The sequence below is a fragment of the Phalacrocorax carbo genome, chromosome 25 (genome assembly GCF_963921805.1).
Source record: "Phalacrocorax carbo chromosome 25, bPhaCar2.1, whole genome shotgun sequence".
Lineage (NCBI taxonomy): Eukaryota > Metazoa > Chordata > Aves > Suliformes > Phalacrocoracidae > Phalacrocorax > Phalacrocorax carbo.
The window spans coordinates 1,198,272-1,266,208 of record NC_087537.1 but is presented as its reverse complement, the minus strand read 5'-3'; the positions used below and the strand labels follow the sequence as shown (position 1 = coordinate 1,266,208).

The 67,937-nt window shown below is 47.1% G+C and overlaps 6 protein-coding genes across 6 annotated transcripts; all 6 read right to left on the bottom strand.

Moving 5' to 3' along the window:
* Positions 1–2,628: 2,628 nt before the first annotated feature.
* Positions 2,629–5,693, bottom strand: LOC135317179 (keratin, type I cytoskeletal 16-like). Its single transcript, XM_064473001.1, has 8 exons — positions 5,211–5,693; positions 4,850–4,932; positions 4,502–4,658; positions 4,139–4,307; positions 3,673–3,791; positions 3,336–3,562; positions 3,078–3,169; positions 2,629–2,648 (listed from the first exon to the last, which is right to left on the bottom strand). Exons 1-8 carry the CDS (start codon positions 5,691–5,693, stop codon positions 2,629–2,631), a joined length of 1,350 nt encoding a protein of 449 aa, XP_064329071.1.
* Positions 5,694–10,511: 4,818 nt separating this feature from the next.
* LOC104043501 (keratin, type I cytoskeletal 13) lies at positions 10,512–16,427 on the bottom strand. Its single transcript, XM_064473000.1, has 9 exons — positions 15,956–16,427; positions 15,672–15,907; positions 14,851–14,933; positions 14,231–14,387; positions 13,421–13,582; positions 12,931–13,056; positions 12,477–12,703; positions 11,294–11,685; positions 10,512–10,867 (listed from the first exon to the last, which is right to left on the bottom strand). Exons 1-9 carry the CDS (start codon positions 16,425–16,427, stop codon positions 10,842–10,844), a joined length of 1,881 nt encoding a protein of 626 aa, XP_064329070.1. The 3' UTR covers positions 10,512–10,841.
* Positions 16,428–25,022: 8,595 nt separating this feature from the next.
* LOC104043500 (keratin, type I cytoskeletal 9) lies at positions 25,023–31,304 on the bottom strand. Its single transcript, XM_064473003.1, has 9 exons — positions 30,663–31,304; positions 29,963–30,045; positions 29,235–29,391; positions 28,704–28,865; positions 28,254–28,379; positions 27,821–28,047; positions 26,929–27,248; positions 26,326–26,427; positions 25,023–25,439 (listed from the first exon to the last, which is right to left on the bottom strand). The coding sequence occupies exons 1-9, from the start codon at positions 31,302–31,304 to the stop codon at positions 25,414–25,416; spliced, it is 1,845 nt and encodes a 614-aa protein (XP_064329073.1). The 3' UTR covers positions 25,023–25,413.
* Positions 31,305–40,897: 9,593 nt separating this feature from the next.
* LOC104044690 (keratin, type I cytoskeletal 19) lies at positions 40,898–46,122 on the bottom strand. The gene is made up of 8 exons (XM_009504558.2): positions 45,589–46,122; positions 44,596–44,678; positions 43,883–44,039; positions 43,288–43,449; positions 42,706–42,831; positions 42,292–42,518; positions 41,660–41,790; positions 40,898–41,081 (listed from the first exon to the last, which is right to left on the bottom strand). Exons 1-8 carry the CDS (start codon positions 46,075–46,077, stop codon positions 41,056–41,058), a joined length of 1,401 nt encoding a protein of 466 aa, XP_009502853.1. The 5' UTR covers positions 46,078–46,122; the 3' UTR covers positions 40,898–41,055.
* Positions 46,123–51,150: 5,028 nt separating this feature from the next.
* LOC104048916 (keratin, type I cytoskeletal 13) lies at positions 51,151–56,440 on the bottom strand. The gene is made up of 8 exons (XM_064473004.1): positions 55,808–56,440; positions 54,761–54,843; positions 54,047–54,203; positions 53,626–53,787; positions 53,080–53,205; positions 52,734–52,960; positions 52,276–52,421; positions 51,151–51,490 (listed from the first exon to the last, which is right to left on the bottom strand). The coding sequence occupies exons 1-8, from the start codon at positions 56,390–56,392 to the stop codon at positions 51,465–51,467; spliced, it is 1,512 nt and encodes a 503-aa protein (XP_064329074.1). The 5' UTR covers positions 56,393–56,440; the 3' UTR covers positions 51,151–51,464.
* A 7,530-nt stretch (positions 56,441–63,970) lies between these two features.
* On the bottom strand, positions 63,971–67,557 carry LOC104048915 (keratin, type I cytoskeletal 19). The gene is made up of 7 exons (XM_009509497.2): positions 67,024–67,557; positions 66,561–66,643; positions 66,128–66,284; positions 65,869–66,030; positions 65,406–65,531; positions 65,042–65,268; positions 63,971–64,058 (listed from the first exon to the last, which is right to left on the bottom strand). The coding sequence occupies exons 1-7, from the start codon at positions 67,555–67,557 to the stop codon at positions 63,971–63,973; spliced, it is 1,377 nt and encodes a 458-aa protein (XP_009507792.2).
* Positions 67,558–67,937: the final 380 nt, after the last annotated feature.

Here is a 67,937-nt window from a genome sequence, read left to right as displayed (position 1 = left end):
GTTTTTAAAGCAAAAATTTAAAAGTAATTCCCAAGAGAAATTAAGCTCTTCCAGCATAGCAATCCTTTCCTGTCCTCTTTCTCTCTACCTGCTAGAATATGCAGTTATTATCAATGATGTGAACTAATCGAATTCTAAATTTCTCCCTGCCAAAGCCCCTTTTTTCTTTCCTGTAGATCTTTTCAGACCAATAAGCAGGTTATTGCTTTTTCTAAGAACTATGGATGAAGTGAAGCGACTGCCAGGAGCAGACAGTGATATCAGGATACCTGATTGAATACATTACAAGGTTTCTGGAGCGTCTGCCAGCCTGAGGTGGAGGCAGTGAGGCATGCTGTGCTTTTGGCATGCTTATGGCATGTTCCCTGCATCTTCCCCAGGGCAGCCCTTGCCCCACACTTGGATGGAGGTTGGCGCCTGATGGATCAGTGGTGATAAGCAAAAGGCGTTGCACTGTCGGCAGCAGGAGGACTCCCCCGGTGATCTAATCCTGCACAGTGACTGGCAGTTGTGCACTGCGTCCACTCCTTTCAGCCTGAAGATTTTGCATAGCTTTGGTTTCACAGATTTAATGTAAGACCCTGCATAGTGCTGCCTATTTCACACAAAGACCTTACGCTTAGAAATTAGTTCAGAAATCGGGAAAGACCTACTGCAGCTCTGGTGTTCCCTTAAGCTCTCTGGATGTGGAAGAATGTCTTTTTGATCCTTCTGGTACTTCTCTGTGCTTACGGATGATTAGAAGGAAGCAAAACAACCTTCCAGCGCTTATTTATATACACTAACTGTGGTTCAAGTTTCTGTAATCCTGCCTCAAAAAAGATGTCTTCTTAAGCCGTTTTGGTTATGTCAAGTACAGCTGAGACGTGAATGAATTCAGGCAGCCTTTGGAGATGCAAGTCATGTTTGCATTTGCTTTACATCATTTCTATACTGTTAAAACCTGAAAGGACCTTTTTTCCCTTTGGAGAAGGGCTTTTGCTCATACAGATTCCTGATGCTGGTCTGAAAAAAGTCAGTTTGGAAACCCATTTTTTCCACATGAATAGAGAGTATCTCTTCTTTGTGGATACTTGCTGCAGACTGCAGTTATGATATTGTGATGGCAGAGCCAAGCCACTTGATTACTGAAAGAAGACCTAACCTAAGTAATACTCTTGTAAGTTGTTTATGATGAGAAAACCTTTCATTTCATTACCCTAACAGAGCAACATCCTCAGTCTTAGATGAAACAGCAAATACTTGAGACCAGATTTGAAGGTGGAGAAGGGAACAACAGGCACTTATGGCTGAATGAAACCTGGCTGGTTTTGTGCATCTGATGCACACAGTTATAGATTGAAAGTGGGCTTTGCTGTCATCTTCAGAAAGCAAAATATGTATAACATCGCTGTTCTAATTTAGTATTGCCTTCTCATCTCCAATTTTATTGCATATTTTGTCTTCTTAAGCAGAGAAATAAAGTATAGAAAATACTTTCAGTGGATGAACTGTGTCTCTCATTCCTCTTAAGGCGTAGTATCAGCCGGGTGAGTGGACTGACAAAAACTGGGTTCTTGGTATTATATTGGTGTTTAAATTGAAATTTCTGTCATAAAACATAGGAATGTTTTTGGTGCCTGATGCTGAAGGACACAGGGATGTTGGCTGTATTTCCTAATAGAAGTTAGCAATATGTAATTCTCTGCGTAGTCAAAGGTGTAGAAATACTTGATGTCAGGAAACCCATACGTACTGGAACAACGTATACTGAGTCACGCCTTCCCACAGCAACTCTAGCTGTGATGAGCTGAGTAAAGCCAAAAATTAATGGACTCAGGTGAGTCATAGTAACGGCATTGTGTGCAGTTTAGTACGTTAACAGTTAATTAAATAATCTTCAGAAAGTTACCCATCACTGGTATTTTCTTTCTGCTTTTGCTCACATCATTCAGAGTGTCTTTAGTAAAAAGCAGCAAGGCAAGGAGGCAGAAAGCAATCCATTAGTGGCCATTAGAAAACAAACTGGGAAATGGTTTGTGATTTCCCAGGAAGGAGGAAAATTGTGTCAAGAATGGATTTCTGTTTTCAACCTTATACCTCTTGCTTTTGAGCGGAGCGTTCTGACAGTCTCACCTGGCTGACAGTTCCCATAGGCAGAGCTTGGAAAATGTCACACTACATGCAGCCTTCATCCAGCCATGCTCAGAATTACTGACATTTCCTTTGGCTCAGTGATATCATCTCGGCACGGTGTCCGTTTTCTTAGTGCAAAATAGACTGTTCTGAGACTATGTTACAAAGTATGATAGGACAACCTGTATTTGATTGGTTGGCTTGATAAATACCCGTTCAAAGTTTGTTAAATAAAATTTCTCAGACTTGTTGTTTTTATTTGCATTGCAGAAGTAAAGTTTTATTAGAGGCAGTGTTATCAGCAGAATTCAAGCCCTTAAACAAAGAACCAGTTGAAAAAAACAAGTTGAGTAAGACAAGCATTGCAGAATGGAAGGGGTGATGAGGCAGGTGACAGGCACGCCTTCCAAATTGTTCCAGTTGCATCAGCTGTGCTGCAAGAGCGCTTGGTTCAGTCTCTCGTCCATGTTCGATGTGTCTTAGTTGGGAGGATGCCGGCATCGCTGCTATTGTCTAGCACACTCTTGACTGTCCTGTGTAAAGATGGAGCAAATCATTGCCTTAAGGAGAAATCTGATCTTTCCGGCTGAACTGAATTCTTTCACTTAACACACTGTGTTAGGAAGGGAGCACTGGGAGCTCAGAGGCTCCAAGCCCAGCAGCAGCCTAGGTGCTTTCGCAGAGCCGTGTTGTCTTTTTATTCCAATGAACAAAAAAACATATCCCATCCTGTAAAGTTCATAATCTGTATTTTATATTTAGGTAGAGGCAAGGGCAAGACCCTCTGTATTTTAACCCCTGATCCCTCCGTGAGAGAGACGATGAGGTTCTCTCACTCCTGGGCTACTGACCCTGAACATTGCCTAGCTCAAAATACAAATCTTTTTTTCTGACACAATATTTTGTGATCATTGGGGTAGATTTAACCCACTAATAAACAGCCTTACAAAGCACTGTCTTACCCGTCATGTCACCACACTGGGAATGAGAGTAGGAAGTAGAAGAGTATGAATGGGAGGATTTTCCACCTCCTTGGAAAGCTCCTTGGGAGGCACTGTAAAAAAAGGGTAATTAATTCCCCAGAATAAAACCCTAACCACTAGATATTCAGTCAAAAAGGATATTGATGTAGCTACATGGACAGGAAGTCTCTATTAGCAATTAAGTGCACAAGGATTTCTTTTTATTCCCTTGCTCTAATATGAAAAGAGAATACGTACACAATGTCTTGCTGTCCCTCCTGCAGCAGTGCCCGGTACTGAGCAATCTCCTGTTCCAGGCGGGTCTTGATGCCCAGGAGATTCTTGTACTCCTGGTTCTGACTCTCCATCTCACAGCGGATGCTGGCCAGCTCCTCCTCTACACAGTTAATCTGCCCTTGGATTTGTTGCAGCAGGCAGCTGTAGCGAGATTCGGTTTCTGCCAAGGAGTTTTCCAGAGAGTTTTTCTGGAAGCAGAAATGCAGAGTTTTGGACCAGAGCCCTACCCCTCCATGCCCAGCGCGGGAGCCTCCCGCCGCGAGGAGGGCAGGGCCCTCAGCGGTGCTGCCCCACGTACCGTGCTGAGCTGCGCCTGCAGTTCGATCTCCAGGTTCTGCATTTCGCGCCTCAGTTCGGTGAGCTGGTGGCTGCTGGTCTGGATGTCCTGGCTGCTAGAAGTGACCTGTCGGTTGACTTCTTCAATGTGCAGGAGGCAAAGCCCCAACACCCTTTGTGAGTGAGGAGATCCTCTCAGGGAGCAGATTTGCTGGCTGAGAGCTCAGATAGCCAGGGAGCCTCTCCCTTTCACCCTGTCCGCATGGGGGACAGCCTAGTCATCGCTCCGTAGATCCTGACGTTCCACCCACCCTTGCAGACCAGGCCTGGGCTGCTCCCCCTCTGCCACTGCCGCCTTTGCCCGGCAGCTCTTTCCCTGCCGTTCCCCAGCCGTGCAGGTGAGGTGCAGGTGAGCAGCTCCCCCTTTGAGGCAAAGGCACTGCGTGCCCAGTACCTGGGTGTGGGGGTTTTCCCACTCTGTGCATTGCTTCGTACCTTGACTTCATACCACTGCTCAACCTCTCTGCGGTTCTTCTCAATGATCTGCTCGTATTCGTTTCTCAGGTCGTTCAGTGTCTTTGTCAGGTCTTCGCCAGGGGCAGCGTTGACCTCCACGCTGACGTCGCCACCAGTCTGAGACTGCAGCTGTCTCATCTCCTGCAGAGAGGCCAAAGAGAGAAACGACGAGCACCGGTCATTTCTTGTGCTGGGGACAGTGGGCAAAGCCGTATCAGGGTACAAAGGATGTCAATGACGTGACTTCAGGCCAAATTGACTTGCTGTGTAACGTTGGGAACCCTGAAGAACCAAAGGACTGTGCCTTGGCCATGCTATTTATCACTGCATCGTACCTCCTCATGGTTTCTCTTAAGAGCAATCAGCTCATCCTTCAGGGACTCTAGCTCGGATTCCAGCGAAGATCTAACCAGAGTCAGGTCATCCAGGATATTTCTCAATCCATTGATATCAGCCTCCACGGTCTGACGGATGACCAGTTCATTCTCATACCTTTACCACAGACAAGAGAGACAGAGAAATTGGGAATGAGATTATGACAATCAACAGCACTCATGTTTCCAGGCTCAGTATCCCAATAAAACATGAAGGCTCAGTAACAGCCCTCGGGGCAATGCTGCTTTGTCTCCTGAGATTATGAGCAGGATTTGAAAGACATGCAAGGCTCACAGGGAGGCACTCACTTCATTCGGAAGTCATCCGCAGTCATCTTGCTGTTATCGATGTCCAGAAGCAGCCTGTTATTGTCCACTGTGGCAGAAATGATCTGCAAAAGGGAATTTGGAGTCTCTTGTCTTCAAGACACCCAGGACAAGAAGAAGGAAGACTCGAAGCTTTGGTAGGGCCTTGTTGGGCGTCTGTGAATTGTTTCCTGCAGTCATGCAGGGGCCATATGAAAGGGTAATACTTCAAATTCACTTTTAATTGAAACTCGGGCTATCTCAGACCATCCTCCAAAATCCCTACTCCTTGGATCTCTTTCTCAAGTGTGAGACACTTCCCCATGCGTGGGAGACGGAGCCAGGTTAGTCGGGGCTATCCTACCTGATTCTGGAGTTGTTCGATGGTCTGGTAGTAGGAGGTGTAGTCCTTTGAGACACTGGGAGCTTGTTTCCTGTACCACTCCCGGATGTTGAGCTCGAGCTGAGCATTATCTTCCTCCAGCCTTCGCACCTTGTCCATGTAGGCAGCCAGGCGGTCATTGAGGTTCTGCATGGTGACCTTCTCATTGCCGCTCAGAAGGATGTCCCCGCCAGCACCAAAGCCTCCCGCAAAGCCGCCACCAAATCCTCCTGCAAAACCACTGCCCAAGCCCCCGCCAAAGCCACCAGTGAGGCTGCCAGCGCTCATGCCCCCTCCGTAGCCCATGCTGCACGCCCCCCCCCCATAGCTTCCACCGCCTATCACAGAGGAGGCATATCGCCTGCAGGAGACGGAGGAGCTCCTGCCGCTACCGCCACCACAGACGCCTCCCCCTCCACCGCTCCTGTAAGAGGTGCTGGATGTTCTCTTGATGCTGCAGCTCATGGTGGAAGCAATCAGGTGTGCAGCCCCAAACGCAAAGCCCGCTGCACAGCTTGGTACGGAAGATCAAACTGCAGCCGTCTGTCCTCGCCGGTGGCTATTTATACCCTGGTGGGTGGGTGTCACCTGCAAGGCCGTCCAGCTTCCCATGAAGTTTGCCAGCACTGGTGCTCATGCCAAAAGTGATGCGCTAAGGAAATTTTGTCTGAGGTAAGTAAAACGCATTACCGTTCTGTTCAAGTATGTCTGTGTTGATTCACACCAGGCATGCACTGTAATTTTATGTGGGTGGCTCTTTGTTGGATAATAGAATATCTCATAGCTCCTATTAATCTGGAAATATATCACTAGTAATAGGAGGTAATGAAGGCTCCACCTTGGTTGTCTGTCTCCTTCCCTCTTCTGTGTGGTGAAATTCAGTATTTCGGCTTTTGTCTTCCTCCTGTGATCACAGACTAGCAGCCTGCAAGAGACTCTTCATTCATTCATTTATTCAAAAGTTATATTAGCTATTTAGAAATCTACTTTAATTTACTGAAATCAATTATTAATTTTAAAAACTGCATATTCCTGTCTACTATAGAAGAGAACTTTACACTGAATTTTTTACTCTGTTGTCTCTGTTTATATTGAGGAAGGCCCCACTGGTATTGAACTCTGAAAGCGCAGGGTGGTTATTTCAGTCTTTTTCCTTGTTGAAGAAAACTGGGTGACAGCCACAATAGTATTTTGCAAGGGAAAACATATTAAATCTTTTCCTATCAAAGAGCCGTTAATTTTATTGTAGCTGTTTTAAATGGACTCAGAGGAAATGAGAGGAGATATTTCTGATATGTCATATTTTCATTATCATATTGAAAATAACCAATTCTCAGAATATATCCTTGAATTCCATAATGCCGTAAAAAAAAGTTTTATGAAAAGATATAGTGCCAAAGATCAAATCTGAAGAAATACAACCATTATCTATACTCGTTACAGTGAATTGTGTTTGCAACATGAAACACAGTAAGAAACAAGTGTGTATTTTTTTCCACTGCCCATGCAATATGGGATGTTTGGCGAAGTGCATTTTCCACCATTACTAATCAAGCTTCTATGAAACTGAGAAAAGCCTTGAACAGGAACAAATTCTTGGGTTTCCAGCTGCAATTTAAATATGGCACTGTGACTCCTACAGCAGAGTCATTTGGCTAGTACGAAGGAGGCACAAGGAGCTAGTGGAACCTCCTGTGAATTGCCACCTCAAAGACAGCTTGTCCACGGTGAGGGAGGATGAATTAAACCTAGAAGTATTTTAGGAAGAAATTCCATATCACGGAAGAAGAAAAAAACTCATTAAAATTAGCACAAGAAGAGTGAGAAGGGATTAGATCACCATATTCATGAAGGTACATATCAGAGGAGGGAGTGGGATTGTTTGAGTTTGAAGACAGTGTGCCTGTATGTGCCCCATGGATGTAAGAAGAGCTGGGGCAAAGTCCTGAGCTTTCAGGTGTGCTCTGCTCTTGGCATGTAGCCGCCACCATTCAGCTGCTCAAGCACCCGGTGAAAGCACCCCTCCCTGCCTGCCTGCTGGTGCTGCACAGGCGCCGAGGAAACTGCTGACAGATGAGAGTCCTGCTCCACCGTGCCTCTGAGAACCGACACACAACTGCTTGAAAATGGTGCAGCTTCACCCTGGGTGAGGCCATATGCTCATGGAGTCTTCTCTTCTGGGGTTTTTCAGTAGGTTTATGATTGTACAATAGGCTTTTGTATATCCCTGTATCTAATTTTCTTCTTTTATCATAAGAATTATATAGAAAGGCTTGTCAACAAAATATTGTTGAATTGGAAGGGGAGGGTTGTGAACTGTTACCACTAGAACGTTATCTGCTATCTGTAGAAGTGCTTAGTTTTAGAGGCTTAATATGCAATGAGATATAAACCTGAGGTGCTGGATCCCAGAGCTTGAATTCAGCTGCCCAAAGGCACGTCCTTGTAGGAAACGCCAGTGACTTCCAAAGAACCTGGAGGTGTTGGCTCTGACTCCACAGAAAGAGACTTCAATATGTGGGAAATACTCCTTAAGAGAGCAAAAAAGTTTTGAACTTAAAGTGAAACTGAATCATGAAAAAATCTACAAAATTACAATTTACCAACTTTTGTCAACTAACTTTAGAAACACCTTCATGTCAGTCGTGATTTTGCATAGTGCTGTGTTTAGAGAGTCTGCTGTCATACCCATGGTCACGATGTGCCTCCTGAGGTTGAAACACTCCAGGATAATATCTAGTGCATGTGCAGAAGTTTTTTCTATACCTTTTCTACTGTTTCCTAAATCTTTTCCAGTTATTTTTGACACAGGGTCACCGGGGTTACAGCACTCAAAAGACAGCCCCAGGTATCCACGGGCCGTAGGCTGATAGAGTGTAATTAATGATGTTCTTCATTTTGATCTGTATATTGAGTGGAGGATCATCTCTGTGGGCACAGCCTTCAGGGGGACATATCCCCACATTTCGTAGTTCTCCATGGAAACCCCCAGCTGTATTCTGTTCACCCAGACGTTCTCACTGTCTAGATCCACAGGGTCTTCCTCCGTCTTTGTTCAAGATACAGTGAGATTCCTTACTCCCCTCTCATACTCTCTTCTAATTTCCTTAGCCACACCAGTGACTTTCTTCTGGGTCTCTTACTAGGTGCTGCCTCCATTCTGCCTGTTTTAACCCCTTCCCAACTTTGTCGTATGATGTGTGGCGCTTAGTGCCTGTCTGGCAGCAAGGTGATAACAAGACAGGAAAATAAATACTCTTCAAAGGTTAAGTTAAAGTGTAGATTGACATCTGTGGAGGTAGTTGTAACATCTAAGGTGCGAGAGGTAACAATACAGTACCCTCTAGAGGGCTCTGGCATAAGCACAGCTGATTACTTTGAAATAATCCACATGCCACTTACTATGGACATCACATCTCTTTCTCGCTGATGTGTGTAGTCCAAGTATCTAAAACAAAGGCATAGAAATCAGCATTGCAAGGATCTCTTTCTTCCTGTTGTGTGTCACTGGAAGTATTTGTGTAGCACAAAGTCTGCTTGCCAAGTCTGCAAAACCTGGTTCCTGCAAGCACAACATGAACAAATACAGACTTCGGGTGGCTGTAGGTCAAGTATTTCTGTTCCTCTGAATGGTTTCCAAGCATTGAGAAAGCTTGCATGGCAACGTGGCCTGTATTTCTGAAATTAATTTTGCATCTACTCTCTCAATCACGCCCCTGTGCATCGACCTGTTTTACCTTTAATCAATGGTGCTAGCTCCTGTTCCACACCAACCACGGTTTCTTGGACTCCGATCACCACTAGAGGCCACTCCCTGAGCACACAGCCCTGCACCGGCAGTTAAGCCTGCAAGCGGATGGCCAAGTGAAATACACCCTTCACTTGGGCAGCCTCAGGGTACTCCTGGCCCCTCGTTTGCCCGGGATACTCTGAGAGTTTTTGGAGCTTGGACCGCTGTGTGCCTTTTTTTTAAACTTAGCTTCACCATAGAGATCCTGTCTTGGACAGGGTTAGGACAGAGCCTAGACAGCTGTGCGAGCTGAACCTGCCTCAGGGGCAGCTCCGGGGAGACTGGCACGCTGGGCGGGCACTAGTGATTTATGTTCCTTTCCAGGTTTTCCATTGCTGGGTTTACTTGCGCCTGCACAGCCTATAGTTGATATCTGGTCTGTGTTGTCTAGGCGGGAGCTGCGCAATGGACTAAGACTTTCAAAGGAGTCTGAGTAATTCAGATGCTAACTTCTCCTTAAAATGAATAAAGATGCGGTTTATGATCTGCTGACTTTGGCAGCCCTCTCTCCTCCAAAATATGATGCAGAAATTCCTGAGATTCCTCAAATGTGCACAAGAGACTGCTTTGAAAGGCCTAGGACAATGCATTTCATTTCCTTTGATCTCTGAATTTGTTAGTCTTCAGAAGGCAAAGTTATTTTTTTCAACTAAGTCTCTGGAAACGGGTTTTATCCATGGGGGTGGGCTGCAATGGAACAAGCTACTGTTGTTTTCATGAACAAAATTGTCCCAATCACCAAAGGAAGCTGTACTATAATTTGTTTGAAATAATGACTATAAAAAAGCATATCAAAAAGCTGGACAGAAGCAAATGCAAGTCACAAAAGACAGCTAATAACAAGAGAGTGCTTTCTGATTATTTGTTCATTGAGTTGCTCCGAGCTGTTGCAGCAGCCACACAATCAAATTCTTTGCAAACTGTAGTCAGGGGTGTTTTTAAGTAACTGTTGGATGTATCTGAAAGAGTTTATGTTAATTTTCTTCACAGCACAGATCTTCCTATACCCAAAAGCAAACATCCCAGGTACTTTCACAGGTACTTTGTTTGTGTGTTTCTGGTTTAAACCAATGAGTGTTAGGTGAGTTTTTGTGAGTCACAAATTGAAACATTCCTTTCATTTTGCAATCATGGTTCTGTAATCTTTCATGTTTCTCTGTGTCAGGCCTGGGTGGGCGCTCACTTGATGCCAACTCCATTAGCACTCGAAGCACTGCGATTTGGCAGTCTGTTCTGGGCTGATATTCAGCTGCTATCGAGCCTTAGAGCCCAGCTCCACAAGAGTACAAAGACACAGCACAGGATGCTCCAAGAAGATGATGATCTGCCCTGAATGCTCACAATTTGTGCTTTAACTCTAAATTTCGTTATCAACTGTTGTAATGATTCATCAACTTTTCTACCTGGAGGCACGTGATGGCATGGCTTTGTATTTTCTTTTTAAGTGTTTACACCTACAGAATGGAAGAAAACCTACACACAGGATTCTGGTTGCATCAGACAGAAATGAAGTTTTATTAGCGACATTTTCCTGACACAGAACAACCCAAGTGACAAACAGGCTGAATCTGTAAAGCAAGTAGCTCAAGTGCCAACGATTGAAGCCACAAAGCATGGCGGGCAGAAGGAGCGCGTAGCATGCATGGCAGGTGGGCAGGCGGCCCGTCGGGGTAGCTCTGATGGGCCTTTTTGGGCAGATGGCATCAGCAACGTTGAGGAACTGCTAAGACATTTGTCTTTCCTCAGGAGCATGGGGAATGTAGAGGATTTGGGCCAATTTCTGTTTGAAAGGTCTTGCACTGTAGCATCCTCAATGTATATTCTTAGTCAAAAGATTTTCTTCCATACCCTGTTTAGAAACAAAGAAAGCGTTAATTTCTTCAGTACTGGCACCGAATCTTTGAGGCACCAGTATTTACCAGGCAGAAAAGAAGCTTGATTATGAGATAGGTGACCATAAGTGTTCCAAAAGCATAAAGGAAAACTTCAGCATGGTACAAAAGCAGCAGCATTTATGAGGTTCTGCAATGAATGTGAGACATGAAGAAAAACAGCTGGGGTTTTAACTACGTGATTAGCTGATGTCTTCCCCAAAACTGAATAGAAATTGAATGTGAATGCAAATAGGAAAGAATTTTTAATAAATAAGTTTAACACTTTCCAGGAATTTTAGTTTATCCTTGGTGCTGTTTACCTCTGGAAGAGTGTGTTGATACACTTATAAATTAGTAAGGATGGGACTGAGAGAACAGTGTGGCCATACAACAGTTCTCACCTTGGCTCTCACCACCACTTCTGCAGGACTGAGACTGGGAAGATGAAGAGTAGGAGTGGGAACTGCTGATGCCTCCTGAGACCCTTCCTCCTCCTCCTCCTCCTCCTCCTCCAATAATACTACTGGATCCACCGCAGCTTCCCCCTCCTATTCCTCCACTTCCTCCCATTCCTCCTCCACTACTTCCTCCTCCCATTCCTCCTCCCATTCCTCCTCCCATTCCTCCTCCCATTCCGCTGCTGGAGGAAATGCTACCACCTCCATATCCACCACTCATGCTACCACCTCCTCCTCTTCCTCCTTCAGAATAGCCTCCACTTCCTATTCTACCACCTCCCATGCTTCCTCCCATTCCTCCTCCCATTCCTCCTCCCATTCCTCCTGCTGGCATTCTGCAAAGAGAGAGAAAGAAGGAGAAAAATAGTTAATCAAATACATTTTTATCTCAGGATGAACTCTATCATCTACAGATCCTGCACAGAAGCCTGCAATTCTCTTGTCTGTACTTCTTTTTAGAACCTAGCACATATCAGCAAGGTGACTGATGCAGTGCCAAAAATGAACCTCCCTTTCAATTTCAGCTTGACTGTAGGTGTTTTTGCTTTTCCCACATTCTACTCAGATATTTCTTGCAAGTTTAGCTTTGTTGCTTTATCAGCGTACGGTGTCACTGTGCTCCAAATTGGAACGGCAGAAAACAAAGCTTTAGCTGTCCTTTAAAGCACCACTTACAGGCAGAAGCAGGCTCACTGCATAAGGGAAGCCGAAGTGCCTTGAACTTTCAGCAAATTGCACACTGAGATTTTTAGGAAGGTTTGGAAAACTAAGGTCATTTTTCTGCTGACAGTCTCTTCCAAGGTAACTTCCATCTGTTCAGTTCCTGGCCTTGTCTGGGACCAGGATAAAGGTAACACTCCGTACGTGCGTTTCCCTGTCCAGCCCCAAATCAGTAGTTCAGAATTTCTGTGTTAATATTTCCTCACGTGTTTTATATTCTGAACAGGTTTGCCAAGAAGCATATAGTACCTCAAACCTGGGAGGTGACTGGTCAGGATAGCTGAATTAGCCTCATTTCAGTACAAAACCTGTTTTGCAAACCTAGACCGTTAATTTCCTGTCTTCGTGACTAATCTAGCAGCCCTGAGTTTCACCTCATGCCGTGTTCTTTTGTCAGTGTACATACACAAGGTCTTGCTGCCCTTCCTCAAGCAGTGCCCGGTACTGAGCAATCTCCTGTTCCAGGCGGGTCTTGATGCCCAGGAGATTCTTGTACTCTTCGTTCTGACTCTCCATCTCACAGCGGATGCTGGCCAGCTCCTCCTCCACGGGGCCGATCATCCCCTGGATCTGCTGCAGCTGCATGTTATAGCGGCGTTCCGTGTCTTCCAAGTTGGATTGCAAAGACTGTACCTGAGAATGAAAGAAAAAATACAGTGTTTGCGGGAATGAGGCAAGTTTAACTAACTTTTGTGGAAAAAATGGACATCTTCACAAACCAGGAAAAAAAGCATATCTTTGAAGATAAGCAATCCAGTCACCCATTCTCTGCAGATGGAGTACTTCCTAGGTGTAACCATTCTTTCATTCTAGTGACAGCCTGTGTCACAGGCGAAGCAGAAGCAAACACCTTCACTTACCAGGCTGATTTGTGACTGCAGCTCAATTTCCAGGCTTTGAAATTCACGTCTCAGCTCAGAGATCTGTTGGTTGCCTGATTGTATCTCCTGGCCACTGGAGTGGACTTGTTGATTAACTTCTTCCATCTGAAATGTTCACATAGAAAATTGAGGCATTTTTGATAATAAGTGGGGTTATCATAAAAGCATTGAGAGAGCAATTACGAAGGATGAAGGAAGATGTAATATGGACTGACTGTGTGTATTTCCCACATGCCACTCTTCTGCCTCACTCTGTATAATTCACCTTGCTACCGGAACATGGAGATGCTACGTGCTTTACTACATAGCCTTAATGCTCCAGAACTGTCCTGTTACAGTAAACTGCTTAAAGTCAGCTAAAGTTAATGTCCCTTAAATAATATGTGATAAGTTGCCCTTCCTCTGCGGGATGTAAATAGGTCCAGTTCTTTGTGAAAGACTTAGCAAACAAAAAAACCCTGTGCTTTACCTTGGTTTCGTACCAACTTTCCACCTCCCTCCGGTTGTTCTCAATAAGCCGTTCATATTCACAACGCATTTCGTTTAATTTTTCCATCAAATTAATGCCAGGAGTAGCATTGACCTCCACGTTGACATCACCACCAGATTGTGTTTGCAGTCCTTTAATTTCCTGAAAAAAAACCACAGAAACCCCCACTGGGTTCTCAGAGGGTGAGGGCAAGGAGACTGACATAGTTTCAAATAAAGGAAAAGAAAGGGACACACATCCTCACACAACCATATCCCTCCTGCAGAGGGGGCCTCATCTGCCCTTGTCATGAAAGGGAACAATTCTGCCTCTCCTAAGCCAAACTTTACAGAGAACAACAGCCAGGCACCACATACACATTGACCCTGACATTTTCTCCTCGGGGTCATAAGGAATTCTGAGCAGCGTGCTCTTTGTGAAAATCCTTTTATGTATTTTTCTTCTCACTGGGAAATATCATTGCAGATAGTATAAATATTTTCTTTTGACTCCTCCACGTATTCTGTCCAATTGTCGTTCCATGAGTTCAGCAACAAACTTGTACTTTGTTCTGAAAGCCTTTCATTTCCCTGACCTCATTTTGCCCCGTGTTGACCTAGGTGTCTCATTACACCAGTTGTGGGCAGCTGTAGATGCTCCATACTCCTGAAAATCAAAGCCAGATTGTGTCAAGTCAGGCGATCAAAGCCAGCAGCCAAAATCTGGTTACTGCTAGTGGAAGAAATCTGCAGGAAATTCTCTGAGTGCTGAGGTTTCATTAGTCATTATTTTAAAGTTGGAGAAACTTACCTCTTCATGGTTCTTCTTAAGATAGATCAGTTCTTCTTTTAGGGATTCAAACTGTGTCTCCAGGTCAGATCTAGCTAGAGTCAGTTGATCCAAAAGTGGACGTAATCCATTAATATCACTTGCCACACTCTGGTGGAGAGTATATTCAGTTTCATATCTAAGTGACAGACAAAAAAGATCGTAAAAGTACTGCCAGATCTCCTTGTTTGTTATCTTGATTATGAACAGTTCCCATCAGTACATTTTTGGTCTTTAATCCCATTGCTCAATTCTTAAAAGAAAGGACCTCATTCTCTTTCTATCTCCAATAGGTTTGTTTGACTTCAGTAGAATTTCTGTCTGTGAGATTTGTTTCACGAGGATGATGCTTATAAATCTACATGCAAGGATGGAGAAACTTCAAATGTAGTCCTTTAAACAGCTCTCTTTAATAACTCATCTGGAGAAAAATAATCATGAAAGACTAACACAAAATCATCCTCAGAATGCTTTTCCCAATGATGATGTATTCTGTCATTGGAGCCAAGAGGCTACAGCATCTACAAAGATTGACTGGCAATGTGAACTCTTGGGGGGAAAAGGGAGGCAGGGTGGAATGAGGAAGGAAGGGAAAGACTCACTTCAGTCTGAAGTCATCCACAGTCATTCTGGTGTTGTCAATGTCAAGAAGGATCTTGTTAAGGTCCACGTTTGCACCAACAATCTGCAAGGGAGAGGGCAGATGTTATTCGGTCAGTTGTCTTTCAGTCCGACACACAGATAGAGGGAAGAAATACCTGTGCAGAAACACGTTTCAGAATATCTTTATGGTAATGTCAAGCCTGACTAGTGCCACAGGAGCTATATATAGAGAGAAGAGTTTATTGCTCCTACTTAAAAGCAAGTGCCTTTGCTGTCAATTTTGGTTTACAAATGTTCATTAAAAACATAATACCCTGTTGGAAAGAATAACTAAATAAACTATTCATATTCCAAAAACAGTGGGAAAACATAATTACCATTGCATTTGGCAACAACCATATTCATGGAGGAGATATAGGAGGGCTGGAGTTAGACTAAATGCACATGTTGGCTCATCCTTCACAAAATTATGCGATTAATATGGTCACTAGTAGCTCAACATAAGCAAGCAATGATCGTATCTCTTGTTTGAGAGAGCAAGAACACAGCGTTGGAGGGAGCGCTAGGCAGGCCCCATAACGGGTGCACTAGTGATCTGCCACTGCACCAAACAATGCCGCCTGTGCCAAACAAGCGTGCCAGAATACGCGAACCACCCACAACAGAGAAAAACTGGTAGTCAGGCTTTGTCACCACTCCAGTCTGCTTCCTGGCTAAAACAAAGCGGGGAATATATCGCCCCAAATAGGAATGTTGTGCTGCAGGAGGCAAGTGCCATCCTCATGAGAATCTGTTCAAAGTTGGTCAAATTACATCATACCTGGTTTTGCAGTTCTTCAATTGTTCTGTAATATTGGCTGTAGTCCCTGACAGAAGTGGGACCTTGATTTTTATACCACTCCCTGATCAGTTGTTCAAGGTGAGTATTTTCATCTTCCAAGTGTCGCACTTTATCCAAGTAAGAAGCCAGGCGATCGTTAAGGTTCTGCATGGTCAGCTTTTCATTTGTGGAGAGCAAGCTGGCATCTTCACCAAACCCCATTCCACCAAAACTACCTCCACCAAAACCACCACCACCACCAAAGTTGCCACCACCAAAGCTGCCACCACCAAAGCTGCCACCACCAAAGCTGCCACCACCAAAGCCGCCACTAAATCCACCTCCACTATATCCACCACCACCAAAACCACCTCCACCAAGGCCAGCTCCATAACCACCTCCCATTCCCCCAAAACCACCTCCACCCGATCCAAATCCTCCCATGCTTCCACAGGACATTCCTCCTCCATAGCTACCACCACTCATTCTCCCACCGTAGCTACCGCGGCTAATCCTTCCACAGCTGCCACTGCTAAAGCCCCCTCCATAGCTGCTCCTGGAAATTCCTCCACCAAAGCTTCTCCCAGAAAAGCCTCCACTTCCTCCAGAAGAGGTGTATTTTCTAGAGGACACTGAGGAGTATCCACTAGACTTACGCACTCCACAGCTGCTTCCCCCTCCACCACCTCCACCACTACCACCACCTCCGCTGCTAATTCTAGTGGTACTACTCGAAGACTTAGTGCCACAGCTCATAGCGACAGCAGCTGAGAGTCTAACCGCAACCCCAAATTTAGGTGCACAGCCTGATAAGATTCAGGACTGCAATTTTTCATCCCCAGCTCTCTCTATTTATACTTCTGACAGTGGGTGTCACCATCAGGGTGTTTCCTTCTCCCAGGGCATTTACCGACCTTGTTGTTTGTGCCAAGAATAATTTGCTGAACAATATTTTTGTGCCGATATCTCAGGCAATCTAGCCCACTGCTGGGCTTAGGGTGTTTGTTTAAGACTGAACATTTCTTTTGTGTGGCATTCCCTTCGTTTTGCTTTTTCTGGAATAGGTAGTCTTTTGCCTCATGCAGCCTGGATCTGCTTTACTATGGAAAAGCCACTTTATAGAGGATCCCGTTGAAGCTAATGTTGAGATAATGTGAGCCTGATGGAACCATACAGAGAGATCTGTTGGTCTCAGTTCTTCCCTAAAAGAAAGAAGACAAGGCTCAAATCTCTCATGTTAGACTGTGCATTTATTTGTTCAATTTTTAATCTTTCTTTGCAAAGATTTTTGTAGCTGCTATCATCAAAGACTCTTGTTCTCCTTTGCTCTTTCATATTTTGTGCATTTAAGATCTTCTACACTGCTTATACCCTTTTTCTCACTATACATGATAGTGCAAGGGTTCTATTAATAGGACTCTCTAGCTTGTCTGTTTAGGTTGTTCATCCTGTGTATCCCTGCCATCGCTTAGAGAACATATTTATTTATATGAGAAGTCTATTTCGAGCAATGCAGTGGGATTCCTATTTAGAAATCAAATCCTTCCTTTGTGAAGAAAGTGATAGGGCAGCACACTGGGCAGCTAAGTCCTAGAATCAGAGGAAAAAATATTGGATACTTTTCAGCAAAGAGCTGTTGATCTAAAATACTAGGAAGATTAAGGACACCTTAACTGTGTTATAAAGTCATCTGTAGCACAATTAGAAGCTGTATTAGTGCAGACAATGACCTATAAACTACTGTGTGGGAAGACCTTTTGTGGTTTAATATAAAACTGCTCATTCTCCATGTTGTTACTGTGTCATATGTTACAGGTGATAGAGTAATTATATTTACTGCTTTTAATACAGAGATCCCTAAGACTCTAAAATAGCATCCTGAGAGAAAAGTTGAAAGGCTTTTTGCACATTTCAGCTGAAATCAGACTGCTGAGACCACAAAAGAAGTTGTACCATACTTCAGTCTTGCAGTGATCCCCGGAAGTTGACCCAAGATGGGCTTGGAAACAGTTGCATCCTCAATTGTTGGATCTGATGCTAAAGCAGAGTATCTGAAGACAGAACTGCATGTTTCTGGAGAATCTGAGTTTGGGCAAACAGTGCTGACCGACTCTGATTCAGATGACTGTCATCTGCAAAAAGATATGTAAAGTTTCATCTTCGTCCTGGGTGAAAGCTCAATATTCTGGTTCAAACGCAGAATCTCAGTTCCTCAGCATCCCCTTACCTCTGTCCTCACCCTGCAAGCTTTTAGGAGTTGTTTTTTAATACAGTGGAGACTTCAGCCATGCAAACAGCCAGTCCCTACTGCTTAACTGCAAACAAAGCAAAGCCATCAGCATTTGTGGTCTTGCTGTAGGCGGACCCCAAACTGTTACAGTTTGCTTGACAGAAGGTGCACGTTTTTCAGTGACACTTTTGTTCTGTGGTGCTGAGATGTCTTCATTGCCTTTCTTCCTTTCTATTCCGTTGCTGAGCCCCTAATTAATGACAGTCAGCAATCTCCCCTAAACCTCAGGTGCAGGGAGCACGGAAGGGCACATGTGAGGAACCATCATTTGTTGGCTGCTCTCCTTTTCTCAGCACCTTCAAAAAGACCTCTTGTAGGTGGCAGTGCAGCGCAGCCCTTGCTTTCCAAAGGTCACCTCGGTTTGGAGGTGGATTGTATGTTGCTGCTGTTCCTTACACTCTGCTGTCAGTCTCCATGTGCATGATTCTTTTACAAACTGTGTTTCTACCTCTTAAATTCTGGTCTTTTTTATGTTAAATTAAGGATTATTTAACATTTTCTGACTGAACCCATTGTCCTGTCCTTTGCCCTGTGCTTTTGCCAGCATTGCTTTATTGCTGCTTAGGCAATCTCTTTCAAAAGCTCTGATTTTATCTTGCTATTTGATATACTCAATGGCTCAAAGATGATGAAAGATTTAAAGTAGCTTGATGATGTGATAATTTCTCCTTGATTCACAGCTGGAGGATGGTGGTGTCACCTCAGCAGCGTAAACACAGTTTCTGGGCTTCTGCACGTTCTGTTATTGGTGCTGAAAGATGTAGTTTATTATATGCAAAATGTTTTTTCTTTCCAGTGTTGTTTTGCCTTTGTGTCTGGGTAGTGTCGTTTTGGTCAATGGGGGCACTTTTTCACAAATCCGCTACGGTAAGTAGAACTGACTCTCACGTTCAAATTTCCAGCAGTGAGTCTGGTGATACTCCTTAGAGATGCTTTTCGCAGCCAAGCTAGGACAATCTGCGGGTTTGGTAGTGATTGCGAGCAAAAAATTCTCTGGAATTCTTAAAACAGGAGTAAAAACTTTTGCCAAAAGAGTCTCTTAATCTGCTTGTGCACTTCCGGAGCACCCGCATTGTTTCCTGTTTGATTTATCGATTGACTTTTTCCAGATGTACCTGTTCACAGCAGGGACTTGTCCCTGCTGGACGGTTCTTTTGATAAGGGCATATCTTATCGTACGCTTGGAAAATACGCTAAAAAATAAAAGCAATGAAAGAAAAGAAAGAGTCACGCCATTGAGGGTGGGGAACTTTCGATAGCCTCAAAATGTCATTTCAGTTCTATATTATTAGCACTACTTATATATAAAGGAGGAACAAAAATACAAGGTTTTGCCTTGAGATCTCTGGGAGCTTTAAGTCACATGCTCATAGGATGCTCCTTTTTTGTCATTAGTGCTGGTATTAGTTCACTTTTTCACCAGTTCAATCATAGTGCTTTTTATAGAAATCCTGCTGGCTATTTGGATACGCTGTCTTCTGAACTGCTGAAAATTTCCTCTTGTGATATTTGGTTTCTTTCACAGTTACTGTGTTCTCCAATCTGTTGTCTGTCTCTTTGGACAGTAACTCTAAGGCACCTGGAAAATACAGGTGAACTGTGAGTACTTCATCCTCTTGTAAAGTTGCATACATTGAATGCCCTCCTGGCATATTTTAATTTATTGATTCTTAAATATTTAACTGTGCAAATATTTACCTGAGAAGATCTCTTCTGTGGTCAGGATGAATCTTTCCTTTCTGAGCTCATTTAAACAGCCTTCAAAAATTTTTGTTCTCTATAATGCTTTCCGCTAATGTGTTATGTGGATGATGTAAAGTTTATAAGTTATGGAATTACCTAAAAGGAACTGGCAACTTTAGGTCCTTTTCGTATCTCTTTCCGATACAAGATGCACAGTTTAATCATGGATGGCTTTGTGTTGACACAGCATCTGTGTGCTATATAACATTGCTGTCTGCAGCTCAGAGCAGAATAAGGATGTTCAGTACCACAGCAACCGCGGCATTACTCAGCCTGCAGAGTGTCTGGATGCTTTGACGCTGTGTACTGCCTCTTGTGAGGCTCAGCACATGCCACGTTTCAAGTACAGCCGACATTCTTTCACTCTCTCTGTTATTGTTTGCCTTTTAGTCAGGCCTCCGTGATTTATATCAAAGAAGTGACTGCCTAGCATCAGAATGAAGACAAACTGTGAGCGTCCCACGCTGCTGTATGCATTAGCAAAACTGGGAGACTTACAACAGGCTGGAACCGCTGCATTCAGAACAGACCTGGACAAAATGTGTTCTCACTTTTGCATCTGTGCACTGAAAAATTCAAACATTTCCCCTTAATTCACTGTCATTCTGATGCCCTGCCTCAGGCAAGTGCTACCGTTTATTCTCTTTGTCTATTTAATAATCTTTTCCCATCCCTCTTAGCAGACATTTTTGTAAGAAGAGAGGATCTGTTTTCACTTCGGAGTCTGAGCTCACACTTCATTCCTACTTCATCTCATAACAGTCTAGTGAAATCGCAAAAATTTCCAAAGAAATTTAGATCAGACCCAGCAAAGAAAACAAGGACTATTAAGGCAGCAGTGAGCTTGCCTGGGAAGCTTAGAACCTCTAGTGCTCTCCAAGGGAACGCTTTTATGCAGGATAGCTTGGATCTCCCATGCAAGTCGGTTGGTGGGAAGAATGCCGGTTGCTCCGATCCTGAAAATGGACACACCATTTTTGCCATTTGGATGTGGCAGCCGTGGGCCAAGGCTTTGGTGCCCTCCAGCTGACCGGCAGCCTGTGGGCTGCGAATTACTGCCCGTCAGCTGCCACTTAGCGTTTCTGTCACCTTCGGAGCCCGAATCAGAGAGCTGTCCCTCTGTGATTACCCCATGCCCCTGCAGCGTAAAGTCAATTTGATTGGAATAAATTTTTTTGTTTGTACCAAAATGGGACAGGTTTTTTTGTATTGCCTATAGCAGCATGACAAGAGCATCTGCTGCAAGGTCTCCTGCCTCTCTCTAGAGCTGAGGTCCCTCCATCCATTTGGGACGAGCAGCCTAAGCCCCGCTCTGGGCTGTGGGCGTCCGCAGCTGCTCTGTCACCTTAACGGCTTTCATGTCCACAGTATCCTGCGGGATGGAACAGAGGGATCTGAATCCCAGCCTGCAAAAGCACTAATCCACTTATTGTACTCCAGTTACCACAACTAACGTGCCCTGTGAAAGAAAGGCATCCACTCTTCTTGAAGTGTTTTAGGGGGAAGAAGGGCGTGCTGGCCTGTGGGAGGCATGCGGCTGGGCTGAGCTCTGCAGAGGATTTGCACACTTTGGGGCAACCTGCACGGTCTCTGCTTGCTGGTGGGATGCGGGAAGGAGCTGGCCCTCGCTCCCCTTGGCCTCGGCCCGGTCTGAGCGAGTGCAGAAACAGCCTAGAGAACTTCAGTCAAAAAGTGAGATTTAGTGAGTATAATGATTCAGGGTGGCTAAGTACCCGCTGAGCCAGTATTCGGGAATCAGAGCTCTGGATTTCAGCCAGCCTAAGTTTAGCTAAATCCTGTCTGTGCCTACTGCCTTTGGGGATCTGGCCCCTGCTTGGTTGTCCATTATTATTATCACAAAAAACCCCAACACTTCAAGGAAACGACTTCTTAAGCAACCTGTGTTACCCCCTCATGAAAGCGAAGAAAAACCACTGACATATTCACGTTGAGCTGGGTGGGCTCCAGAAAGATCTGCCCGTTTATTCCTTCCCCCCAGCAGTGCAGCAAATGGCATACTTTGCTCTACTCATTCTGTAGCCCATGAATATAGCCTGTGTGGCGTTTGTCAGTAGGGCTGACAATTAATGCTAAACAAAAGAGAGATCAGCAGAACGTATGCATAGGCGATTTTGAAATGACACCTGTGCCTTCACACGGACGAAGGCATCGCTCTGGGAGTGCTGCAGTCAAACATACAGGAGTGTGTGTGCACATTTATTTTTGCCTAAGGTTGTTCTGAAGGTCTTGTTCCAACACGTACCACAATTTTCTTCTCAGAGCACTAATAGGAGCACCAGATAAGTATCCGAATTGCAACATTTTGTGCTCATAAAATTAAAGCTTATTATGCTGATTAATGCCTAACAAAATGCATGCAAATAAAAAGTGCGAGGTTCTCCTCACTACTCTTAATATCGCCAGAGTCCCACTTTAAGCATGCCCTAAGCTTTGACACCTGACACTACAATATCTGTTGGTTACTCCTGCTTTGCAGTAGTTTTGGTTTTCTAGCTCTGTTCCTCCACATAAGGTTTTTTGCAACATCATTGTTGTTACGTGCCCGTTCTCGCAGTAAGCAAGTGCTGGTGATAACCTAGATGCAGAGTTTGTGTATTCAAAATGGCAAAAGGAGAGAATACTTAAACTGGCACTTTCTTCCAGGGTGTGATAAGCAACCATCTAAATTCAATCTTCTTTTTGCCTGTAATGAGCACTAATGCCATGATTAAGTAGGGGTTTTTTAGTTTGTTGGTGGTTTGTATTTATTTTGTCACATACTCTAACGTGTAACAAATAAACGTTGTTATGAAGCTTATTTGCATTACGGATGCAGACTCGTTACACCAAGGATCATTGTAAGAACGCCTTGTTAAGAAAGGTGCAGATTTTAGGTAAGGAAGAAGGCAGATGGGGCAATGCTGAGTAGTAAAACCAGTAATAGTAATACTATATTATTTATCCTAATTGCTCAGAAATTTTTCCTTATACCTGTGCGTGATTATAACATACCAATGTAAGCATTTAAATCAGGAGCAGAATTGCATGGCGTGTTACTCTGCGTCGCAGTCTGGTGCTTGCAGGTTTGTACTGCCGGACCGGTCTCAGACCCAGTGCCGAGCTGCCGAGCTGCCGCGGGGGTTCTGCTCCCACGCTTTAAGCTCTTCAGGTTTCATGCTGCTTTGCTCTCACAAGGGCTTGTGGAATTTCTTCTGCAAGGTTAGATGCAGAGATGCTAGATAATTAGATGACCAGCAGTAAAAATACTAAAAGCAAGTTATATTTTTGGAAAGAAGGGCAGGATCAAGAGGTATCAGTAGTTCTCAGAGCTGCTACGATGGCGCAGAGCAGCAGGCTCCAGCACAGACAGACCACTCCTCCAAGTAAATTGTGTCTAAGCTCCTTAATAGCCGCCCGGGTGTTGCTGAAGGCTGGAGGTCAGGTGATGGCCTGTAAACCACCCTATAAAAGCCGGGAAGCACACACTCAGCAGGAGTGTTTTTGAGATTAACTTGCCAGGCTCTTGGAGGAGGTGTCAGAAGCAGGACTGCTGTATTGGGAGTATTCTTTGGGCTGTTGGGTTAGTATCCTGAATAGACGGGTCTAAGGAAGAGTTCTCGCAGCCTGCAAGAGGAGCAGAGTGAGCGGGGGGAGCAGGTTTAGGGGACAGCTAGCAATGCAGAGACAAGTATGATTTCATGCTGCAAGGGTTTTAAAAATGAAGTAGGTGATTTTGCAGTAGGAGGGAGATGGGGGTATCCTTGCAAACGTGATGGACACTGCCTCTTGCGTGTCAGGTCAGGGGTGTCAGTGCACGCTTGTGTGTAAAACAGTCCTTCATGAAGATTAGCCAGTTCCTCAGGCCCTCCCAGAGACACTGGTCAGAAAAAAAGATTTCTTCGTAGATTTTTTTCTTTTCAAATACTAATCATGTTGGCTGAGAGCCTGGCGTAAGGCAATGCAGTGAATCACGGGCACAGATCTGCCTAGATCTCAGGCGTTCAGGATTCCCGTTCCCACGGTCTCCCACTCAATCTGTGTTTCTCAACCTTCTCCCATGGGTGATGCCTTCCTCAGGGTGAAAAAACAACACTCTTGACTGTAAAGCTGGGAGAGAAAACTTATCGCAGTGATACTTGTTTCTGGTTCCCTTTGTTTGTGTCTGAGGAGTTGAGAAATGCGAGGGATGAAAAACGGATTAGGGAACAGGTGGATGCGAGAAGCCCTCTGAATTATTTTCAGGTGATACTCCCCATGCAGTTCACCTCAGCAGTTCACCCCATGGAAGTTCTGCTTACACAGACCCCACGCTTCAATTAGCCTCAGCAGAAATGAAAAGCACTGCAGGGGATACAGCACGGGGCAGCGGGCAGGGGGAACCCTCTGGCCAGTTAGCACCCGTCGGGGCGGAAGGAGGGAAATGTGGCTATAATTAAAGAGAAAAAGTTCAGTCTCCATCTTTTAAGGCATTTGCACCCTTACCGGTGGGAGCAGTCCCTCTGCTGGGTGATCTGCAGGCAACCCTTAGGGTTGGCTTGGGAATCTTTTCTCTTGGATATCTTCTTTTTCTTCTCTCTGCCTAACCCTGGGCTTTGTAAAATCACCTCCTAAATATGAATAATTTGCCAATCTACTTTGTGAAATGGATACGTGTCCATACTTAGACATGGGGAATGCCCTGAAGTGGAAATACGTAGAAGAGGCCAGGTATTGTGCAGCTACCAGACAGCAAGGCATGGCTATGATCAGCAAAACTAGCCTGCAAATTCCTTCCTCTGTAAGACCATATGCGTGCGATTTAGTGCATACTCCAGCTTTATGAATTTATTTTACAGTACCGTTAGCCACTGTCACAGAGCAGGGGTATCCTATTACTGAACTTTTATCCACTTGGTGTCTGCTGTGTACCCAGCAGGTCACACTCGAAATGTGTTTATTTTGGATAATTAATTGTACATGATTTAAGTTCCGCGCTCAGGGGTGTTTTGGCACTGGGAGCCAAAGATTTCCATCTTTAAATTCCAGGATAAAAAGGGTTCATAACGCATTTTAGTGACTCCTTAGGAAGATTTTTTTACAAGGCTTCCCAGTGAATAGCCAGTTCCTTAAACCCACCCTCTTTCCCTGATAGAAGTTAATAGCAGAAACAAGTAGGGTTTTTCACTGTTGGTTTCCCGGTGCGGGGACTACCAGGGCATCGTACCTGGTAGTGTATTCTTCAGAGTTTTGCCCAGTTAGTCTTAAATGGTGAATATGTCGCTGCTAACTTTTGGGTCTTGCGCATAATCTGACGTGTTACTGTGTATTCCACGGGTAGGGCTTGGTATTTGTAACTGATTCAAACAAAAATGTCTGCCAAAGGAAATTTCTCCCAGACACGGCTTTCGGCTTGCATCAGAGAGAAGCAGAGATTTATTAGCATTTATTTTTGGGTTGGGTTTTTTTTTTCTTTTTTCTTTTTTCACAAGAATACCAATCACGGTAGAGATTAACTCAGGTAGCAGTGATTAGGCACAGAAATTGAGACACAAGAAGCAGGTAGGCCATCCAGAGAGTTCTGATGAGCCCCTGGAGGGAAGTGTTGAGTAACTTGAACAAGCGTTTGCTCTTGCTCTTTGCAGAGGCGTGATCGGACATGCTCGGTATATTCTTGCTTGGTCCAAAGGCCCACTGCTAAGGCCCTGCAGTGGAAGATGCTGGTTTTGCCGGTCATTCCTCAGACTTTCTAAAACTCCCTGTTGAAAGATTAAAGGAAGCAAGAATTTCTCTGAAGAAGCGTTATCTCATTCAGCATTTTTGATCTTTTTGTTACTTCATAATTATAGACTGTGCAGTTCTCAGTGGACTCGATTTCCCCCCAGCATTCTGGGAAGGTTGGAACAGTGTCAGACTTAATATATGTACAAGCATGTGTGTTTGCAGCTTTATCTTATTAAATACCCGGACCTGCTTCTATTCTCTACTGAGTAAGTGTAAATCACTCCTTAAATTTCGAGTGGCTCTAGCAGTCTAAGTCGAATACAGGTGAACTTACTATCTGTATTGGGGGGGGGGGGGTATTTACAAAAACTTTTTGAAAGTTGAAGTAGGATGGCACATCATATGTTTAATCTTGCCTACCAAACAGTGGTATATGTAGGACTGTTGCAAGTCAGAGATGTTTGATCAAAGGAGGAGATTTTTACGGAGAAGTTTGCAAAGCCTATTCATTTTTGAAAACTAGATTTCATCTGTGCCAAATCTTACCAAAAAGCTTACGCATTACAAAAAAGCCTCTCAATTTACTGCCTTTGTTTCAGCATCAAGAGAGTCTGTGTACAGTATTCTTACTTTCCTTATGAATGGCTTCAGGCCGTTCGGTCTGTAGCCAAGACTTCCATGCCCAACTGTCAGCCTGTGATGGGAAAGGGCCCGTTTGTGAGATAGACTACATCTTTAAGTGAGATGAATATCCCTGTTACTTCCTTGATAAGAAGGAATAAATGGAAGCCTCAAAGCAGGATCATTTGCCATTTTAAAAATCAGAAGTGGAAGAGAATCTTTCTAAAAATTACAACTTCCTGTTCATTTTCAGCATTTTCAGGCATTTGCCTGAGATGCTGTCAGGAGCTGGAGCCTTACCCAATCTCATTGTTTTTATGGCTTCAGACACTTCCTCCATTGTTGCTCCTCTCTCCAATGTTTTATTCCCTTCCAGGCAGAGCTTCAGGTTTTCAGCTCCTCCTGGAGCCACAGCGTGAAATCAGACATGGAAAAGATCTTTTGGTCAGTCCTCATCTTTTGCTGCTTCAGGATTTTGCAGCTAATACCCTTTATACCCTAAATGTCACGAGTGTTCCAACTATTTTACCCTGGTTTAAACATTTTGCCGCCTTAATACCTGTTACATTTCTAACATTTGGCTTCATTCTGAAACTACTGACTTCTCTGGTTGCTTGCATGCTCTGGATTGGGCATTATTTTTCCTTTTCCTCCTTCATTTCCTCTTTCTACACATCCTCTGACACAACTCTTCATAACTTCCCCTTCATTCAAGTCGTGAAAATACTACCATGTTGATACGTTACTGTAGAAGACCAAATGTCAGAGTGGTCTTAAAACACAATTGGGAGAAAATAGCAGAAATATCTCCGGATTTCCAAATAAGGAAATTGTCATATCCTTTCCTGCTATTCAGAGAAAAAAAGTTAGTGCAAGGCTCTACTCTTTTATTGCAATTTTTACCTTGGCTTTCACAAGAGTTGCCAGAGTGGGAAGATGAGGAGTGGGAGAGGCAGGATTTGCCCCCTCCTCCTCCACAACTGCCACCTCCTCCACCTGAAGTTTTACCACAGGCTCCACCTCCTGTTCTTCCTCCACTCCCTCCTCCTCCACCTCCAAAAGAGGAAGTTCTTCCGTAGGATCCTCCGCTTCTTCCTCCGCTGCTTCCTCCACCTGAGGACCAGCTACTTCCTCCTCCACTACTTCCTCTTCCGGACGACCAGCTAGTTCCTCCATGACCTCCTCCTCCTGAAGACCCACCACCAGCTCCTCCCTGTGCGGTGCTGTAGGGAGGACAGGGCGCGTATGGAGACGTGTAGCGACACGACCAGTGCCTGGCATCCTATCGGCTGCATCGGGGCCATTTGCTGGCTCCTCTGAGCTCCTTGTACGGCTGAGAAAGGACTGTTGTGTGAAACGTCTTCTAGAGAGCTGCTTTTAAACCAGCCTAGTTAAGGGCAGATTAACTGATCTGCACAGAAGACGGAAAGGAAAGCTACTGAATGGCTTCACATGTCTTTCCAAATACGTACCCTGAGTATTCATAAATGACAGTTATTCTCTTGCTTACCTTTCATTTCCCTATGTAACTGTACTTTCTGACTGTACATAGGAGAACAAATGGCACGGTGTAGTTCTAAATGCTTTTCTAAATGTTTTTGTCCTGCTCATAACAAGTATAGAATAATGCAGCGTTGTACACTGCCAGCTAAGATTTACATTCTGTATGAATTCTTGTGACTGTAGTAAATATGACGATGGTGAATCAATGGCACTAATTTGTAATATGAATATTGCTACTTGCATCTTCACCTGTTTGCGTAGATGGCACGTTAATTAATCTGAATGTACGTACCTAATATCATGCTGCCCTTCCTCAAGCAGTGCCCGGTACTGAGCAATCTCCTGTTCCAGGCGGGTCTTGATGCCCAGGAGATTCTTGTACTCCTGGTTCTGACTCTCCATCTCACAGCGGATGCTGGCCAGCTCCTCCTCCACGGGGCCGATCATCCCCTGGATCTGCTGCAGCTGCATGTTATAGCGGCGTTCCGTGTCTTGCAAGTTGGATTGCAAAGACTGTACCTGAGAATGAAAGAAAAAATACAGTGTTTGCGGGAATGTGGCAGGACTAGATCATTCTTCTGCCCAAAATGAGAAAAATCTTACATGGTGTCAGGTGCGCCCCAAGCATCTTTGTTAAACGGAGTGCTAGCTACAGCCGACCTCCTGTCATCCCAGCAACTCACGTGTTCTTTGCATATCAGAGATCAGAAGCAATCGTTACCTACCAGGCTGATTTGCGACTGCAGCTCAATTTCCAGGCTCTGATAGTCACGCCTCAGCATAGAGATCTGTTGGTTGCTTGATTCCACTTCCTGGCCACTGGTGTGGACTTGTTGACTCACTTCCTCCATCTGAAAAATTAATATACAGAATTGGAGTTTCTGAGTTTTGCTTGCGACGTCAGCGTGGCAGTCTGTCATGGGAGCACCTGGCAACACAAGTTGGAGCAGGGCCGCTTGTAATACGGGGGCTGTTTAAACTTGTGTGCGTGGCTCTGCCAGTGCAGTGCAAGCCCACTTGTGATTTCCTTTGTTTTAATCAAAGGGGCTCTACCATTATATCCTAAAAGCAGTGGACATTGTTGTTTAAAGTGTCATTCACCTAGAGGGAGTTCTCACCAAAAGTTGGTACTGTTTTCCTTTTGTAATGTGAGCATTCAAACTGTAACCATTTACCTTGCTTTCATACCACCTTTCAACCTCTGCACGGTTTTTCTGAATAATATTTTCATATTCTTGTCTCATATCATTCAGTTTTTTCAGCAGATCCTCTCCTGGAGCAGCATTCACCTCCACATTCACATCACCGCCGGACTGGGTCTGCAGAGATTTCATTTCCTGCAGAGAAAACCCGGGCCCAAGGCAAATAAACAGAAATGGTGAAATTAGGTTGCGAAAAAGTTCTGGAGTCAGTTAATTTGCTCTGAAGGCATAAACCATCCTGGATCCTTTCAACAACATGTACATGTATGTTGGGGGTTTTTTCTTGTTGCGATTATTTGGGGCTGTGCTCAGAGAGGCCCTGGGACAGCCTGGGCCCGGCAGTCAGCCCGTCTCAGGAGGCCCCTGGCCGAGCTGCCGCACACTGGGAGAGCAGGGACACTATTTAGTGCAGAGGGCGTTACCTGCGAAACCTCCCAGCATTTCCGATATCGTCAGTGTTCTTGTTCGCCTCTGCAGTTTGCATTTCATGGGGCTGGCTCTTACCTCCTCATGGTTCTTCTTGAGGTCAATCATCTCCTCCTTCAGAGACTCAAACTGCATTTCCAGGTCCGACCTGCTCAGAGTCAGGCTGTCCAGCAAGGGTCGCAAGCTGTTAATGTCAGCCTCCACGTTCTGCCGGAGACCATATTCCATCTCGTACCTGCACCAAGGACAGTGCGGAAAGGTCAGCCCTGGTCTTGGGTTCCAGTCCTTCTCCTACTGACTTTATTTATTTATGAAAGAGGTCCCGTATTCCCATATCTCAGCGTCTGCTTTTGTTTGTATACTTGGTAGCACACAACATCTCTCGACCAGCAGAACTATGAAACCAGCAGCCACTACTTAAATATTAATATTCATATTAAATTTAATATTCAAAAGTATTCTGTGGCCTTTTTCATTGTTTCTCCTTACTGTAGACTTTGTGCAGGTGCCATCTATCTGTTTCGTCTGACTTTCAATGAGAGAAGATAATGATTTTTCTTCCCTTAAAAATAAAGCTTTTTTTAAGCTCCGACTCCGCAGCCATAGGGAGTATTCCCATTGAAGATCGTTATAGAAATAATGAAGAGTTTTGAAGCCTTACAAATTATTTCAGCTGTGCTGCCATGGAACCAGGAAGAACCCTAGTCTCTGTGGATTGATTTGTTTATGGAATGAATTTATGAAACTAAGTTGAGGAAAGTAGGAGAAAGGAAGGCAGTGCCTAGAGAAGAGAAATATGTATTTACTTTATCCTGAAGTCTTCTGCAGTCATCCTTGTGTTATCCAGGTCCAGAAGTACCCTGTTGGTTTCCACAGCCGCAGTCACAAGCTAGAAGAGAAGATACGCTGAGCAAAATTTTCCCTGTGAATGGCTCAGGTTTGCACAAGGGGCAGAAATATGAGTGCGACCTTCGTATTATAGTTCTCAGGTGTCTGAGTGGAACAGCATTTCCTACATACGGAGACCTGGAAAGGTCATCTACAGTGCAAAGCAAAGAGGTACCTGTGTGAAAATAGCATCAGAACCGCAGAAACTGTTTTGTGAGTGCAAGAGCCCTGTCAAGAACCCTGGTGTCACTGCCACAGCCCTATCTCACCTTCCATGCCCCCAGGCCAAGGGCTGTACCCAAAGGTCAGGCACTGCACATCGCAGAGGGTAATCATTACCATTTTTCCTAGGCTCTAAAATGCACTACAGGCGTTCTGAGAGTCCGCAGTCACCGCCACCGAAGGGTCTGTGGGCTGTGCTCGAGGGGGTGTGCGTCATTTCTCCACCTTTAGTTGCAGATAGGTGGATGCAACCGAAGGCAGAATTTCAAGCACAAGAGGCACTTCCAGAGAAGCACTTAATGAGTTTAGAAGAATCCGTGCTGGGTGCCCGAAAGAGTTTACTCGGTCGCAAAAAGTCTGCCAATGCTTAAACTTCTCTGACAAAGAACATCCTACCTGGTTTTGAAGCTCTTCGATTTTTCCATAGTAGTGGCTGTAGTCCTTTGTACCAGTAGGACCTTGCTTCTGGTACCACTCCCTAATTAATTGTTCAAGCTGAGCATTTTTCATTTCCAAATTTCTGACCATATCCAGGTAAGAAGCCAGGCGTTCATTAAGGTTCTGCATGGTCAGCTTTTCGTCGTTGGAGAGAATTCCCATGTTCCCTCCATGAAAGCCTCCACTGCCAAAGCTGCCACCACCTCTACCGAAGTTTCCTCCGTAACCTCCACCAAACCCGCTCCCACCGGATCCGAAGCCTGCTCCCATGCTGCCACAGCCCATTCCCCCTCTGTAACCACCACCGCTCGCTCTCCCCCCATAATAACCACTACTCATTCCTCCTCCACAGCTGCTGCTGCTCATTCCTCCTCCGTAACTACTGTGCCTCATCCTTCCGTAGCTACCACCGCTGCCTCCCCCACCATAGCTGCTCCTGGAACTTCCTCCGCCACAACTGCTGCCAGCAATCCTGCCGCCACCACTTGTGTGAGAAGTGATTCTTCTTGAGGAGGCAGAGGAGTACTTGCTGCCCCCTCCACCACCACCACTGCTCCCCCGCAGGCAGCTTTTAGAGGTCTGCTTGGAGCCGCAGCTCATGGTGGCAGCAGCGAATGACTCAGGTTAAAACTCAAAGCTGGTCCTACAGTTGTTCTGGAATCATAGCTCCAAGTGCCACCCTGCCTGGTCTGCCTTTATACCTGAGACAGTGGGTGTCGCCGTCAGAGGGAGTGCGTTCCTTCCACGTGCGTTTGCAAGCCGTAGCTTTTCTGCCAAGGGTAATTTGCCAAAGGGAGATGTTTGACAGTGTCAGGAAGCTTAACCCGTGCTCAAAGTGTTCGTGACTGTTTGTTTATTGATACAAACCATGTAATTTCTATTGGGTGGCCCTGAATTAGGTAGATCTTTTCCGTGATCTAGTCCACCGACTTACAGTCATCTGAATTAAACTCATCCCACTCACCTCACCCTGTCCACATCTCTTTCAGCACAACAGTAAACTGTCGTGGCGTGGGGCAGTTATGGATGTTGCTGTCTCTCTTCTAATGGATTCATTCCTCATGCTCTTTCTTTTCAGGTATTTGTCACAGAATCCCAGCTGATTTTTTTATACTTAAGTGATATTTTAATAGGTTCTGGTTTGTGGTTTTCTTATGCTGTATGTTCCTTATTTTTAGCCCTTTGCTGCTTTATGCTTTTTGAAAACATACCGCAGGATGGCGTTTGTAGGTACACTGAACCACTCGGACACCTTTGCGATTTCTCCTGAATATTGGCAGATATCATGTGTCGGCAATTTATTCCAAGCAAACATCTACAATTATGTTCTATAAATAACAATTTATCAAAATTTTTATGACAACACCTGGAAAATAGCTCTGTGAGGAAAAGAAGCGTGACACTTTGTTGCAGGAGATAACTCTTCATGTGCCCGGACCAAACGCAGTTACAGGATGGTCAAGAGCCCTGGGAAAGCATCCTGGCCCTGGGCTAGTCTCTCTCGACATGTCTGTGGGTATGAGAGGCAATGTTCTCACTCCTGAAGGGATTTCAACACATCAGTCAGGATGTTTTCCTTCTGCAGTGCAAATACAAACACCCTTACTTGGAGGAGAAAGGCTGAGTCCCTGCTCAGGCGATTAAGTCAAGAAGCTGCACGGCAAAATAGCGTTTCCCTTCAGCTTCGTTTCCCATTCATGGAAACAGCGTGACCCCAAGTAGGACATATTTGCTTGCATCTTCTTGCATCTTCTTGCATCTTCTTCTTTTAAGATTGTGTCTTTTTCAAACACACGCAGTGGGTAGTTCAGCTGAGCGACTTCTGAGCCCTTACAGCCACCTGAGCCTCAAACATTTGAAATTTCTCTCCTGACTGCCTCTCATGTCTGTCCCCCTGCCCAGGCACGGGATCTGTAGCAAAACGCAGTCTGTTAGCTGTCATTCTCTGCAGGTTGAACTAGTTGTGCAGTAGCCAACTTCCCGTATTGATCTGCTGTATTATTCTTTTCTCACTCAGCCTTTGTGATGCTGGTTGTTGGTAATTTAGAGGGTTGTTTGTTATGGCTTGTAGCGAGTGTTTGTGGAAACTTCTTTTTATAAACACCCCTCCCAGCACACCCTCACCCACACAGCAGGACACACCTAAAGTTTCATCTTCTCCTAGACTTCATTTCTGAAATGTCCGAGGAAGCAAGGCCTTCTCAGGCTTGTAGAAATTTAGATTTAATAAATAATTACATATTATTTAATTTAAGAAATTTAATAAAGGGCAGCGGGGCTGGGGCAGGGTCTGGAGCACAAGTGTGCTGGGGGGCGGCTGAGGGGGCTGGGGGGGTTTAGCCTGGAGAAGGGGGGGCTGAGGGGAGCCCTTCTCGCTCTCTGCAGCTGCCTGAGAGGGGCTGGAGTGAGGGGGGTTCGGTCTCTGCTCCCAAGGCACCAGTGACAGGACGAGAGGAACCGGCCCCAGGCTGCGTCAGGGGAGGTTTAGGTTGGAGATTAGGGAAAATGCCTTCCCTGCCAGAGCGGTCAGGCCCTGGCACAGGCTGCCCAGGGAGGTGGGGGAGTCACCGTCCCTGGGGGGTTCAAAAACTGTGTAGATGTGGCACCTGGGGGTATGGCTTAGGAGGCCACGGGGCGGGTTGGGTTGGGGGTTGGGCTTGATGGTCCTCAAGGTCTTTTCCAACCTTAATGATTCTGTGATTCTATGATTCTACATCATTCACTGCAAAACTTAGCAGAGTATAAGTCATAATTGTAGCTTGTTCCAGTGAGGAATCCTTTTCTCTTGAAGTGCACAAAATTCTCTTCTACACTAACAGCTCCTTTGGCTCATAAAACCATTGGGTTACGTTCTGTTTGACTGTTGGCTTCCAGTTGCTGCCACCACTGTTATAAGGACATGGATAAGTTCCGATGTTGTTCTGTGTAATTCTGCAGAAGGGTAAGGGGTTTCTTTTTTGTCTGGAAAGATGTTTATTACATCTTTTGTATGAGTCGTTCCTTTCCAGTGGACTAAGCTTCATGTCTTCTGTTCACAAAAAGAGCACGTTTGGATAGTTTGAGTATCAGTGAGGATGTATGTGTGCAACATATGTCACAGCTTCATGTTTAATGCATGAAAGGAAGATTTAATGCCATTTTTCCCCTAGAAATTGTGCAGGCACCATACCTCAAGAGTGAAGATTAGCTCCTTAAAAATGAAGAAGGCTGATGGATTGAGTGCATTTGGAAATGACTGGCCAGGATCAGGGATAGAAGTTACGGAACAAATGGTTCCTGAAAGGAATGTTTTATTTCAGTTAGCTGGTAAGGTGGAAGCCGTTTCCCAGGATGGTAGTTTTTTCTGCAGTTATGTCTCATAGGATTGTCCAGGCATTTGCAAGCATACTGAGCTAACTAGATGATCTTAGAGAATGCTTCCAGGAAAATCTAGAGATAACGCTGCAGAAGAGAACCTGGAGGGATGGGAGAACTGTAACAGAAGAGGGATTTCAACAAACCCTGCAGGAACTGCAAGGGACCCCAGTAGTACCGTGAAATGGGACAGTGGAACGTTATGAAATCTCGGGCTGGTGCTGCTTATTGCAGCATCAAGCTGCTGCTCCGCAAGCACATCAAGGCACGTTCACTCTAAGTCAGTGTGCCCTTTGCTATCCCACCCTGCGGTGCAGCGAGTACAGCACGAGGAGCGTGAGGGCTTCCTCTGGCATTGCCCAGACTCAGAACCGCCTGGCATCCCTCCGCGATGCGATGCTCAACCAGCTGAGCCTCTGAGTTCCCTTTCCTCCTCTTGCCCACCTCAGGGGGCTTATTGATGGTGGAAACAGGCACTGACATATCTTCTGGCCACACCGAGGACAGTTCTCAGTTACGGGCAGATGAAAAAAAGCTGAGAAAACTTCAGTTGCTGCAACAAGCAGGGGCTGAGAGGCAGCTACGGCTGTGCGTAGGGAGAGGCTGAACAGCGTGGCAAGGCAGGACTCTTCGTTTATCACCAGCGAATGTCTCTTACACACTATGTTGTGCATCCTCGGCCCTGGCTGCTCGCAGGCATCCAGGCAGAGTCTCGCCTGTGTTGGTTATGAGTGTTAAAGAGCTCTTTTGGATTCTTTTCTGCTTGAGGGACCTCTGAAAGGCTGCTCCAGAGAAGCTGCCTCTGTGCCTCTCACATTGCTAAAAAAAAATAACGTGAATTGAACTGCAAGGTGAGATGTAAAACATGGGCTTGTTTTGAAACTGGTCTTTTTTTTTTTTTGCACTGGGTATAACTAATGGAGGGAACGTACAGACGCAATGTACCCTCGAAGCTGAGAGCTTAATGGCATTCAGGAAAACCAGCCCTTGCATGACTGACATGCTTCAGGTCACAGCCATGACAGGAGGGGGTGGAGGAGGAGGAGGAAGATGCCTTGGGGGCAGATGATACCATAGTTGTTTGCAATGAGGCCTCTTCTCGTTTCCTGTGATGAAACTGTTACGAGCACCTGCCCAGGGGAGGATGGAGGACTATTTAAGCCTGAAAGGCTCACCCAGTGCACTGGCAGGGTTATCCTGTGCTCTGCAGTAACACAGATGTGCATTGGCTGAAAGCTGGGAAAATGAACTCTTTTCCCTGTGGGGTGTGCGTGGCAGCAGTAGGGGGCAAGGCTGAAACGGCCTCCGTGGGGGGCTGGGGTGATGGCACAGTGATGGGTGTGTGGGCTGGGTGCACGCAAGCTCCTGTCAGTTCCCGTGGCACCCCCTTTTCAAAGCGCTGCATTTACAGCCTCCTTTGGATTGATGTGTTTGGGAGAAACTGCTGGGGCTGCTGAGCACATTTATCGGGGTACGGCTGGACTGTTACCCACCATTTTTGGTGCTTCAGTGGTCATGAATCCTTGTCCATCCTTCCTACCTCTGGTCAGTTCTTGTCAGGAAAGTTCAGTTGGCTTATGTAGCTACACAGAGAAGCTGTGGAAGGTCTATCTGGGGAATATGACTCATTCTCATGATTAAACATCATAAAATAACCTCCATTATATAGTCATCAAGCAATTTTATTAACACCAGATAATCCCATAGAACAATATTTCTTCACAGGAAAGAAGAAACCCAGTCCCTGCAGTATGACTGTGTTGGAGGGAGGCTGTTGTTCTGGTCCTGAGGACATATGCTGCTCTTCCTTCCGTGGAGGTCCAGCTGCCTAACACTGTTCTCCTCTCCACTATGGTTTAAATGACGATGTTTTTTTTCCTTATCCCAGTAAAAAGCTGCATGTTTGAAAACCAAAAAATCCAAGAAAATTTGATTCAGATTAGTTGAAACATATTAGGGCTCAATCGCGTTTATTATTTTAGTAGCGCATAACTGAGAGTTCTAACCAAAAAGTGATTCCCACCTAACGACTCCCAGTTGCTTGCCCTCTGAGGAGGGGACAACGGGCTTTGGAGTCTTTTTTTCCCACTAATGCAGCTGTTCCACCCAGAAATGTTTGGGGTTGAGAGTGTTGGCAATGCCAACTATTTCCACTGAGAAGTTTCATTTTCTCTAAATGCATTTTTGTAATTAGAAATAGTTGTGTCAAAAACCTGCGCCCCGTCCTTCTCCCTGCAGTGGGACACAGCCAGTGGAGTTTGGTTTGTTCCCGCAGCAGTTGGTACGACTGTCACGAGCCCCCGGTGCCCAGCGGGAGCGTATCCAACTGTATTTACTGGAACAGTCCAGAGGATGTATCATCCATTCTGTTTGTTTCTTCCCACATATATTTATGGCCACATCTAATAAAATAAAGCAGTGTGTTTCTAAAGCTCGGTGAAATCCTGTGTCAACCACCTGCCCATAATCATTCCCTGCAGGCCAAAACATACTTAGGCTTTTTTTCAGTGAAGGTGTTGAAAATATCTGTTTTGAAGTGAGAAAGTCCCCACCTCTCCTGCTCTCTTCTGCAAGACAGGGTGTAAGTCCTGGCATCTGCCCACGCCCCGAGATGTGTGGTCACAGGGAATGTCCCTGGAACGTGTCCTCCTTATTGCGCCTGATGGCCCTAACACAGGGCTTTCCCCCAGCCGTCAGTTAGGAGGGGCGGCAGCCCCGGGAGGTGGCGTGCCGCCCTCCACGTGAGGGCACTCAGTGGCATCCAATCCAGCAAACATGTCTGCTTTAGGGAGAAAAATAATTCTTGGGTACGTTATACTTGATCTGTTACTCATTCGTTATTGCAGACACTAGTACTGATGAAACATTAAAGGGCACCTTCAAAAGATCCACCACCCGATGGAACGATGGTGATTATGATAGGAACAGTAATTAGGTGAGTCAGAGCTGTAGGAGACTTTCACAGTACAAACCCTTGGTCGGGACCTTTGTCATTTTGGGCCTAAAGAGCCCCTCGCACAGCCAGCTCTTTGGGGTCTCAGCTCACGCGGCCGTTGGCGCGACCTTCATCGGCAAAGGGTCGTTGTAAGACAGTCACAACCCCTGCAGCGAGCCTGGGTTTCACTGTGCTCCTGCCTGACGTGATGCAAAACATTCCAGTGCGGTCTGAAAAACATAAACAGGGATTGGCAAATTGGTGCAGCGAGTTTCAGCCTGGCGTGTTTCTGTGCGCTTACACAGAGGAGGGAGCAGCGGGGGTCAGGGAGGAAGCCTGGCTCGTCCCCTGCGATAGCCCCGCACACAGAATCGGGTCATGTCAACAAAGGTGACCATTAAATACAGGGGAGCGAGCTGGAGCAAGGCGTCAGGGCTGATAGCTTGCTCTGTGTTTTCAGCTAGCAGGGACTCCCCAGCGCACACCGCAGACACTACTTCATCTGTTTAACTGCAAATTTCTGTTAGAAGATTAGCCGAGCAACCAGAGCTGGGTTTGCCGCACGCCTCTCCCCTGGCACCCTTCGGCAGCCCTGGCCAGAGCCGAGTGCCCTCTAGAGAGCAGGCTGCAGGCCGTGGCGCAGGGCCTGACACGTCCGTCCCCGCCTGAAAGAACTAAACCCCTGACAGTCCTTGACTTAGTCCTTATTGTAGGCATCCTTGTTCTCTTGTGGTTTCCTCCCTTGTAAAGATAGTTTCAGGGATTTGAAGAATGCAGCTTGGTGCCAGATGGGATTAAAAGAGATGGTGAATAAGCTCGTAAATTCATTGATAACAGAGACTCGGGACATCAGTGCCGAGATAAGCACTTGAGGAACTAGTTTAAATCAGCCCCTTGTGGCAGTCCAAGGCTAAAGGACCGAGGAGCTGATTCAATGACTATATATGGGCAAAGGAAACCCAAAGTTCAACCAGCGGACAGGTGAGGAAGACCGTCAGAGACCACTGGAGGACCCGCAAAGACCACTAAAAAGACAACTATGCATGCAGCTTGAGCTTTTACATATGTTAATGAATCCTCGGGAATCTTATGAATGTGTATGACTTTATAGTATACAATCTTTGGAAGTTTACCGAATCACTTGAGCACTTATGGTGGATCAATCCCCAGTGCTGCCCAGCGCTGTAATAAAGGATGCCTGCTTAATAGATGCCTGCTTGATATTGAGTTTTATTTCGGGAACTTTCTGGATACTCCGCTTCCTCTTACGGGGAGGTTCGGACTTTGAAGGATAGTATCCACGAATTTTTGTATCACGCCTGCATCTCCAAATCCCCCATGTAGTGAAAAGCAGAATGTGTCTGAATCGCTCAGCACCGGGGCCCGGGGTGGGCCGCAGCAGGAGGGAACGCTTCCCCGGCTGCCGCAGCGCGGTAGTTGCACCGCCCTGTGCATTAGAGGGCTGCCCACTGCGGGTGGCCCCGGACAGTGCAGAACATTTTTATACAATATTATTTTAATTATGTATTATTGTACTTTTGTTGTGCAGTCTGACACCGGCTTCTGTTTAGCACAGATGGGGTTAGCCAAACTTATCTGCATCTCCTGGCCTCTCAGCAAAATGTGAGTCCCGCTTTAGGCAGAGCGCCTGACCCCCGTCTCACGTACTGCGGCAGCGTCGTGGGTGCCCTCCCTGGGTGGCGGGACGGGACAGGAGAGGGCTGCGCCGGAGCAGCCGCTGGGGAGCAGAAGGCAGGCAGGTCAGCACTCCGTTGGGATCTGCCTGTTAGGAAGAGCTGACACCTTATGGAGAGATCTGGAAGGTACCAAGATATCTGGTCTGCCTGTATTTACCGGGCGCTTTCTCCATTTCCCTGCTTTTTGGCACAAGCAGCATTTGCATGTAATGAAAGTTTATTATTCCAGCTCCTGCTGAGTTTTTATCTGAAATCAAATACTCATGAAAAACTTTTGCCTGAGTCTTGGTACAAGCCGGGCAGACTACCAGTTCTGCCCTTTGTTTGCAGGCAAACACGTTCAATTTCTCTTTCCTCTGAAATAAAACTCCAAAACAAAACTATAAATATTCTCACACATGCTGCGGGTTGGTATTTCCTTCCGTGGTGGCAAGAGGGAAATGCCAGCGTGACGGCAGTTAGAAAGTGAAAACTCAGGTGCCAAATTCACAGGATTTTAGTTTTGATGAGAAGCTGTCTCTCACTCCAGGAGGATTTGATTCATGTTGAGCCGCAGTCCTCGGCTGGGAGGAGCGAGCAGCAGGCGGCGTGTCTGCAGGACGCGAGGGTTGTGTACGAGGGTTCGTACCGCGGTGGCGGCTGCCAGGGAGAAACCCCAGCCTGGGCAGAGCACCCTGGGAGCCTGGCACACCACCAGGGAGGGTGCGTGTGCTGCTGGCACTAGCCTCTTCCTCCCCTGGCACACATCAACCCGTCAGCCCGAAGGCCACAGCGGCCGTTTCTGCTCCCATTTCTTTCCCGGCGCTGGCGAGGCTGCGAGAGGCCGCCCTGGGAGCGCGGCGGCGGCTCAGCCCCGGGCCAGGGCCGGGGAGCTTCCCCGCATCCCCTCGGCCGCTCGCAGCCCGCGCCCGCCTTGCCGCTCCTCGGCTTCGAAGTGACACCCCCCTTCTGCCCCCCGCCCCGTCTCCCTGCTTACTGCAGCGCATGAACTGACCCTGGCAGAGGCAGAAATGCTGTTCTTCCAGGGCTGTGGTCTATTCCGGAGCGGTATTTGGGGAAACGCACTTGCTTTTATGCCTCAAATATTTTTTAATTTCTCAGCAAAGGACCCCAAAATTTTTTACATGTGAGAAATATTTGTGCCATGTTACACAGGCTATTAAAAGGGTTTTCAGGCCATTTGCTTTTTCCACCCTGTGGGTGTCTCTGCACAGCAGAGGGTGCCCAACCACCCCTTTGCTGTCTCAGGAGAGATTCATGACAAAACCTGAATGCTGTCATCTCAGCACGGGCTCTCGGCTCTGCCCACAGTCACCCGGGAGGAGAGGCGCCTGCCTGCAGAGTCCCTCTCCCCAGGCAGACGCCTGGATGGCTGGCACAGGAGAGATGGGATTTGCTCTGCGGCGAGGCAGACTCACTCGGACACGCTTATGTTACAGAAGCCCAGGTGAGGTCAGAAGTCACCTCCCTGCCCCCAGAGGACTGCAGTGCAGATCTCTAAGACTTGCATGGCTTCCATCGTGCTCCCCACCAGCCAACCCATCTCACAGTTTAATGCCTGACACATCTGGAGAGCAGCTGGAGATGTGCACCGGGGATGGCTGCTAAGCAATACCTGTGTGTGGATATACACCACCCTGAGCTTGCCTTTTCTTGCAAACTTCTGTCACTGATCTCTCTGTTCTTTCACTGATGAGCTCCAGCTCCACTTACTTCCTCCTTGGTTGGTCTGTGGTGAACTGAAGCGCAACGCGCTGTGGGAAGCACCCGGGCATCTGCCTGGGTTGGCTCTTCATGCGGAGGGCGGAGGGCGTCGCGCAGGGACGGGCGACGCGCGCTACGGGCTTTGGCAGGGAGGAGATGGACCAGGCGCGCAGGGTCAGCGAGGCCAGTCTCTGGCTCCCACTGGCAAAGCAGCCCTGTTCCCAGCGGAGCACGGCCCTGGCCAGTTTAGGTGACCCTTGTGCGTGGGTTTCCAGCTCTCCCTGCTGGGGCCCTTGCGGAGGGCAGCTAGCTTGGCTGGGGTTGTGGTTTGCACTGGCCTCAGCACCTGGTTTTCTAAAGGAACTCAGTTTCCAGACACAGGTTTCTTGATTGCATCAGGCAGAAGCACAGTTTTATTAGAGAAATTTTTTCACCAGCAGGTACATTAGTGATCCTGACTAACTCGAGTGAATTCTAGAGATACAGCATTACAGAAGCAGCAGAACAGAGAAGAAGGTGGCCCCAACAGGCCCCTTTAGATACACGGCAAAGCATCGCTGAGTTACTTCTACTTTCTCTGCATAGAGGCATGCAGTGAACACCAAGTGTTCTTGTTTTGTCTGTGGGTTTCTCTGTAAGTCACCTTCTAGTCCATTCCTCCTCAATCACAAATTCTCCTGCAGGTCACTGGAGAAAAAAATATAGCAGCATTATTTGATTGGAACAGAGAGAAAATCCTTCAAATAACAAAAATTTACTCTATGCAGTGCCCTCATTTCAAGAATACACTCTGTTAAACAAAGGCAGTTGGCAGACAACCCAGGAGACCCCAGAAATTCCCTAAATAATTGTGTTTTAATTAGAATTTTCATTTGTAAAGTTACAGATTTGCTCTTCTATTCTCTCCTTGCAGACTCTTTTGCTAGGTTCTGTTTGCCTGTCTTCTTCTTTACTCCTACTTCCAGATCTGTTCTTTATGCCTCATTTCCCCACCTTTCTCCTTTTAGTCCTACTGCTCCCTCTCGTCTCTCGTTTGCGTTCTGCTGCTCCATATCCAGTCAGCGCTCTCTTTAAACCTATTTCTTAGCGACACAGCCAATTTTGCGCTGTAGTTGGATCCATCCTAACAGACCACACCTGTAGCACAGTAACTCTCTGCGAAGACACCAGTAACGTGTCCAGGAGAGCGTGCTGTCTCCTGGCCTTACTGAAAGGAGCAAACTGAAAAAAAAACAATTTTCCTTTTGTGGAAACGCGGCTCCTACCTTGTATATCTCCAGTCTTGCAGGGTGGGACCTGGGGCTGGCAATGGGAAGATGAAGTTGTAGTATAGGTGTGACTTGTCCTAATGACTCCTCCTCCTACACCAGTTCCTACTCCGATTCCTCCTCCATGACTAGTGGGATAAATTTGGTGAAAGAAATAGGGAATTTTAGAACTTCACATGACACTGCTGACTGACTACGTGACACAAAGTCTCAAACTATGTCTTTTGTAGGTGTTAGCGTGTTTTACATTGCATTCTTTTTTCATTTTCAGAGTTGCTTTGCATTTGTGCCCTCCTTTGGCATGAAAATAAAATGCAGAGCTTTGCAATTAATTCTTCCTCTGACAGTTCTCACCCATCTTACTACAGAAAGCAGATTGCTATGAATGCTGACATAACACTAGTAGTCGCAATGTTGTAATAGCAGTTAACAGATTTGGTTTCTCTGCTTTGTAAATCCCAAGGAGTGATATTTAGTTCAGTTTTCAATGTTCATCACAGCAAAGTTGCTCATGAGGCAACTTTTTCACCTCAGTGAAAGCATTAAGATGGACTAAAGATTATCTCGGATTCCCAATCTGTAATACAGATCCTTGATATTTCCATTTATTCATCGAGAGATCTACATACATAAGGTCCTGCTGTCCTCCTTCCAACAGGCACCGGTAGGTCTGAATCTCCTGCTCCAAACGGCACTTGACGTCCAATAAGGTCTTGTATTCTTGGTTCTGGCACTCAATTTCCGCTCTTATTTCAGCCAATTGCTGCTCCACGCACGTGATCTGGTTCTGTAGCTCACCGAGGAGGGTGTTGTACTGGCACTCAGTCTCAGCCAGAGATGATTCCAAATTATTTCTCTGATAAACAAGACAACCAACCAAAGAACCGGCATTTATTTGTCACCCTAGAGGTTATTATTTCCAATGCAGAAAGGGAAGAGCCGTTCACCACCACCATGGTGGGCACCCACTGGCAGGGCTGGCTGTTGGTGCTACGCAACCCAGCAGAGACCACGCCACAGCTGAGAGCAAGCTCTCCACCCACCTGGCTGAGCTGGGCCTGCAGGTCGATTTCCAGGGCTTGCAATTGGCGTCTCAGTTCGGTAACCTGGTTGTTGCACGTCTCTACCTCCTGACCGCTTGTGATAACCTCCCGATTCACCTCCTCAATCTGAAAATCACCAACCGGAATAAAGAGCTTGAGGGAATATCAGTGCAGATTGGACTTGCTTTTACAGAAGCAGAACACAGCGAGTAGCTAGTGAAAAGAAAGGTGAGCGGGGCAAGTTCTCTGTGCGCTGGGCGTTAACCGCCAGCTTCAACTGCTTGCTCTTTCTACAAATCACATTAACCTCGTGGCTATTAAGTCTCTTTGATCCTAGTGTGGAACATCTTGGTTCCAACAACACACCACGAGGCCTTGCAGCAAATGCTGCTGCTCCAGATGGGACGTAACGAACTGGTCAGACAGGCCTGTGTCTCCTGTGGAACACAGGGTATAAGTGCTGGTCTTGGGCTTCACTGTAAAGGAAGAACTGCTTATTGTCTCCATGTCTGTCTTCTGAAACACTCCTGTGCCCTGAAACATGTGTGCCAGGTTGCTTCGCAGCAGGTGTGTGTCGCTTACCTTGCACTCATACCAATCCTCGACTTCCTTGCGGTTGCGCGCTATCAGTGTTTCATACTGGCACCTCAAATCCTCCAAGATTTGCCTGAGATCTGGTCCAGGGCAGGCATTGACCTCCACACTCACGTCTCCAGTTGATTGTTTTCTCAGGCAGTTCATTTCCTGGAAGTAGAAGCCAGATCAGATGTGAGCTGGCTTTTGAAGACAGCACAGAGGAGCAGAGCTTGGTGGCTGAGAACAGCTCCTCTGCGAGGGGTGCCTCCCAGCTGTGGCTGTAAAGCGCTGGAAGAGGGTGTAAGTGTTTCCCCCAACAAATCTGTTGGGTAATTTCTTTTCTCATCTACTGGAGTCAGCAACAACTTTCACCCGCCCCCCGGCACTGCCGGTGCCAGCACAGCCTCGAGAGCAGCAGCCGCCTCTCTGCCAGAGCTCCCACGCCACCCACGAGGCAGAGAGGGCTGAACCCCAGGAGCGTTTGATGGGAAAGCTGTGGCGGGAAAGTAGTTGATCTTTACTTTTAAATTTAGAGCCCATTCATGTGGGCAAAGTTTTGTGTCAGGGCCGTGGAGCTCCCAGGGAAAGGGCAGGACCCTACCTCCTCGTGGTTCTTCTTCAGGCAGCAGAGCTCCTCCCGCAGCGACTCCAGCTGTGCCTCCAGGTCAGACCTGCAGAGAGTCAGCTGATCCAGGACTTGGCGTAAGCCATTAATGTCAGCCTCCACGCTCTGGCGCAGCGCCAGCTCCGTCTCGTACCTGGTTTGGGCAAGAAAGCAGAGATTCAGAACTGTAGGTAACGTCTCACATGTGCTCAGCTTATGCAAAAACCTCCTCTCCCACCTACCTGCTCTAAACTGTATTTTGTTGTCTAAGCGGAATGCACTGCGCGTTACATCTCTGCACGGCAGCTGATGTCAGTTGTGTGAAAGCTTTTCTTCTATTCTTTTCCTGCTCCTGATCACTGTATGTTTGATATCACTTATTCAGCTGCATTTCTGGTTTGCTGATCCCAATCTGCACTGGTCTGTGATGGAAACGCGCCAGCCCTGCCACTAAGGACCACTCCCTCCAATGTCAGTCCCCAGCCCTCACCAACAAATGCTGTTGCCAAATGTTTTACCAGAGAACACTAATTAAGGGAGGGCTGATGACCAAAAGCAAAATGCGTTTCATCACTCAATCCTGTCTTAATGTGGTGTTGTGGGGAGACTTGTCTGAAGGCTCTGTAATTAGTGCCCTGAGACTCCGCAAGTAAAATGCAAAGGAGCAGGGAGTAGGCGAAGGGGGTTCACCCCCACAGAGGGGCACTCACTTCACGCGGAAGTCATCAGCAGCCATCCTGCTGTTATCGATGTCCAGAATGATCTTGTTGTTATCGATGGTTGCGCAGACAATCTGGAAAAGAGCAGACCATGAGCAATGTCTCACTTCTCTCTGCTATATAGTCTAACAGGTGTATCTAGATTGCAGTGAAGTAGTAAGTCTTCACAATTTCCTGTTTCTGGTCCCTTCTTACTTAAGTAACCTTGTTCCTCGAGCAGAGCAGGTGCAGGAGGTAGCTTTGCCTCCTTAACTCAGTCAGTAAAGAAAAGAGGTTGGCTATGTAGAGGTTGGGAGTTAGAGAGTTGTGAGATGGGACTTCCCAGTTTCAAGTCCTGAAGGCAAGTTCTAAAGATGCTTCACAAAGAAGTGAACCTAAAGAACCTTCCCTGAGACACCAAGTCTCAGCTGGCATTCAGGCGGGCACGTTCTTGGCTTTAAGCTTAAGGATTTCAGGGAAGATAGTTGGAAGGTATCTTTAAGCCTTAAGATCAGCTGTAACTTTCATTGCTGACATATTAGTATCAGGCTGTTAGTGCCACTGCAGCAATCAATTTTAAATACTCGACCCTTCTCACCTAGAATTTATAATGCTTCATTTCACACAGAATCACAGAATCACAGCCTCTGATAGGTGTGCTTCGCTCTTGTTCTATAGTTCTCTTTGCTTCGCTCTTCCTGCTGGGCTGACACCACCTTCCCTCAGAGCACACTTGGTAATACCATATTTACAATTGTATAGTCAGAACAGAGTAAGAAAGCATCCTTTTCCTTTTTAAGAGCATTATCCCACCTGTATCACCCTGCAGTGTGCACCTTTAATATGCACCCACACTCAGCAATGTCATAGGAGAACTTGCCAAAATTTCTCTTAGCAAAGACATTTAGCAGCACCAGCGTTACCTCTAACAACTGCAGCAGGTTCTAAACACAAATTCAGAAATAAGCCTTAGACAGAGGAGAAACAACCAAAAAAGGGGGTTACCTGATTTTGAAGGTCTTCGATTTCTTTGTAATAGCAGCTGTAGTCCCGGGGCTCACAGGAGAGGCCCTGTGTAGCGTACCACTCTCTGATTCTGCATTCCAGTTCGGCATTTTCCTTCTCCAAACACTTCACCTTGTCCAGATAGGAAGCCAGGCGGTCGTTGAGATTTTGCATGGTGACCTTCTCATCGCAGGATGAAAGCAAACAGTCGCCACCAATACCACCAACAACCACACCGCCTCCGAGGCCAAAGCCAAGGCCGTTGCCATAGCAGTTGCCACCTCCATAGCTCCCACCAGCCAAGCTACCAACACTCAGTCCCCCGCCATAATTCACTCCACCGCAGTAACTCCTTCCAGAAAAACCTCTGCCACTGCCTATCCCGTAGGAAGAAATCCGTGCTCCACCACCACCACCAATGATACAGCTGCCACCACTGCTCCTGCCTTTGCTAGACACAGTAATAGTCTCCTTAATGTTGCAACTCATGGCGACAGCAGTTGGAAATGCAAGCAGAAGCCCAAAGCAAGATGCACAGCTTGATATTAAATCAGACTGCGAGTTGTCCGTGCCGCGAAACTCTATTTATACCTTCCACAGTGGGTGTCACCACTGGCTCTTCTTCCCATAAGGCTGGCTACTCTAGCCATTGGTGCCAAGAATAATTTCTCAAAGGGAAGTTTCCTTTCAAGAATCCTGGTAGACAAGGAAGATACTTTACATGTCTCTTGCTAATTTCAAAAATACATTAGCAATAATGTTTTATGAATCATCAGCTTTTTGTTTATGATGCAAACTTTACAACATTAAGCCAGGAAAAACACTGTCCTAAATTATATACCAGGAAGAAATCATTAAAGGTTATTGCATCAAAGAGCTCTTTATCTCTCATTAATTTATTTTCATTTTATTTTGAGTTGAATAAGCAGTTTTCATGCAAGGTGCTGATGTTGGAATATGTGAGATGAAAAAGAAAGGATACATACGAAGTTTGACTCTCGAATGATGTATGAGGAATGATGTAAGAACTTTGTGGAAAGATCAGAGACACAGAGATTAACCTTTCAGTCTCTCCGTTGGCAAAGTGACAACTCCAGAACACTCTGCTACGGGACAGGTGACACCGTGGAGTGGTCCCTTAATGGACGAGGATGAAAGGTTCTTCATGTATGATCGTGGCTCCCAGTAATTCACAAAGAGTTAGTTTCTTTATGTGGAGAGCCTAAAGCAAGGTAAAAGTACTTTAAATATTTCCTGCTGCTCAGTGAAAGATGTTTCTGCAGTTTTCATCATTACGGATAGTGGTTGTTGCTGGGGAAGGGCAGATGTTTTGAAGCAGTGAATGGGAGTGGAAGCATCCTATGGGCAATTTCTCTGCCAATACCTGCTGCGTTCTGGCAAGAGGCTTGGGACCACTGTCCTAGGAAATAGGACAGAACTGCTGATAGGGCTGGCAGAGCAATCGTTGCCCAGTGCAGTGCTGCTGGCGGGGAGAAGATGGGTTAAGTGCAAACCAGAGGTTTTTCTCCATCACTGAGGTCTCAAAATCTTAACTAGGCAGGGAAATTAAAAAGTAACAATCCTTTCACTCTTCGGCCATCAAAATTCAGGGTAAGCTCATTTTCCTGAGATGTTTCACTAAGACTCAAGAGCAATGGCCTTCTCTCTGGGACGACCTGTTTCTACTGGCCATTGAGCAAGAGGCAGGCGTTCCACAGCTTTCTGAAACTAACCGTTCACTGTAAGAAATTCTCCCAGCCTGCTTCACCGGGCAAGTGCTGAGATCAAACTCTTGCTCAAATCCTCACTCTGTGTCAGGATTATAGATCAGATAGCTATTGCTATGGCAAGTAAATGATCCCATTTACCGAAGGACTGAATTATCCCAGTATTCATGGATTTGCCCGTCATTTTATTGCTCTTATCCTCCTTTTTTTCTGTTGAAAAGATGCCTCCCCTTATCTCTGCATCCTTGGATGTTACCTATCCAGTACGATGAAAGCCAGCAGCATTCCTGGGATACCTCCAGCAGGCTGGAGACAGAGGTGTGGGGAGACTTGCTCGAAGTGCTTTACTCAAAGACAAAGAGCACACCTCTGGCAGAGTCTGCAGCTGAACCTGTCTCCGGTAGCAGACTGCAGTGCCTGAACGCCAGCCTGCCCTTCCTTCCAAGCTGTGCTCCATTCAGTCCCTAAAGACAAAGGAGCAAAGCTCAGAGTAGGTAAAAACTCTTATAAAGTTATTGTGTATGGGAAGGAATACCTGGATTTCATTACTAGGACTGGAGAACATAATTGGAGTCAGGGTGTGGTGGTAAGAATGAACCGAAACTGATGTAATATTGCATCGCTTGAAGCTTTGCTTGTCCTACGTATGATTCTTCAGGAGTTTCCTAATAGCTGTCTGCAGCAAGCATCTTTTCTGAGTGAGCACACATTCCTTCCTCTGCTCCACAGTTATCATTTTAGCACATCAGAATAATGCAGGCAGAAACATGGAATGACTTACTCCCTTGTGGGAGCGGAGGGTGTCTGCCTGCCTATTGCGGTAATGATTGCGGAGAGCAGAGGATGGCTCCGGCTCTTCTGAGATACAGCGGTCCCCCACGGGCCTGCAGACCCGCGTTAGAGCCGCCTCCTCCTGCTGCGAGGCTGCAGCAGGCACCTTTGCCCGGGGTCCTCGCGTGGCACGCGCTTGCTCTCTTCCTTGCCGTTTGTCCTTTTTAGCTTCAGGAAATGGGTGCACTAGTTAAGCTGAGATGAAATTAAATAATTGTTCTGAAGACCTTAAAAAGATAAATTAAGCTTTCCCTGCTATTTTCATTCAGTTATTTGAACTCATAGGCTTCCTGGGTCTGTCTCATTAGCACAAAAAAATATGGAAATCTCATGGAAATGTAGTTTCCAGACCAAGGTTTGCAGCTCCATAATTTGCAGGTCCTTAATATATGGGTTGTTTCCAGGGTGTTTTCTGCCGGGGAACTGTTTATCACAAGCTACCTTCTCATGAGCTGCTTTCCAGACGCATCCCAACTTGTAGGTCCACAAACAACATCACAGTGTCTTAGGAGCTGAGTGTGTCCACCCCCAGGGGCTTTCCAGAGGCATATTCATAAAGTCTGGATCGTTAGAGTCCTTCTGGCCGTGTCATTAGGTCTCTTTCACCTCTCAGGAATTTAGGACAGCTCCTTTGTGAAAGTGCAGGCTTTGCACCTGCCGGACCCAGTGGGAAGGGTGGGAAGGCCTTTGATATGAATACAGGGAATCAGGTGGAGCAGCTAGATGTCAGCAGCAGTTTGCAAGAGAATACTAGCCCAGACCTGGTGGGAGTCAGCCGGGGCTCCCAGAAGAACGCGGCAAGCGTTTATATATTGCAGGTAGCCTGGAGTTTCCAGAGACTGAAAACTGGAAGAGCGTCAGTGCGGTATCTATATGTTTTTAGAAATGAGAGCGTGGGGACTGGTAGGTTGGGAAGGCGTGAGGCCAGAAAGGGCAGCAGGGGGTTGTCCTCCTGTCTTTCTTTGCACTGAACAAGGCAGGAGAAGACAACGGGGAAGGAAAAGGGAAAGATTTGCTTTCCAAATCCTGTCAGCCAGAGCTCTGAGAACAACTGAGGTATGCACAGAGGAGTCCAACCAATGGAAATTAGCCATTATAACCGTGATAAGTATCTCTTTTGGTCTCTTGTGAAGCACTGGCCTTACACATCTACCGCGAGATTTCTGCATTGAGTCTGGGACTTTCTGTAGGGCTGGAACTGATCTTCAAAGACGACCTGATTTAGAGTCTTGGTTTAAAAACTTCAACCTGTGGCCACTCTTCTGAGTCATTATTGCAGTTGTTCCCATGCTGCATTTTCTTATTTTGCTCTAGCCCCTGGATACTACTGGGTTCAGTGTCTGGTAGATGAAATAAAAGAAATACCACTGACACATCTTCTCTCCATGGTCTTTTACAGCAGCAGAAGGGCATGTTTCACCTGCTCCCTGATACATTAATGATTGAGCTTTTTCAGACACTTGCCACCTACATCCCTTGGAGATGCTGCTTTCCTGGAAGGTTTCAGGTTGTGTTAAGTCTGTTTCTGTAGCAACAGATAAATTGGTGTCTATATAATAAAGAACTGACAGGAGAAAATTGTGCTGCACTCTACTGTATATGTGGTCCTGAAATGTTTTTGTCTTTGTAGCCTTCCTCCTCCTCCCCTGAGGCTGGCTGTTCCATAACCTCCAGCTTTTGACGGAAAAGGAGTAACCAGGAGTTTTGCTTTGCCAGGTCATCTAATAGGTGAACGTGACTTTCTGTAACAGCCACATCGCAGTGTACCAGAAGTAACAGCAACCTCATCCAGTGCTGCTGGTTTAGCTGTGAACCTGCAGGGTGGAGTGGACATGTGAAACCGATGACTGCTTGGTTTTCTGGACCAACAGACAATTTAATCCTCAAAACACCCTCCAGCTCATAAAGGCTTTAACTGAAAATTCTCCAAACCCGGAATGACTCTGCCACCTCACCATGGCTGGATCCCCTGGCTGCACCCACCACAAGTGCTCCAGGGCCCCGAGCACCCAAACTGCTGCCCTCGCTTCGCTAGGCAGGTCGGTGTCGGGACGCGTGCACGCTACCACGCCAGTCCACGCTGACTCAGCATCAGCTCCATGGCTGCTGTTCAAGGCCCAGAGCAGGGGGTGATCTCTGCCTTGCTTGTGAGGTTTAAGATGTAATGGCTCTGGGTATCCAAAGGCCTTAGCTGGCTTTTTTCTTCATTGTATTCTCTGTTGAGCTGCGCTTTTTCAGCTCCCATCCTGCCCTCTCCAGTTCTGCAAAGAAGGCATGTTTAATCTAAAGATGATCTTTCAAAAGTTCCTGATGTTCAGGTTGAAACTCTTTGAAATAGAAGGGGGACCAGTAAGTGACTCAGTCACTATATGAAAATAGATAGGAAATAAACCTTTTGCCTCCAGTCCTTCTCCCAGTGGGAGGATTCCTATAAAATGAAAGGAGTAGGTCAGAAAATAAGTCATGTCAGCAAAAACTGATTCAGTTGTGGAGGCCAGACTTTCTCTTCAACCTAATCATGGTCCCGAAGCTGGATGAGGAAGTATGAGAGGGAGCGGCCCAGATGTGTCAGCACTAGGCTGGGGCAGAGGCATCTGCCTCCAGATGTTCCGTCACTAACTTTCAACATTTTTCTGAAATTGTGTTTTAGCGCAACGCGCTGTGGGAAGCACCCGGGCATCTGCCTGGGTTGGTTCTTCATGCGGAGGGCGGAGGGCGTCGCGCAGGGACGGGCGACGCGCGCTACGGGCTTTGGCAGGGAGGAGATGGACCAGGCGCGCAGGGTCAGCGAGGCCAGTCTCTGGCTCCCACTGGCAAAGCAGCCCTGTTCCCAGCGGAGCATGGCCCTGGCCAGTTTAGGTGACCCTTGTGCGTGGGTTTCCAGCTCTCCCTGCTGGGGCCCTTGCGGAGGGCAGCTAGCTTGGCTGGGGTTGTGGTTTGCACTGGCCTCAGCACCTGGTTTTCTAAAGGAACTCAGTTTCCAGACACAGGTATCTTGATTGCATCAGGCAGAAGCACAGTTTTATTAGAGAAATTTTTTCACCAGCAGGTACATTAGTGATCATACTGCTGGTTAACTCCAGCAATAGTCATGGTGGTTGGGCACACGCAGCAATACAGACTGGAAAAAGCAAACAGCAAAATAAAGCAGAATGTGGCCCAACACTCTGCTTATCCCTCTGACACATCGCTTAGCATGGCTGAATAATACAAAAGAGCACGCTCCTTGCTCCTTGCAGAGGCATACAGTAAATATTCTCTCTCTTTATCCGTGGCTCTGCTTCAGGGATCTCTTGTTGAATATTCTCATTTCTCTGCTTAATCACAAATCCTTCTGCAGGGCACTGGAGAGATCAAAGGAAACATTATTTTGTTTATAGCCAAAACAGATTCCTTCCCGCGCTGCCACCCTACACACGTGATCATTTCACAAGCCAATGCAATTAGAATTTCAGATCAATGCTGTCCCTTCCTGGAGAGCTCTGACTGTTGCTCGCCAGTCGGGCAGATGGGGTTTGTAGCTAGCCTGAGCACGGTTTGCCCTTTTTCATAAAAATGCCGAGTGGTGGAAGCTGCACAGTCGCACCAGCAGCAATCTGGATGAGGGAACGGCATCGGTGTCCTTGCCAGAACGGTGCCCCTGCTCACACTCGTTCTCCCTGACCAGCTGTCGCCATATTTCCTCCTTTCTTTTTCACTTTGGCTGGAAGTTTCCCCCTGAAACACTACTGGTAGTTTTCTGCCAGTAATCCCATGATTCCTGCTTTTTTTTAATGACTTCTGGGCACTCTGCTTTCTCCTACTCTTTCCTCTGTCCCAGCGTTCATGTCAGTCCTTTCCCCACATTCTCTGTGGCTTTCCTGCCTGCTGCCTCTCTCCCTCTCCTTTCTACCCCTCTTCCCCCTCCTCCCTTTTTGCAGTTCTCATGCTTCCGAGCAGTCACAGCTCCTGAAAGCACCTGGTGCAGCCACTCCTCTGTGGGTCCCATCATATGTTTCCCAGGAGCCTCACAATAAAACTTTCAAATAGCACCTGTAAGCTACGTGGGAAAGATCTTTGTTGCTGCCTGTCCTTGTTGCATTAGAATAGAGAAAACTGTGGAAATCTTGTAGAGCGTTGCAGATCTTACCTTGTATCTCCGCAGCTGCACAGGATGGCATCTGGGAAGATGAAGTGTAAGTGTGGCTTGTTCTGATGATACCTCCTCCTCCTATTCCACTTGTTCTTGCAACTCCTCCTCCTAGACCCGAAGACTGACCAATTCCTCCTTGCTGACTAGGGGAACAGGAAAATCACATTTTAGCGAAGGAGATGACAGATAAACTAGAACTACAGTTCGTTTGTTGTCCCTGCTGCTCTCAATCTGTTTTCCTCTTTGGCATAAAACTGCAGCGACCTTTCTTCTCGTGGCAATGGCTGGCACGGGGAGGGAAGCAGATTGTCGCCATGGATTAGCAGGCGGCCAGAATAGGTCAGTGAGTGTGAAGGAGGTGTGCGGTGCCTCCACCTATTGCTCACTTTGCTTTTATGTTAAAATACCCAGGACACAGGTATTTGTATTGTTTGGTGCGTCTCAAGCCTACTTACATAAGGTCCTGCTGCCCGCCCTCCAGCAGGCAGCGGTATGTATGGATCTCCTGCTCCAGACGGCATTTGACGTCCAGCAGGATCTTGTACTCTTGGTTCTGGCACTCCATTTCTGCTCGCAGATCAGCCAGTTGCTGCTCCACGCACGTGATCTGGCTCTGGAGCTCAGCCAGGTGGTTGTTGTAGCGACACTCTGTCTCAGCCAGCGAAGATTCCAAGTTGTCCCTCTGAGGAGTGACGTGGCACAACACAAATACAGGCATGAGAAACACTGCGCTTAACTACAAATTCTTACATCAAAGCATAACTGTGAGACAGCCGAGCTTTACGCCAGCTCTCCACCCACCTGGCTGAGCTGGGCCTGCAGATCGATTTCCAGGGCTTGCAATTGGCGTCTCAGTTCGGTAACCTGGTTGTTGCACGTCTCTACCTCCTGACCGCTTGTGATAACCTCCCGATTCACCTCCTCAATCTGAAAATCACCAACCGGAATAAAGGTGTTCAGGGAACGTGTAATGTAAATCGGGTTAGGTGTTAAGGAAAGAGCAGAGAAGCTAGCAAAAACATAAAATAAGAAAGGTTTGGGTGAATGCTCTCGCCCTAATGGAGTGTAAACCCTGCTTGTCCTTCCTCTTGCTCTTCCAGTAGTACTGCTGTCCAGTTCTCTCTGCTTGCTGCTTTGTAAAGAGTTCCCATCTCAAGTCTCACTAACGTGCAGTAACTCATGTCCCGCTATGAGCAGGACGCAGAGGGGCAGCATCCCCCGTGTCAATTTAAACCGCCGCCGAGTGCTGCTACAGTGTGTTGTGTGGTTTTAACATGTAACAAATCCCTGTGGAACCGTTGCCTGGGTGTTAGCCTGGGAAAGCCAGAGCTGAGTAAATTTACTCACCTTGCACTCATACCAATCCTCCACTTCTTTGCGATTGCGTTCAATCAGCGTCTCATACTGGCACCTCATCTCCTCCAGGATCTTCCTCAGGTCTGGGCCAGGGCAGGCATTGACCTCCACGCTCACGTCTCCAGTCGATTGTTTCCTCAGGCAGTTCATTTCCTGGAAACACCACCCAGATCATGTCATTTTTTAAAAAAGAAGGAAAAAAACGAGGGAGCTTAGTTCCCCTATAGGGAAGAGCGGAGGCCCTGGCAGAGACCCTCTCTGCTGGGCATTCACAGCTCCTGGTTCACAGGTATGGTCTCCATCAACCATGTTCCCCCCCCAGGCCGCCACCCCAGAGCTGGGGACCACAGAGAGGGAGGGCGATGGGTCCTGCATGCGCTGATGCTTTTGACAGAGGGGGGCAGGACCCTACCTCCTCGTGGTTCTTCTTCAGGCAGCAGAGCTCCTCCCGCAGCGACTCCAGCTGTGCCTCCAGGTCAGACCTGCAGAGAGTCAGCTGATCCAGGACTTGGCGTAAGCCATTAATGTCAGCCTCCACGCTCTGGCGCAGCGCCAGCTCCGTCTCGTACCTGGGAGTGAGAAAGAAAGCAAGGAAGAGCAGTCAGCGGCTGACGCCACCATTTCCCTCTTTTCTTCATTTGACTACCCGTCTTTCTTTCAGTATTCTCCTAACTAGCCTCACAGGATGCTGAGAAAAGCAGTCTGAGGCTTGCTCCGTCAAATCCGCCCTCCGCCTGCCTTCTCTGGAGCTTTTCCACTGGGGCAGAGGTGTCCCTCACCGCGTTTGCACGCTCCAACAGGAAAAACCAAAAGCTTCCCCTTTGAAAGACACCATGTGCCAGAACGGCGGCTCAGGTGAGCCCATGCTGCTCCCCCCTGTCTGCAGATCCCTTCTGCTTTCTAAAGAATTCAGATCTCCACTCAGAAACATCTTGTTGTCCCAAACCTTCCATCGTGGAACTGCCACTGATTAAGGCAGCTCTAGAAGCAGTGGGTGAAAGAGCTTTTCTGCACGGCCTCCGCCTGCTCTGAGCAGCAGAACTCGGGAACCTGCCCGAGATGTCACCAGCTCTGCGAGCAGGACAGCTCTGTGCCAGGGGACAGCGGTGTGCCGGGGGGTACTCACTTCACTCGGAAGTCGTCGGCTGTCATCCTGCTGTTATCGATGTTCAGAATGATCTTGTTGTTGTCTATGGTTGCGCAGACAATCTGGAAAGAGAATATTCACTCCTGAAGTCTCTTCCCTGTATCCTCAGGCTCAAGTGTAGCCACTGGCTGGTGCTACCAGACCTAAACTCTTCCCCTCTCTTTCTCTTTTTAGTACTGGGTAGCAGGCATGGGGGAGGTGAGGAGCACGGCAGTCACAGGGGTGAGTGTCCAGTGAGGCACGATGAAGGCATTAAAATGATAAAATACGTGGTTCAGGTGCAGGCAGGCAGGGAGGTACAACTAGCGTTGCCCAGCACCTGCCGCAACCCACCTAACCTTTTAAACTGGACTCTTACCTCACGGATAAGGGATTTAAAAGCTTTGTTTCAAGACTTAGTTACAGGTCTGGCTCATTCTGTTTCCTGGATTCTTTTCACTTTGTTCTTCTTTGTGCGTTGACATCCTAGAATTTTTGCCAAATACTTTGCGAACATTTTTAATCTTAAATTGCATACCAAAATGTGTTATGGCAATGATCTCTTTGTTCTTATTTTTAATTAGATGCCTGATATTTTCCAATTCTGTATGAAAGAGTAAACTTGTAAAAAAAGGAAATAACATTTAGCTGGAATGCTGCAAGACTGATGACAGAATAATATAAATTCGGGCAAATTAATGCGATCCATTATTTATTTCTCTTTCTCCTGCTCTCCTGGCATACGTCGATTTAAACACCTCGGCACAGATCTAATTCAGAAAGACTTCTGAGCCGATCCAGACGTATTCCATGCAGATAATGTTTCCCCCTTCAAATATATCTGATGAATAAAAGCAATGGAAACAGTCCAAACACTCAAGGTTTCTACCTCTGAGCTCTAGGGCTTTCTACAGGCAGCTGTCTTAATGGCTGTTTACAGAAAGCATTTCACAACTAGGAAATGTTACTCCTGATAACTGCATTAAGTTGTGAACCAACACCATGGAGAAGCTTACAAGGGAAAAAGCAGCCGAGAAATGGTGTTACCTGATTTTGAAGATCTTCTATTTCTTTATAATAGCAGCTGTAGTCCCGTGGCTCACAAAAAGGGCCCTGCTTCGCGTACCACTCCCTGATTCTGCACTCCAGGTCAGCATTTTCTTGTTCCAGGCACCTCACCTTGTCCAGGTAAGAAGCCAGGCGGTCGTTAAGGTTCTGCATGGTGACCTTCTCGTCACCAGAAAGAAGGATGCCATCACCAGCAAAACCACCTCCAACTACCCCTCCACCCAGACCAATACCAATGCCACCGCCAATGCCACCGCCAAAGCGAGCACTGCCACCGCTGAATCCAATGCCCGAACATCCTCCGAGGACGGCGGCTCCTAAGCCACCTCCATAGTTTCCACCAACCAAACTGCCAGTGCTCAGTCCTCCTCCGTAATTCACACCACCACAGTAGCTTCTACCAGAAAACCCTCGGCTACCACCTATCCCACAAGTCGTGTATCTTCCAGAAGAGACTGAGGAGATCCGTGCTCCTCCACCACCACCACCGCCACCGATAACGCAGCTGCCACCGCTGGTCCTGCCCCTGAGAGAGCCAGTTGTCTGCTTAATACTACAACTCATTTTGAGGACTGCTGCAGATCCAACCCAAAGCCCAAAGCAAGATGCACAGCTTGATATTGAATCAGACTGCAGGTTGGTTGTTGCCGCAGATCTCTATTTATACCTTCCAAAGGGGGTGTCACCTATAGGGTGTTTCTTCTTCCCACGGGGCTGGCTAGTCTTGCTGTTTATGCCAAGAATAAATAGCCCATAGGCAGTTTCCCTCTAGAAATCCCAGTTCACAAGGAAGATACTTTACATGTCAGCAGCTTATTCCAAAAAGTAAAATAATGTTTTATGAGTCATCAGCTTTTTGTATGATGCAAACTTTACAACAAGTCAAGAAAAAAAGTTGCCCTAGATTATGTACAAAGAAGAAACATTGGTATATATAACATCAAAGTGCCTTTTATCTTTTATTAATTTGTATTTATTTTATTCTTAGTCCAATAAACATTGTTATATCACATGCTGTGGTAGAGTATGTGGAACAAAAATGGGAAATTAATATAATTTCTCGCTTCTGAAAAGTGTGAATAATAGCGACCGTCGTAGTGAAAAGACCAGGGATATGGTGGTGGAGATGCCTGTCACCTGGCCCAATGACAGGCAGTAGCTCTAGTACAGGCTTTACTGTGAGATTTCTTAGGTCGCTGAGGTAATTCCCCCATGGGTTTAGTTCCCCATTTGTGGCTCGTATTGCTCTGGTCATGCAAACACAAGAAGTCAGCTTGCTCACAGCCTGCCAAGATCAGGCCTGCTCATTGGCGGAAGTCCCTGGTTATCTCCGTGTCTGGATGTTACACAGACCTGATGTGAGCTGCATTGTGTGAAGTACCTCTCTGAAGTTATTTTTCAATTGCTTTAATTGCTGTCCGTGCTGCCTCAATTTGTGGTGATCGTAGATAAAAAAAGAGATGACAGGAAAGGGAGCATCCATGGGCGATACATCCAGTTCCCTGGATGGGCTGAGACGTCATCCCACGGGTCTTTGCCATTACTAAGATTGTGCTGAGCACAGAATAAGAAGGAGAAAAGCTTTCTGCATTTCTTAGCTGAGTTTGCCAGAGAAGCACCAGGCACCAGCACAGCCTGGCTCGTCATGGGAGCACGATCTCTACAACCAGGCAAGCAACAGCCAGAGAAGCGTTCGGAGAACTGGCTCCACCAGTCCAAGTGTCTTCCTCCAGCAGACTGCTGTAATGGGAGGATATTCTGCTCTCCAGGGGACAGAGGCTTCAGTTCCCTACAGGGTGGAATTTCCAAGCAACTCTTACTCACAAGTAACCTTTGACTCAAGGATGTCCATATTTACAGGAGCAGTTGTGATAACTCCTCTTTGGCGGTGAGGGTGACACCTGCCAGGGAGCCCTGGGAGCAGCCGTGGCCTCCGGACAGAGGGCACAGAAAGGCTGCACTCGCACGCTCGGCCACCCCTCACCCACTGGTGGCACGCGTGCTGTGTGTGCAGTTAGGTGCCGCCTGTCACCGTGCTGGGAGAGTGTCCCCGAGCATATAGAGATGTGCTCATCTTCGCACCGGCGTAAGTCAGGACTCTCTGCTCTCCAGTGAGATAATTTATTTCTTTACTTAGATCAGAAATGATAAAAAGACGCCTACCCAAGGCTGGCAGCATCCTAGAATATTCATTTTTTGTATGGCGTAGTGAAATAACTTGCTCAAGGACAGAGCTGGAGTCTGTCAGAGCTCAGATTCCTAGCTAAGACTGCAGTGCCTGAAATACGAGTCCATCCTCCCCCTAGAAGCACATCCCCCATGCTCCCCACACAGCCTACACTCACACAGTGAAAATAATGAGCAAAAAGGAGGATAGGGAGCAACTCTGCCTTTCATCCGTCATTTTGAGGAATATAATTGAAGACAGGGTGTGGCTGTAAGAGGCAACAGAAATTAATATAATGTCTGGATTGCTTGGAGCTTTGCTTCTGCTGGGTAGGTTTTCAGAAGAAGTTACCTAACAGCAACCTACAGCGAGCAGCGCTCTGGGCTGAGGCTGCCTTTCTTCCCCTGTCAGAGTCTCAGGCTTAGGAAGAGACACTGCAGATACCGGACATTTCTCTATGGGAGGGCAGGGAGCACCTACACCTGCTTCTTTCAGCAGTTACCTAGTACGAGGAAGGAATAAGGCTTGCCCTACAAAGCAAACTGGTTTGCGGCACTGAACAACATGTGACATATGTCCCGGCTGAAAGGTCCACAGGCTACTGAATCACATTTTAACAGCGAGGATTAGAAACAGCCATGCAATTCTTCCGAAGCACTCATATCTGGGATATAACTGCATTCTTTGGAGCTCTACTGGGCTCCTGCCAGTTTCACTGGGACTGATACTGCAAATGCATCCAAAAGCCAGTCCCAGACTAACCAGCCTGTATTTTAAAACCAGTTTGACTTTTCTTCTCGCTCGTGCGCTGGGTTTGCTGGGTTTGCAGCTGTGTTTGCTGGCAGGCGGGCAGCTCGCACGGCCGCGTGGTAGTTTCACTCCAGGCAGCGCGGTGTTGCCCTGCCCCTTACGACCGTGCCGGGGCTCCGAGGCTCGGCGCTGAGGCCTCGCCAGAGGTCGGGCGGGGGCATGTGTGTGTGTTCGCTGGCTATGTGGCTCCCTGCTTTCTCTAGCTGTGAGCCACCACCTTGTTCTGAAACATCCATCAGTACCAGGTCTTTTCCCCACTGAACTGGTTTCTTTACCTCCACTTTTGTTATTATTTGTATTCCTGCAGGCTAGGAGCATAGCCCTGGGGCAGAACCGTGTGTAGGAAAGGACTGTGCAAGTCTAAGACAGAAAAATGTCCCCAGAGGATTTACAACCTAAATGTAAGACAGGAGGAAACAGTCAATTTCATACAGATGGAGGTAAAGGCAGCAATGACAGGCTGTTGGCCAGCGCCGTTAGCGGTGGCCTCAGCACAATGTCAGTGCAAACCCTGTGAAGGCTTGTGGGCCTTTTCCTGTGGGAAGAGGCGAGAGGTCTGAAAGCGGATGAAGAGGCCGTAAGTGTAAATATTGGCGCGCCGTGATGGGCAGCTCAGGAGGAGGCGGGAAGGTGTTACATTTTCAAGTGACGGTGTGGGCAGGGTCCTGTGGGAACTGCGACTGTCCCGGCGCGCAGCCCTTCTGCAAGATGTCAGCCTGTCTCCTCCACGCTCTGCTCCCTCCACGCTCTGCTCGCTGTACTTATCAAAGCTGATAATGTTTTCTTGTGTCAACTACAAGAAGGGTGTGTCTAATTTGACAGAACTTTGCTTTCATAAGCATTGCTTCAGTGATGTTTGTGCAACCACATTGGAATATGATTTTATCTTGTCACTTGTAATTACCATTAATAATTTGCATAACAGCCATTAGGCATCACTTATTAAACACTTCTTTGATGTGATACTGAGCCGGCTCCAGACCCCATGCTCCCATCTTTCGAATGCAGACCATGGCTTTTTTCTGGCTCATGACTCATTGGTTTATACCACGTTTAGCAAAATTCCTGTAAGGCTAGTGAAATAATTATCACAAGGAGTTTGCTAACGTCATGATCCTAGGTCTTAAGTGCGGCTCAGAGACCAAGGCGACTCCTCTGCTTCAGTTTCTTTCTTGCTGACTGTTCACGTCTTCAAACTACCTCTGACATTTGCGAGTGATGAAGTAGAAGTTCGGCAGAACACAGAGGTGGGCAGAACCAGATTTCCTGCTACCGAAGCTCACTATCTTCCCTGATTCATTTTGGGAAGGGTTTTAATTTCCTTCCAGCACCTACCAGACGGTGACAGTGCTGCCAGACTTCCCAGCATTTGCATCTCTGGAAGCACGGCTGATTACCACGGCAAAGAAGAGCACAAGCAAATTTGTATTAGGACGGACTGGAATCCTGAGGGGTGAAGGAAACTACAGCAATTTCACCCCTGCATGGACGGCCAAGTGCAGCACAGGTCGGGAGGAAAAGCAAGGTGTTGGCCTGTGGTCTGTGCTGGCAGAGCCACGTGGGTCAAACCAGAACCTGACAAGCAGAACCGGAGCATTCAGGCGCTTCCTGCACTCGGATACCTCGCAGTGATACAATCGAGACAGGCAGCCAAAGGTGTGGGCGAGCCAGAGCCTCCCCACAGTGTCTTCTTCTTATCTTTATTTCATACTTGTACTAGAAAGTCTCTTAATTTCAATACACTTTCAGTATGTGGATCATACTGGCAGCTTAAATTGTATTATTCAGTGTACCAAGCTGAGAAAGCTCCTGCTTGATTAAAGTAGTAGCTAACTCATCTATATAATTCTTTAGAAATGTTACACAAGCCAGTAAATGAAAATACAAACCCCACAGATAGTTACTATGGGTGTGAGTGAGACCGTACCTGTCTGCGCATTTGATAAAATAGATTTTTATAGAGAAATTATAGTTTATACATCACACCAGAATATGGCCTGCTATTAAAAACGCGTAGCGCCTGTAATCAGGTGTGATTGCTTGTGGAGTGCAGTCCTTAACTCATCACTGATTTCCCGCATTGGCAATTTGCAAAACTAGTTGTTTTCTTTCTGTTCCTTCACTGATGTCTTAAACCTCCGGCATGTTCACTCCTCGGGGATTTTTCCTGATGGTGTAATTCACATGTGTCTGCTCTCTCTGTAAGACAGAGACCATACCTGCTGGAGCAATCACAGTACCTTTCATCTACAGGCACTGGTCATGATGGGGATAGCTTCTGCGTACCAGCCCGAGCGCTGATATAACCCCCCGCTTCTCTCTGGAGCAGCCACCCTTGCTCTTCTTATCCTTAGATTCATCTCCCAGTGTTATACCTTCAGCCTAAGTCTCTGTCTGCCTTTGAGATACCCATCCATTCTTGCTTTACAAGATTTGCACATCAGAAAATAAAAGAACGAGCTGTTGCAAGCTGCATTTCCCATGTGCTCGTGTGAGAGGCTCTTTACGTCAATATGGTAGAAGCTTGCCTCCTGTCCCAGGTCACTTCTTGTCCTGTCGTCCCATGCGCTGCATCCTCTGCATTCCATTTATCTTCTCTTCCCCGTCTCCCTGTGCTGTTTCCACCATCATTGTTTTCCATCACTGTCCAGGTTATAAACTCATTGGGCAGGGAAGGCAGCCCTTTATTTCTGCATTGCATTTAACACCACCGCAGAGGTGCTGTGTAAACACTGAGGCAGGTTAAACAACCCTGAAATGCACGGTATGATTAGCGTTGCAGGAATAGGAGATACAGAACTTAGTAGACAATGTATTTAACACAGAGCCTTGTCCAGGAGCTCGTTAAAGCAATTACCCTACAGGGCTAACAACTGCCTTACTTAGACAGAGGCTGGGGGAGGCCATCCCGCAGCGGGACGGCTGGAGCCGGTCCCTGGGTCGCTCACCCCTGGCCCTCTGCACTGGTGCCGCCACCTCCATAAAGACATGACGCTCGACTTGGAGCTGAAAGCTTGGAGCACGAGAGGTGCACATGAGCAGACAAGGCGTTCTGCAGAGCAAGGGCTCAGAGCAAGACACAAAACTGGCTACAAAAAGTCCCTTCTTTGCTGTGATTTTTGCCAAGAGAGTAGCTGTCTGTGGCCAAGCTTTGGCTTGGCCCACGTTGTCATTCCAGAAATGTCTGAGCTGTTTCATTCTTTAGAAATGGACGCTGGCTCGGGCTCATCGTATCCCCTGAAGTCTTCATGCTGGAAGCCTTCACGTTAGACCTCTGTGTAAGGTTAGTCATCAGTCCCCATCCAATACTTCATTACAGAAAAAGAGCTACATAATGAGGAGCAAAGACTGTAAGTGCTGCTCACAGCCTGACACGTTTGTTAGGTACCGCTCCCGGGGAGGAGGGGCAGGCTGGGTCTTGAGTCTTTGCCTGCACAAGCAGCAAAATGCAGTTGTGTTCCTGAATGCGTTTGTAATTCCCTTCTTTGTGGTAATAATATACCAGCATCTTTTTTTTTTCTGGCTGTTTATTATATCTTACTTTTAAAAAAATTCTCTCCCACATATTAATTTGTCTCACCCTTTTATCTTCCCACATGTTGCCAGCTGGTTCTTCCTGTTTGCCTTTTTTTTAAATCCATTTGGAGGTTCTTTATTTAGCGTTTTCTCTGGGAATTGTTTTCCTCCACCAGAAGGGTGTGTCAAGGCCAGCAGAGCCTTGCTTTCAAAATTACTACTTCAGTATTATTTGGGAAAACTTGTTGTTCTTGATTTTACCCTGTTACTGTACATTCCTAATAGCTCAAAGGTGTTGTATATTGTATTTTATATTAGATTAGATTAGATTAGATATCACACACCTACTTTAATGAAAACTCGATTCTTGCTCAGAAGTCTCTTTCAATAGAAGACTGTCAGACTGCCTTGAAACTCCTTCCCTGCACTCTGTCCAGCCTCCCCGAAAGCTTCTTTCCTCATCACCTTCTACTCCATGTCTTCGCTTATGCTTCCTCCTCCAGTAGCAAACGCCCCTTGCCACAGCATCAGCCTGTCCCTTTCCTCCATCACCCTGCAGCTGCCCCTCCATCACCGACCCGCAGCCATTGAACTCAGCAGCAGCAGCGCGGCAGATGGGAGCATCGCTTGTTTTCCTTTTTCCCGTGTAGTGATTGCTTTGTGGGTATAGATCAAAGGTGGATTCCTAACCAGAGGGGTATGATCAATATAAATATCTGCATAACAATCTTTACAATACTTGTGTGTTATATACTTGTAGAAATTATTTCTCAGGTTCACGGCTGTGTTAGTAGTAGCAAAGTTTTATTAGAGACAAGCTTTGGTAGCTGTTAGACAACTGGCTGCAAAACAGATTAGCCCAAGTGAAGACCAGTGACTGGATCAAAGCAGTGTCAGAAGATGAAGGCAGCAGGCAGCGTGGGTGGCAGGAGGCAGCCGTTCCGCAAAGCCCCTCCCAGCTGGTGCTATAAGCAGAACTGAGAACTGTCAGGTTATTTTTGCCTTGCTTTTTCCAAACGGTTTGTTTTTTGAGAGACCTCGTCGGGGGGGGGGGTGCGTAGTGGGGCTGGCAGGGAAGCTCTCTTGTCTGCCGTGACCTGCTGAGGGAGAGCAGAAGCATTGCTTTGTCAGGGGTTTCAGCTGCATGCCGTGCCTTTCTCTTACGTCCCCCTTGCTCTTGTACTGACCTTGCTCTTCCCTCCTCTCTCTAGCTTGCTTAGTTTTATACACCTGTTGAAAGATGTGACTGATTCCCCTGCCGGTTCCTCATTTCCGTGTTGTGCTGAAAGCCTTATTTAAACACATCCACTACCAGTAACCCCCCGTGCCAAAAATACTTCCCATGCGTAAGCTTATAAATGTCCCACAGCGGCATCCCCTGCCACCGCTTCCTACCGCAGCTCGACTAGTCCCCGTGCTCCGCCACCCACAGTCCCAACCGCGGCCCTGCACGCCTGACTCCCTGCGCTGCCTCTCTCCAGGAAAAAGAACCTGTCTCCAGCCCCGCTTTGCTGCCCAGAAAAGCCTGGCGATCTCGCATCCTCCTCTTGCCCAGGTACCCAGCAGGACTAAAGAGGCAACTCACGGTCACACTCACAGGGCTCTAGAGGACACCTCACCTCACGCATCCTCGCCCGGAGCGCACGGGCTTAGGGCAGGCATGGCTGACACAGACCGGCTTTAAGCCCACCACTTCTTCCAGCTGATGCTGCAGGGACTCCTCTTCCCACTGTCCCTCTGTGGAAAGGAGACAGCGCTGGTCACCAAGGCCCCTGCCATTCGCGCCCTGGAGATCTGCGCCCTGGCCTGGAGCGCTGGCTTTAGCTGCGCCTCTTCAGTCGCTGTTGGCCATTTCCCCTTAGAACCACGAGGGCCATTAAGAGCAACAATTAGCACGTCCTCCGTCCTGCCTGGCTGGTGACAGCTATTGCTTTTCCGCCTTGACACGCCCGGGATTACCAGCTGCTCCCAGACAAGCGCTGGCAGTGTCATTTCCTCCACTGCAACTGGCATTTTGGAACAAGAACTGATTTTTCATGTAACTAATTTAGGACTGGAGACTCCAGGAGAGCCCACCTCAGGGCACCACCATTAAAATACATCTTTCTCCAAACTACTGGAGCAGGTGGGTGCTCAGGCCGGTTATGTGTGTGCAGCCATTTATGAGATTAACAGCATGCCTCGCTCTTCCAGAATCTCAGGCAATGGGAGGCAGGGAAGAGCCAACTGCTTTGCATACAAATTAAATTTCCCAAAACTTTAATTAAACTTGTTGTGTGAAACTGAAAATGTTTAGATAATTTATTGTTTCAGTTAATTCAACTGCCAGTCCCTAATCCTGTCTAGCTGTGGCAAAGCCAATAAAACTCAGTTAAATGACAGTGTTGGTAGGAGACCTTGCCCAGCTCACAGTGAGAACCGCCCTTTAAGGAGCTGCGATGCTGCACCTTGCCCGGGGGCCTGGGCCAGCTCTGGGGGCCTCTCCCGGCCGTCGTCCCTGGCCCAAGAGGGGCGAATGGTCTCTGGCTTGTGCTCTGGACATTTATCATAGCCAAATCCTCAAAGCCTCGTGGTTTGCTAACAGACCCTGTCTGCTAACAGGTCAGCACTGGTTCCTCACCACAGTGTTGCTTTTACCATTCGTATCACAAATTTTCATATCCCTGCAAGTCAAAGCATAGAGATTTTACTGTGCGCGGGTCTGCCTGTAGTCTGCGTACATGATGTCGTGCTGGCCCCCCTCCAGCAGGCAGTGGTAGGTCTGAATCTCCTGCTCCAAGCGGCATTTGACATCCAGGAGGGTCTTGTACTCCTGGTTCTGGCACTCCATTTCTGCTCGTATTTCAGCCAGCCGCTGCTCCACGCAGGAGATCTGGCTCTGGAGCTCAGCCAGGTATTTGTTGTAGCGACATTCAGTTTCCGCCAAAGAGGATTCCAGGTTTTCTTTCTGAGAATAGGAACAACACAGAGGTACCTGGGCATGCTGCGAGCTTAGCCCGTCTGGTTACAGGTACGGCTCTGGTCATGCAGCTTTCTAAAGAGAGCTGGGGAGTCTGAGATGCGAATCGTAGTGGCATCACCTACCATGGTGAGCTGGGCTTGTACATTGATTTCCAAGGCCTGCAGCTGACGTCTCAGCTCAGTGACCTGCTTGTTGCTGGACTCGATCTCCTGGCTGCTAGTGATGACCTCCAGATTCACCTCCTCCACCTGCAAAGTTAGAAAAGAGCAGCCCTTTCCTCACTTCCCACAGCATCTCGTTACAGCAGGGCCTTCACCACACTGCTTGTGCGCGCCCTGCAGCGCACCTGAGTATTTCCAAATCTAAAGCCCTCCCATTTATTCCGCTGTGACCCTGTAACACCATGCAGCGGCCCCTCCACCACGAGCAGAAGAGCACTGAATGAGGGCAGTACAATTAGATGCTGAGCACATCGGTGACAGACTTGCTGATATTAAGACATCTCCACTAAGTGTTCTTAATCTCTCATTTTTCCCTTTTCCCCCAACAGGCAGAGTAGGGTACAGCTCTGCCTGCGTATAGTACCTTGCAGGCATACCACTGCTCAGTCTCTTTGCGGTTGCGCTCCATCAGCATCTCATACTGGCACCTCAGATCCTCCAGGATCTTCCTCAGGTCTGGGCCAGGACAGGCATTGACCTCCACGCTCACATCTCCAGTCGCCTGTTTCCTCAGGCAGTTCATTTCCTGCAGAAAACACACGCACCATATTAGTAATATTTAGTCTCAGGGGAACTTTCCTTCTTCTTTCTCCTTATTTCTCTAAGAGAAGGGGCAATCTAACCTCCTCGTGGTTCGTCTTGAGACAGCACATCTCTTCGGTCAAAGCCTCACACTGTAGCTGCAGGTCAGTCTTGCAGCTGGCCAGCTGATCCAGGACCGGGCGTAAGTTGCAAATGTCTGCATCCACATTTTGCCGGAGACCACATTCAGTCTCGTACCTTAGGCCACAGGCAACAAAGAAAGGTCAGCATGGCAGGAAACCATGGCAAGCCTGTGAGTTGAGTTTGTGGGGAAAAAATACGGGACCAAGTTCTTCCTTTGCTGCAGGCCTGCGATGCTGTAAGCATTGCCAATGGTATCCACGCCTTTCCCAGAGATCTGTGTTGTCATGCGGCAGCATGACAAGCAGGGTGTCAGGGTTTCCCCATCACCATCGCTCACCTGCCCTTGCACGGGCAGCGTGAACCCCTCAGTCCAGTCAGGACCGTACTCACTTCACTCTGAAGTCATCAGCAGTCATCCTGTTGTTATCGATATTCAGAAGGATTTTGTTAGTCTCCATGGCTGCACAGAGGATCTGGAAAAGAAAATGCAGCAGAGAGAGATTTGGGCTTGTGGCTTTCTCTAGCTACAGAAGGACCTGGAGGAAACATCCACCTGGGGTAGTGCAACCCACTTATTTTATAATGATTCCATATATTGGGATTATTAATCAGTCAGACGGCATTACAGCGGGGAAACCCGCATGCCAGCTTGGTGGAGCAGGCTGCGCTGAAGCTCCAGCTCTCTCTAAACACAACGTCCTCCTCCCTCAAACCGTCCGTTTCATATAAACCATTGCTTCATGGGCTCCTCCAGAGACATGGCTATTGCCTCTGCCGTTTGACATTGGTCTATCCACGTGTGAAAACGAAGCCCAAAGAAATATCAGAATTTTGTTGAAAAACAGTGATTTACCTGGTTTTGAAGGTCTTCGATTTCCTTGTGAAAGCAGCTGTAGTCGCGTGGCTCGCAGGCGGGCCCTACCTTGGCGTACCACTCCCTGATCTTGCACTCAAGGTCGGCGTTGTCTCCCTCCAGGAGTCGCACCTTGTCCAGGTAGGAGGCCAAGCGGTCGTTGAGGTTCTGCATCGTCGCCTTTTCATTGTTAGCGAATAAGATCCCATCGCCGCAACCAGCGCTGACCCTCGCAAAGCCACCACCGACGCCTCGAGTGCAGATGCCGCCACCGCTGAATCCAAGGGTAGAACAAGCCCTCTGGGTAGCTCCAAAGCTCCCGCCAGTAGCGCTGCCGGTGTTCAGCTGCTTCCCGAGTAATCCCTCGCTTAAACTGCCACCAGAAAAATTGCCAACCGCACCACCTAAGTCATAGGCAGCATATCTTCCCGAGGAGGTGGAGGAGACCTTTCTTCCGCTGCCAGCCGCAGAACTGCCCGTGCTGCTCCTGCCTTGGGAACAGGTAGTAATGACCTGCCTGACAGCACAGCTCATAGTGAGAGCGCGAGGAGCCAACTCGGAGCCCAAGGCAAGCTGCGCAGATCGCTGCGGGATCCGATTGTGATCCCTCTGTCCCCACAGCCCTCTATTTATACCATTCCTCGTGGATGTTGCCACCGGAGAAGGGCTGTTTATTCTTCCTCCTTGTGACCTGGCTAGTACTATGTTTTTTTTTTGCAGCCGGAAATATTTCCCCAAAGGCGTTTGTCTCCAGAAATCCCACAACAGAAAGATGCTTTGGTTAACAGAAGCGTGTTTCAAAACTACATCAAAAATGTTACTTCCTGAATCATCAGGTCTGGCTTGTGATGACAACTAAACAACAGTGACACGAAAAACGACAATACCCGAGAGTGCCCGGGGAATAAAACATC

Bases quoted from the DNA above. Each gene is read 5' to 3' on its own strand.
- LOC135317179 (XM_064473001.1), bottom strand. From the start codon at position 5,693: ATGAGCTGCAGCATCAAGAGAACATCCAGCACCTCTTACAGGAGCGGT. The intron at 4,659-4,849 runs GTGAGTGCCTCC...TCTGTGGTAAAG, and splicing joins GCGGATGACTTCCGAATGAA to GTATGAGAATGAACTGGTCA. The intron at 3,792-4,138 runs GCAATGCACAGA...TGCACATTGAAG, and splicing joins GTATGAAGTCAAGGTACGAA to AAGTCAACCGACAGGTCACT.
- LOC104043501 (XM_064473000.1), bottom strand. From the start codon at position 16,427: ATGAGCTGTGGCACTAAGTCTTCGAGTAGTACCACTAGAATTAGCAGC. The intron at 11,686-12,476 runs GTATGTACACTG...CTCTCTTTGCAG, and splicing joins GAAGGGCAGCAAGACCTTGT to AATGCCAGCAGGAGGAATGG. The intron at 10,868-11,293 runs GTGAGAACTGTT...GTTTCTAAACAG, and splicing joins AAGTGGTGGTGAGAGCCAAG to GGTATGGAAGAAAATCTTTT.
- LOC104043500 (XM_064473003.1), bottom strand. From the start codon at position 31,304: ATGAGCTGCGGCTCCAAGCAGACCTCTAAAAGCTGCCTGCGGGGGAGC. The intron at 29,392-29,962 runs GTAAATACATAT...TCCTTGGTGCAG, and splicing joins GCAGAAGACTTCAGGATAAA to GTACGAGATGGAATATGGTC. The intron at 28,048-28,253 runs GTAGGTAACGAT...TTTCATTCTCAG, and splicing joins TGCAGTCGCAAATCAGCCTG to GTACAGTCTTTGCAATCCAA.
- LOC104044690 (XM_009504558.2), bottom strand. From the start codon at position 46,077: ATGAGTTGCAACATTAAGGAGACTATTACTGTGTCTAGCAAAGGCAGG. The intron at 42,519-42,705 runs GTGGGTGGAGAG...CTTGTTTATCAG, and splicing joins TGCAGGCCCAGCTCAGCCAG to AGAAATAATTTGGAATCATC. The intron at 41,082-41,659 runs GTAGGAGCCGCG...TTTTTTCTCCAG, and splicing joins CAAGACTGGAGATATACAAG to TGACCTGCAGGAGAATTTGT.
- LOC104048916 (XM_064473004.1), bottom strand. From the start codon at position 56,392: ATGAGTTGTAGTATTAAGCAGACAACTGGCTCTCTCAGGGGCAGGACC. The intron at 54,204-54,760 runs GTGAGTACCCCC...TCTCACTCCCAG, and splicing joins GCCGACGACTTCCGAGTGAA to GTACGAGACGGAGCTGGCGC. The intron at 53,788-54,046 runs GTAGGGTCCTGC...TGGTGTTTCCAG, and splicing joins TGAAGAAGAACCACGAGGAG to GAAATGAACTGCCTGAGGAA.
- LOC104048915 (XM_009509497.2), bottom strand. From the start codon at position 67,557: ATGAGCTGTGCTGTCAGGCAGGTCATTACTACCTGTTCCCAAGGCAGG. The intron at 66,644-67,023 runs GTAAATCACTGT...TTTCTTTTCCAG, and splicing joins TCGAAGACCTTCAAAACCAG to ATCCTCTGTGCAGCCATGGA. The intron at 64,059-65,041 runs GTACGCAGACTA...TCCTTTCCACAG, and splicing joins GGGGGCCAGCACGACATCAT to AGGGACAGTGGGAAGAGGAG.